The sequence below is a fragment of the Vicia villosa genome, linkage group LG6 (genome assembly GCF_029867415.1).
Source record: "Vicia villosa cultivar HV-30 ecotype Madison, WI linkage group LG6, Vvil1.0, whole genome shotgun sequence".
Lineage (NCBI taxonomy): Eukaryota > Viridiplantae > Streptophyta > Magnoliopsida > Fabales > Fabaceae > Vicia > Vicia villosa.
Genome location: NC_081185.1, coordinates 132,038,599 through 132,110,687, shown reverse-complemented (window position 1 = coordinate 132,110,687; position 72,089 = coordinate 132,038,599). Strand labels below are relative to the sequence as shown.

At 33.8% G+C, this 72,089-nt stretch overlaps 5 protein-coding genes across 5 annotated transcripts; 2 read left to right on the top strand and 3 right to left on the bottom strand.

Moving 5' to 3' along the window:
- Nucleotides 1–2,962: 2,962 nt before the first annotated feature.
- LOC131614693 (uncharacterized) lies at nt 2,963–4,294 on the bottom strand. The gene is made up of 2 exons (XM_058886253.1): nt 3,664–4,294; nt 2,963–3,471 (listed from the first exon to the last, which is right to left on the bottom strand). Exons 1-2 carry the CDS (start codon nt 4,292–4,294, stop codon nt 2,963–2,965), a joined length of 1,140 nt encoding a protein of 379 aa, XP_058742236.1.
- Nucleotides 4,295–4,312: 18 nt separating this feature from the next.
- LOC131614691 (uncharacterized) lies at nt 4,313–6,182 on the bottom strand. The gene is made up of 3 exons (XM_058886252.1): nt 5,541–6,182; nt 4,861–5,406; nt 4,313–4,759 (listed from the first exon to the last, which is right to left on the bottom strand). Exons 1-3 carry the CDS (start codon nt 6,180–6,182, stop codon nt 4,313–4,315), a joined length of 1,635 nt encoding a protein of 544 aa, XP_058742235.1.
- Nucleotides 6,183–29,470: 23,288 nt separating this feature from the next.
- Nucleotides 29,471–30,874, bottom strand: LOC131614690 (uncharacterized). The gene has a single exon (XM_058886251.1). It carries the CDS (start codon nt 30,872–30,874, stop codon nt 29,471–29,473), a length of 1,404 nt encoding a protein of 467 aa, XP_058742234.1.
- Nucleotides 30,875–38,832: 7,958 nt separating this feature from the next.
- LOC131614689 (uncharacterized) lies at nt 38,833–42,049 on the top strand. Its single transcript, XM_058886250.1, has 8 exons — nt 38,833–38,960; nt 39,066–39,132; nt 40,779–40,910; nt 41,041–41,308; nt 41,397–41,487; nt 41,571–41,698; nt 41,777–41,867; nt 41,947–42,049. Exons 1-8 carry the CDS (start codon nt 38,833–38,835, stop codon nt 42,047–42,049), a joined length of 1,008 nt encoding a protein of 335 aa, XP_058742233.1.
- Nucleotides 42,050–53,255: 11,206 nt separating this feature from the next.
- On the top strand, nt 53,256–60,008 carry LOC131614688 (uncharacterized). Its single transcript, XM_058886249.1, has 10 exons — nt 53,256–53,455; nt 53,541–53,621; nt 54,192–54,280; nt 54,839–54,911; nt 58,764–58,851; nt 59,000–59,267; nt 59,356–59,446; nt 59,530–59,657; nt 59,736–59,826; nt 59,906–60,008. The coding sequence occupies exons 1-10, from the start codon at nt 53,256–53,258 to the stop codon at nt 60,006–60,008; spliced, it is 1,212 nt and encodes a 403-aa protein (XP_058742232.1).
- The last annotated feature ends 12,081 nt before the right edge of the window (nt 60,009–72,089 follow it).

The following is a 72,089-nucleotide window of genomic DNA, read 5'->3' as shown; positions in this document are numbered from 1 at the left end:
AATCAGGGAAGTCTTTTATTAAAGTTCTTCGAGTATTTATTTAAGGGGGAGATTATTTATCTCAGGGGGAGATTGTTAATCTCAGGGGGAGACATATTCATATGCTTATGCTATAGCTGTGTAATTTGTCTTTTGCCGTCTACTCTTTCTGATCGCAAATTCATATCATTTATATATGTTTTTGTCATCATCAAAAAGGGGGAGATTGTTAGAACAAGATTTGTTCTTATCAATTATCTTAGTTTTGATGATAACAATAATATGAATTTTGCTTAAGATAATATGGTACTCTAATCCAATGCAATTTCCCTTTCAGGAAATATATATAAAGAGTACGCATAATTCAGCGCTCAGAAGATGTGTCTCAAATGGTTCAGCATGCAACATCAGAACATGGTCTGGCAAGACATCAGAAGATGGTCGAAGCAGAATCAGAACATGGGTCTATGGAAGCATCAGAAGAACATGAGATCAGAAGCACTGAAGATCAGAAGATGGTATCACGCTCAGAAGCACTTCAAGGTCAGAAGATCAGAAGATGCTGTGCACCAAGCTGTTTGACTCTGATGATATTCAAACGTCGTATTCACAAACATCAGATCAGAAGGAAGTACACGTGGCAGACTACGCTGACTGACAAAAGGAACGTTAAAGCTACTAAAGGCTACGTCAGTAGACACAGCGTGAACAAGGCTCGAGGTAGTTGACAAAAGCGTATAACATTAAATGCAAAGCTGTACGGAACACGCAAAGCATTAAATGCATTCAACGGTCATCTTCTCAACGCCTATAAATATGAAGTTCTGATGAGAAGCAAGCTAGAACGATTTTCGCACCAATACAATTCAAATTCACTTGCTGAAACTCTGTTCAAATCAAAACTCAGAATCTTCATCTTCATAAAAGCTCACTACATTGCTGTTGTAATATCTTAGTGAGATTAAGCTTAAATTGTAAGAGAAATATCACAGTTGTGATTATCGCTTTTAAGAAGCATTTGTAAACTCTTGAATAGATTACATTGTTGTAAGGAACTAGAGTGATCAGTTGATCAGTATACTCTAGGAAGTCTTAGCAGTTAGCTGAGCAGGAAGTCTTGGCAGTTGGCTGAGCAGGAAGTCTTGGCAGTTGGCTGAGCAGGAAGTCTTGGCAGTTGGCTGAGCAGAAAGTCTTAGGAGTGAACTAAGCCTAGAGTGATCGTGTTGATCAGTAGACTCTAGAAAAGTCTTAGGAGTGAACTAAGCAGTTGTTCCTGGAGTGATCAGGTTGTGATCAGAAGACTCTGGAAGACTTAGTTGCGGCTAAGTGGAAAACCATTGTAATCCGTGCGATTAGTGGATTAAATCCTCAGTTGAGGTAAATCATCTCTGCGGGGGTGGACTGGAGTAGCTTCGTTAACAGCGAACCAGGATAAAAATAATTGTGCATTTTATTTTTATCGCTCAAGATTTTAAGTCACACTTATTCAATCCCCCCCTTTCTAAGTGTTTTTCTATCCTTCACTTTATTTTCGGCGTCCCTTTTGAAAGATGCTTTGGTGGGAAGTATGGGAGGATGGGTGAGAGAGGTTTGTGAATGCGGAGATCTCAGAATTCCATCTCAGAACAACCAAGGATTAGCCGATGAATTGATTACTTTATTTGGTATTTTGAATCTTGTGGCTCCGAGTGTGGAAGGACAAGATAAGGTGGTTTGGAATGATAGTGTGGATCTTTCTTTTACGGTAAAAGGATGCTATGATTTTTCCTCTCTTCCCCTTTAGTTCCTTTTGGTCCGGCTAATACTTTTGATAAGGTGTTTAGTCTTATTTGGAAGATGCATGTTCCCCTCAAAATAAAAGCATTTGGATGGCGGTGCTTCCTTGAGAAGATTCCTATTAAAGATTCGCTTGTTCATCGAGGTATTCTTACTAATTCTAATGATATTTCTTGTGTGTTTTTTTTTGTAGAATAACCCCCGAATCTTTATATCATTTGCTATTTGGTTGTTATGTCGCTACTTTAGTATGGAAGAAAGTGGCCGGTTGGATTTAGTTTGTTGAATATGAAACGGTTGATATTAAGGATAGCTTTTTGTAGTAGAGTCGTTTTTGTAAACACAAGAGGGTTAGAAATGGAAAAGAAGGTTGTGTTTGGTTAGCAACAATATGGTGTTTATGGACCACTAGGAATGAGATTGTTTTTAGAGAGAAAGTATGGAGCGTTTTGGATGTTGTTTGGAACATCAAAGCTATATTATGGAGGTAGTCTTTTATCGGGAATGTTACACATGCCAATTGTAATTTTTATGAGTTTTGTAAAAACCCTTTGTTTTATATCTCTTAAGTTTCATTCGGTGTGTAATTTTTCCTTTTCCGAATTGTTTCCTCGGATCTTTTGTAACCGGGTTCGAGAACTTTTGTTCTCTTTTAACGAAGCTTGCTTTAAAAAAAGAAGGTGTTATTGTAAGATTTTTAATATGTTATAATATATATGAATGTTATGTTTTGAATCATCAATCATAAGATAGATAAAATATAGGGATGCATTTTGAAATTTTAAAGTATTAAATAGTTTGATATTGAATTATATTAAACTTTTTTTTAAAGGCAATTGAAATTAAGAAATCGCACTAGGGGTGCAACCTTTACACCAAATTACAAATTATGGAAACAATCCATCGGTAACTTGTACCACTCATAAAAACTAGAAAAAGAAATAGATCCTCTTGTTCTAGCTAACCAACTCCAAGAAAAGAACATTACATTGTAAACCACCAACTCAAAACTAAACAAAGCTTGCTCAAAGATCATAGAGTTTCGCATAAGCCATAAGCTCCAAATTAAAGATATCCAAATGAATTGAATCTTCAATCTTTCCTTGACTTTCTTCACCTTCTCTTGAACCGCTTGAAAGACTTTGAATTCTTCCAACGAAAACTGAGTTTTGTCTCCAATCCAAGAGTAAACCCACTCCCACACTTTCTAAGATACTTGGAACTCGAAAAAAAGATGCATTAAAGACTCCAAATGATCACCACAAAACACACAGCTCAAACTATTAATATTATCAATTCCTCTAGCAATGAGGGGATCAATAGTAGGAAGCCTAGAAACAAAAAACCTCCAAGCAAATATAGCGATCCTAGACGGAAGATCCAAACACCATAAAGATTTCAAGTTACTAACAGTAAGGGGCTGCCAAGCACAAGACTTAGCTCGAGAACTCCAAGCAGAAACACTTGCCACCGAAAAAATCCCGTTAGTATTCAGGTTCCAACCGAACCGGTCCTCATCTCCACCCCACTGATGAACCGAATCCAGTAGCTCCACACAATTATGCCACTGAGTCGCCAAGCCTGGGCAGGACATGACCTCAGTCACGGTTTCGGCACTGCCCAAGAAGACAGTCGGCTGCCAGCAAGCTCCAAGAACAGTCCTGGAGAAAGCGCTAGAAACATAACAAAATTTATTAATAGAAACTACATACAGGCCTGGGAAAGAAAACCGAAGCGGTTTATCACCACACCAATGACTACTCCAAAACAATATATTGGAACCATTGTTGAAGAAGCATCTAGTATTACTCTTGAAACCTTCAACTCCATCATCCGACTTGACTTCATTAGCAATGACGTCTCTCCATCACAAAGAGTCTTTCGATTTGGCTCCTTCCGCTACTTTACCTTGCACCTTTAATTTCGGCTCTACATATCTTTCTTTAATAAACCTACTCCATATGGCTTTGTCCTCCGTAAGAATTCTCCATTTCCATTTTAGAAGAAGCGCCTTATTTATTTCTCCAACATCCCTTATTCCCAAACCACCCTTGTCTTTACTTTTACAAACCGTCTCCCAATCGACCCAATGAATACACTTCTTTTTCTTGCAACCTCCCCAAAGGAAGTTACTAGTTATACCTCTAATCTCTTTAATAACCTTCCTCGGCGCTTTATAGAAAGAAAACATAAACGACGGAATGGCGTTAAGAGCCGCATTGATGAGCGTCACCCTTCCTCCAATGGATATAGATTTCCCCTTCCACGTCGAAAGCCTATTCTTAATATTTTGAATAGGTTTCAACCAAGCTTTCCTTCTTCTATGATTACCCCCCACCATAACACCAAGAAAGGTAAAGGGAACCTCACCTCTTTTACAACCAAGAAAATATGTTGCCGAGTTCAAGAACCATTCTCCCACTTTAACACCATAGACGTTGCTTTTCGTAAAATTGATTCTCAAACCCGACACCAATTCAAACCCTCTCAAGACCACTTTCAAGCTCCATAGATTGTCGGTAGTCGGCTCTCCAAGCATAATTGTATCGTCCGCAAATTATAATATGTCCACCACCCCTCCTTCTCCATACTTGATAGGTTTAAAATCCCCTAACTCCACCGATTTCCTTACTAGAGCGGTAAGGCCTTCCATAACAAGCACAAAAAGAAACGGAGATAAAGGGTCCCCTTGCCTTAGACCCTTATGAACCTCAAAATCTTTCGTGGGGCTCCCATTCACAAGGATCGACATAAAGCTCTTGAACACACTTTCATCCATCCACCTAAGCCATTTGTCCCCAAAGCCCATTTCCTTTAACACGAATCTAACATAATCCCAAGAAACGGAATCGTACGCCTTTTCGAAATCAACCTTAAGAAGGAAACAACTTTTCTTGAATCTCTTAGACCACTCTAGAATTTCATTCACCAACACCACTCCATCCATCATATTCCTTCCCGGAACAAAGGCGGATTGATTAGAGGACACTAGCTTACCTATCACCTTCACAAGACCATAAAGCCATAAAGCCTTCACACCTTCTACGTGTAACTGTCCGGACCCGGACTTCTACTACCTTCACAAGACCATAAAGCCTCCCTCACTTCTTCTTCCTCAAAAGGACCTTCCAACAACTCCCTATCCTCTCTCGACAACTTTACGAAGCCAAGGTCCAACGGAACCGGCCTACTACCCTCCTCCTCCTCAAAGAACCCCTTGAAGTGGTTAAAGACAAAATCTTTAACCTCTTCCACCTCTTCTACTATTCCACTCCTCGAATTGAGAGAACACAAAGCACTCCGACCTTTCCTACTCCGTAAAGAATTATGGAAAAATCGAGAATTGCAATCTCCCTCCTTAAGCCAAGTTTGTCTAGACTTTAACCGAAGAAGTCCTTCTTTTTTTGAAAGACTATCCCAAAATATTTCCACCTCTTTAGCTCTTTTTTTAACAATCTCCTCCGTAACATTACCTGCACAAACAACAAACTCGTTATCTAAAAAATGAATCTCCTTACACGCCTCATTGATTTTTAAATCTAGCCACCCGTACACCGTTTTGTTCCACCAAGAAAGCCTAACTTTAAGCGCTTTCAACTTCTCCGCCAAACAAAAATCTCCTCTACCTTTCACTTTGATCAAAGACCACTCCTTCTCCACAAAATTATAAAAATCTTTATGTTTTAGCCAATTATTGTTGAATTTAAACGGTTTTGGTCCCCAATTTTTCCTATTATCTTTAATCCAAATAGGAGCATGATCAGACAAGTCACGACCCCTATCACCTGAGCACCCACCTTCCAATCCTCCATGAGACTTTCGGATAGCAAGAATCTATCTATTCTACTCATAGCTTTACCATTACTATTCTGCCAAGAAAACTTACCCCCCACTACCGGCGGATCCACCAAGTCCAAGTCCTCCAGAAAACTCTTAAAGCTATTGATATCGATGCTATTTCTATTGGATAATCCTCTCCTTTCTTCAACATGAGAAATTGAGTTGAAGTCTCCTCCCACACACCAATTGCTCTCAGGGCAATTCTTCTTAATGTCTAACAAATGACTCCAAGACCTTCTCCTAGCAGATAACTCGCACGGGGCGTAGCCATTAATAAAGAAAGTCCTTTTGCCTTTCAAGGAAACACACAAACCTAAGAACCCGAGACCCCTGAAGCTGAACAAAGGAATGAAAAGATCCTTTTTCCAAAGAATCAAGATCCCTCCCGAAGCTCCCACCGCGTCTGACGACGACCATTCAACAAGGTCACTACCCCGCAACTCCTTCACCACTCCTATCTCCAATTCCCTCAACTTAGATTCCTGAATAAAACACACATCAACATCTTCTTGCTGAATCAAATGACCGATACTCTTTCTCTTTAACCTACTGCCACCACCTTTAATATTGTAAGAGACAATAATCATTTCAACCCGTTTCCTGCCACCTTTAGAACCATTTTGCCTTTAACTTTCTTCTTTTCCAACTCATCCAACGTAACAATTGGATCACACTCCCTCCCAATAACAGAGATACCCAAATTATTAACAGACCTCCATAGTCCCTCTACAGAGATACCCAATTCACTCTTCAAGAATCTAAAGTTACAATTCCTTATATCTGAATTGGCTAAAGAATCACAGGACATCTGAATTCCACCAGACAGAAAATTTCTTTTAGAGAACAAAGAATTAGCACCTGAATCTAACCCCGGAGGATCATGAAAGAGGCACGACCTATCTCCCACCGGGACCACGAAATCCTCCACCTTTTCTCCAAGCTGCATTACCTCCCTCATCCTTCTCCTCACCGTCTTTGAGTTTTTCAACTTGCTACAATGTTCGTCAAATGAGATAGCTTTGCAAGAGATATCACCATCGATACCAGCCTTAGGTTCGCTCACCCTGGGGATAATAACAGGATGCACTGAATTATTATTATCTGCCACAGGCCCAACAACCACTCCAGGCCCTACTTCTACGCCAGACCCACTTTCAAAAAACTCATTCTTATTAATTTTCTCTTTATTGAAAGAAGAATTAATAATTAAGCCCCCTGGACCCTTCCTATTTGCCACGTCATCAGAACTGTTTTGACTTAGAATAGGTTCAAAAGGCCTGACCCCTATACAAGGAGAATTAGCGGAAATACTATCTGAACAATAGGTTCAAAAGGCCTGACCCCTATATTAAACTTGGTTAGTGGGTTAGCTTTACAAGATAAGATATATAAGTAATTAAGTTTAAGCTTGATATTGAATTACCTTTTAGTTGTGTTCTCATTTTAGTAATTAAGTATAAGTTCCATTATAATAGTTAAGTATAATATTTTTGTTTGATTGAGTACAGTTTGTGCTCCTATTAATATATATTTACATAATTGCTTATTAAATTTTTTTTATTATAATAATTAAGCTTGTTTAAATGAGAAAAATTCTCTCAATTATATATATATATATATATATATATATATATATATATATATATATATATATATATATATATATATATATATATATATATATATATATATATATATATATATATATATATATATATATATATATATATGAATTTACTTTTAGTTGTGTTATCATTTTAGTAATTAAGTATAAATTCCATTATAATGATTAAGTATAAGTCGGTTTAAAAGAGAAAGTTTCTCTTAGTTTTTAGAATTTTAGTTGAGTTTATTTAAATCAATGCTTGATTTTTGAAAATTATGATATCATAAAAAATTGATTTTTACCATCAATAGCCTAATAAATTTCGGTAATTGAAGTTTTGAACATCCTAATTTAGCTAGAGATTTACTATGATATTGTTGTGGCGATATTATTGCTGTATAGTTGGAAAAAAATAAACTCATGACCCATATTTTGCTACAGTTTTGTTTTGGTTTAGCTTGAAATTTTTAATTATTAGTTTGAGATAATTAGCCACTCAATCCATGCTACGGCATATATACGGCATATATAGTAGTTAATCTATATCTAAACTCCAAGTAACTTTGTTTGTTACAAATTAGCTCCAAATTAGCTATAGTTTATGTCATAGCTAATCACATATTTTCTTGTAAATTTATCAGTGGTAACATTAACAAGGCCATCCTTAAAAACAATAGTCACACACTTTCTGACTTCGAAGTTTATTATTGATTAAGGAAAGGAAACTCAATGTATCTGACTTGAGTGAAGCAAAAGTTTAAGGGAAATAAAAAAGGAACTTATCCTCCAAATACATTGTGGAGCACTCTAACTTGATTACAAGTAATTATCTATTTAGACAATAAACAATATATGCTAGACTTATAACCACTTTCAAAGCAAGAAAGATATAGCCTGAAATGTTCTACCTAGAAACATATAGCCTGAAATGTTCTATCTTGAATCTAAAATGTGTAGAATGATGAAATCTATGTGTGAAAAAATTTGAGATATAGCTACATAATAAAAAGGTCAATTAATTTGAGATATGCATGTTCACACTGCCTTTTATATATTACATATATCATAATGAAAATCTTTTACATATAAGAAAATTAATATAATTCAAGTTAGAGGAAAGAAAAACATCAAAAGACAACCACAACATTAAATAGAAACAAATTTAAAAACAAAAAACACCTAATATTCAAGAATCAAAACATCAACGACATCCATAACAACTAGCAATCGACAACCCTAACGAAATGAGTTTTCTCTTTTATGTCACTAAAAAAATGAGTTGGAGAATGATGGCCTTGGTGAAAGCATTGACACAACAACGTCACCATTCACTTTATCACAAGACATTGTTTGCAGTTTTCAACTACACGCTTCACTCCCTTTTTCGTGACATATTCACAACACATCAATAGTAGTTTCAAAAGCCCACAACAACTCTTTGAGATCTCATAGAGTGTTTTATCATCAACACTTGTACAGGATAAGTCCAACACCTCTAGTTGGTGAACTACAAAGTTCAATTTTAGTCCTCTCGCTTTACAAAAGATCAACTTCAAATGTCTAAGCTTACAACAACTATTTAAAACTTGACAATTACCTTTTTCAGATAGGCTATGGCAAAAACTCAAATCCAGATGCAGCAAATTTGGGAATGAAGTAAACAATAGGATGGTCTCGTCATTTATAAATGAAGACTGAGACAAATACATAAATTTTAATAGGGTTGACATCAAAGTCTTTCAAAATATCATAATTTTCTACACTCTTGCTCTCAATATATATATTTTCCATTGAGGATTCATCAATATATATGCTTTCCATTGTGATCTCACCAAGTGAATGGCAATTTTTAATGAGGGCGAACAAAGCTGATCCTGTGAGCTTGGAACATTTACTAAGGTTTATAGAAACTAAATCTGGTAAAAACAATTGGAAGACATTGTTGGTGATTTTAGTATCATCAATGTATTTTGGTAGTAATGTGATTTACTGTAGGCCGATGCAATTATGCGTTAAGCTTGAAACGAGTTAGGGGTAGTGCGGAGTGCACGCTCGTAGAGCCAAATGTGTAATTGAATACGAATAATAGAAACGGGGTTCCAAGGGGCGGAGCCCCTGGCGGGGTGCGGGGCAGCGCCCTGCCGGGGTCCAAGGGACATGACAATTCGTTTGAATAGTTGCACCCGTTTCCAACAGACATAACTGTTTTTCCGAAGAGGTGTGTCTGTTCGTTTCTATTACTGGTTTCCTATATAAGGAGTCTTTTGGTCTCGATTTGAAAAACGAAATTACATACTTCCTCTCTAACAGACATGCTGATTATTTAGAAAATCAACACCTTGAAGACCCAAATATCTTATCCCGCGACACTTAGATAATAAATCATAAATTTCATGGAAAATATAACCGGTGCAATTTTCAAGAACAAAATTCTTTAAAGGAAGACCTTGTCTTGCAATAGAGTAAAGCAAATCATTAAAGATTTGCGAACATCAAAACTTAAGAGAATTCAAACACTTCAACTCAGTAAGGAATCAATGTAATGAGAAGTTACATACTTTGCATCATTTAACAAAAACATGGAAATAGATAAAGATTTCAATGATGATCTGTCACGGAGAGCCAAGACAAGGGCTGCATCGAGATAATGGGAGGCGAACCATAGGTCAAGGAAATTAAGGTTGGAGAAGCTACGGAAGAAACGGGGGAGATAAAAAAGTTGTGGATAATATATTTTGAGAGAAAATATGAGACGGTTGGTAAGGGCGAGGAAGTGTTTTGAGACGAGAGATAGAGATCTGATACGGGCCCATTGGAACAAGGCCCAATACAAGAAGTGGAGCCCAATGAGAATGAGGAGACTAAGAGGGAAGAGCCAATTAAAGGAAAACGTGTCACTAAGCCACCGCATTGGATGAAAGATTTCGTGAGCTACTGACAGCATCAACAAAATCTATTTTCTGTTAGAATAATGCTTTGTTATTTCCACTCCGTATTTTCCGCAAGTTGTTATGTCATCCTTACCTTATATACTTGTAATTTGGCCCTTTGAAGAGGCATGCTGATAGTAAAGAAAATTCCTTTTCTCCTTCCTAATCACTCTTCTCTTAATTTCTTTTGGAGTTTACACTCACTCGAAGAGTGCCTTCCCTATATTCATAAAATCTCTACTGTGTAGGTTGTATCATTGGTGCTTTCATCATGAACACTAATGACATCATGAACGCCCTTCAATCCAAATTGGAAGCTCAAGCTTCTGAATTTCGCGCGCTGGTGAAATCTTCGTTAGAATCCCATGCTGAATCCATCCACAATACGTTACACGAGCATCTTCTCGCCGTTGATTCCAAGGTTGCGAACGCGCGCATGAGTGGTTCTGGGTCACAATCTAGCTTCTCCAATTCAGCATCTCGTTCGATGAAGTTGAACGTTCCCAGATTCGACGGATCCAACCCCCAGGAATGGGTATTTCAAATTGAAGCGTTCTTTAACTTTCATGAGACACCGACCGATACCCGCCTTCAGATTGTCTCCTTCCACCTTGACGGTCGCGCCGCCGCCTGGTTTCAGTATGCCTCGCGTAATTCGCTGTTGAGATCGTGGACAGAATTCTTGGACGCCGTTCGTCAGCGCTTTGGTCCTACCACTTACGAGGACATTGAAGGAGATCTCTCCAAGTTATCGCAAACTGGCTACGTCGCCGAGTTCCAATCACAGTTCGAAGACCTAATGAACAAGGTCACAGGTATTTCAGAACCATTGCTCATTAGTTTTTTCATCACTGGCCTTAAGAAGCATTTGCGTAGAGAACTGCAATTCCACCGTCCCCCTACGTTAATGGAAGCATTTGCCATGGCTCGGGCTTATGAGGCCCGTTCGGAGGATAATACAACCTACTTTAAAAATTGGACCCGTAACTCTAACCCATCTGCAAACACTAGCCCAAACACTCAACCTTCACCAACTATACACACTAGTCCAGCCCAAATACTAAACCACCCTTCCAAACCCAATACCCTACCTCCATTATTACCTAATCCTCCGAACACCACCCCTATTCGGCAGTTACCTCCGGCTGAACTTCGAGATGGCCGTGCTAAGGGTTTGTGTTTCAAATGTGATGAAAAGTGGAGTTCCACACATCGTTGTAAAGGCAAGGTCCTGTTGTTACTGGGTGAGGACGATGAATCTATTCCTAAAATAGATGAAGAGTTACTTGTCGATGATGTCTCGGGTGATATTTCCAGCTTACACGCCTTGGCTAGTCAGCTCCAGGGTCGTTCCTTACGGATTGCCGGCTTATATGAACATCATTCGTTTTCTATTCTCATTGATAGTGGCAGTACTCACAACTTTATCAAGCATACTCTTGTGGAACGTTTAGGCCTTCCAATCTCTCCTTGTCCACGTTTTAGGGTGGCTACGGGGTGTGGATCCTTCCTGGTTTGTCAGTTTTGTTGCAAGGCTGCCCCGCTTCAGCTGCAGGGCCTCACTTTTCCGGTTGACCTGTTTGTCTTACCCATTGAAGGCCCGGATGTAGTACTTGGGTTTCCTTGGCTTCAACTATTGGGCAAGGTTGTTCATGATTACTCTGAATTAAATATGGAATTTGTGTGGGAAGGACAATCAGTTACCATCCGCGGTGATCCATCCCTGGATCCTCAATCTGTATCTCTCCATCAGCTTCAAGCATTGGTTCATAGTGATGTCGTGGCGAGCTTATTTACTATTTCAGCCACTATCACAGAGTCTCTGCCTTCTAGTGACCCTGCATTTCCATCAGACCTACCTTCCTCAGTCTTGGATATTTTGCAGCGATTCCATCAGGTGTTTACAGCTCCGACCGGCCTTCCACCTCATCGATCTGTTGACCATCGTATTCATTTGGTTGAAGGTACCAAACCCGTCAATGTTAGACCGTATCGTTATCCTCAGTTTCAGAAATCAGAAATGGAAAAATTGATAAGAGAAATGCTGGAACAGGGCATTATTATACCGAGTCATAGTCCTTTTTCTTCCCCGGTGTTGTTGGTCCGGAAGAAAGATGGATCGTGGCGCTTTTGCGTAGATTATCGGGCCCTAAATGCTGCCACCGTCAAGGATAAATTTCCGATACCTACCATCGACGAGTTACTTGATGAGTTAGGTGGAGCTTCCGTGTTTACCAAGTTGGACCTACGAGCAGGGTACCACCAGATCCGTGTCCACTCTCGTGACACTTATAAGACGGCGTTCCGAACCCATGACGGTCATTTTGAGTTTTTGGTGATGCCATTCGGACTCACGAATGCCCCTTCCACATTCCAAGCAACCATGAACCAGTTGTTTTCTCAGTTTTTAAGGCGCTTTGTGATCGGTTTTTTTGACGACATATTGATCTATAGCTCGTCTCTGGAAGACCATTTGGTACACTTGGAAATGGTGCTACAATGTTTACTCTCAAACGCTTTTTATGTTAAACTTTCTAAGTGTTTGTTTTGTCAACAATCCATTGAATATCTTGGCCATATTGTGTCAGCCCGTGGTGTTCATGCTGACCCGAGCAAACTTGATGCTATGATGAAATGGCCACCACCAACTACTTTGAAACAACTTCGCGGCTTCCTTGGTCTGACGGGATACTATCGGCGCTTCATTGCACATTATGCCAGCATTGCTGCTCCGTTAACAGATCTATTACGATTGGATTCTTTCACTTGGTCTGAGGCAGCTTCGGCGGCCTTTCTCACCCTCAAAGATGCCATGATGGCTGCCCCGGTCTTGCGTCTGCCTGATTTTACTCAAGAATTCATCATTGAAACAGATGCGTCCAAATTTGGCATTGGTGCGGTGTTGATGCAGGAAGGTCATCCCATTGCTTTTTTTAGCAAGAAATTGGGTCCAAAAATGCAGGCAGCCTCTGTGTATATCAAGGAATTGCATGCCATCACAGAGGCAGTGCTTAAATGGCGCCAATATCTACTTGGCCATTTCTTTGTTATTCGCACGGATCACAAGAGTATTAAAGAACTGTTGCAGCAAGTGATTCAGACACCGGACCAACAAGTGTATGTGAGGAAGTTATTGGGTTTCCAATTTCGTATTGAATACAAATCTGGCGTCTCAAATAGAGTGGCGGATGCATTGTCGCGAGTACCGGCAGAATGGCCTTGTGTTGATTCTGCTACAGCATCTACTTTTATGGCCTTAGTTTTAACTCCAACTTTCGGCATCATACAACAACTCCAACAGGAAAACACTTCTGATCCTTTCCTTTTAGAGTTTCATTCACGTGCAACTAAGGGCACCTTGGAGCCCCCTTTTGCTATTTTACAGGGGCTGGTAACTCATAAAGGGCGGTATGTGCTCAGTCCTACCTCTTCTCTCTGCAATACAGTGGTTAGTGAGTGCCACGATACTCCTAGTGGGGGTCATGCTGGGGTGAAACGCACCCTTGCTCGGGTGGCTGCCAGTTTCTTTTGGCCTCGCATGCGCCAAACGGTTACTTCATTTGTGGCTGATTACTATGTCAACAAATCAAGTATTCTACACAAGTGCCCGCAGGTTTATTACAACCGTTACCAATTCCGGAGGTAGTCTGGGAGGACATTACGATGGATTTCATCACCGGCTTGCCACCATCTCATGGGTATACGGTTATCATGGTGATAGTGGATCGCCTTTCAAAATCTGCTCATTTTGCAGCTTTGCCCACTAGTTTCACTGCCTCTAAGGTTGCAGACTTGTTTATCTCTACGGTGGTTCGTCATCATGGGTTTCCTCGATCCATTGTGTCTGACCGTTATCCTATTTTTATTAGCACTTTTTGGCGGAAGTTATTTGAGTTGAGTGGTACCAAATTGGCTATGAGCAGTGCATACCATCCTCAAACAGATGGCCAGTCTGAGGTGGTTAACCGGGGCTTGGAACAATACCTACGAGCTTTCACGCAGCACAAACCAGCATTGTGGGTTACTTATCTTCCATGGGCTGAGTTTCATTACAACACCAGTTTCCATAGTAGCCTTAAAATGTCACCATTTCAGGCGCTTTATGGTCGTAGGCCTCCTTCTATTCCTAGTTATACTCGGGGTTCTACTACTATTCAGGCCTTAGATGATGCTCTCCTCACACGTGACGAACTGTTGCGCACCTTGAAAGATAATTTGCTGGCAGCTCAGCACCGTATGACTCAAAAGGCGAACTGTCACCGGCGTGATTTACAATTTGACATAGGGGATTTGGTTCTAGTTCGCCTGCGGCCTTATCGTCAGATCTCTGTTCGCCAGCATCGCCATCATAAGCTGACCAAACGTTATTATGGCCCTTATCCAGTTCTTGAACGTATTGGTTCTGTGGCATACAAGTTACAACTTCCCGCGGAGAGTCGAATTCACCCTGTCTTCCACGTGTCAGCACTCAAACCATTCAGAGGTGCTGTTGTACCTGCTGCGAGCGACTTACCACTTGAAAGTTTCGAAAACCAGCCTGTTGACGTTCCGGAACATGTCCTTGCTAGGCGCACCACGTTGGTGCATGGACAGCCCCAACCACAAGTACTAGTGCAGTGGAAGGGATCCCCAATTGAGGAGGCATCTTGGGAGAATTTGACTGAGTTCCAAATCTGTTTTCCGGATTTCCACCTTGAGGACAAGGTGAATTTCGAAGAAGAGGGGGATGATACGGGCCCATTGGGACAAGGCCCAATACAAGAAGTGGAGCCCAATGAGAATGAGGAGACTAAGAGGGAAGAGCCAATTAAAGGAAAACGTGTCACTAAGCCACCGCATTGGATGAAAGATTTCGTGAGCTACTGACAGCATCAACAAAATCTATTTTCTGTTAGAATAATGCTTTGTTATTTCCACTCCGTATTTTCCGCAAGTTGTTATGTCATCCTTACCTTATATACTTGTAATTTGGCCCTTTGAAGAGGCATGCTGATAGTAAAGAAAATTCCTTTTCTCCTTCCTAATCACTCTTCTCTTAATTTCTTTTGGAGTTTACACTCACTCGAAGAGTGCCTTTTGATATCTAAAAAAATAACAATGAGTAAATAAATTTATTGATATCTAACAAAAATAACAGATATAAAAATAACAAAACAAACATTTTATAACAAATAATAATAATTAAATAGAGATTCAGTACTATCTATAAAAAAATTAACAACATAATAATTAAATAAATTCAATACTTTATATAAAAAATAACACGAAATATAAGCTAAATTAACCTACTTTACTAAAATAGAAAATTCAACATTTTTAACTAATAAAAATTAAAGAAATTATTGTTTTCTAATAAAAACCTAACTAATAGCTAGTCAAAATTCACACACACGCATATATATATATATATATATATATATATATATATATATATATATATATATATATATATATATATATATATATATATTAAATAACAAATAAAAAAAGACTAATTAAAATTAAAAAATTGTAATTAGGTTATCTTATCTTATTAATTAAAGTTGGTAACTATCTTCACAATTTTGAAGCCAAAATTAAGGTTATTTTTGTAATTTTCTATTTTTTCTATTTATTTATTATTATTTATTCAATTATATTCGACTAGCACTTTTAATTAATCTTATTAATTAAAGTTGGTAACTATCTTCACAATTTTGGAGCCAAAATTAAGGTTATTTTTGTAATTTTTTATTTTTTCTATTTATTTATTATTATTTATTCAATTATATTCCACTAACACTTTTAATTAATTACAAATCTTATTAATTAAACTTGTTAAGTCTCTTCACAATTTTAGAGCCAAAATTAAAGTTATCTTTGTAATTTTCTATTTTTCTATTTTTCTATTTATTTATTATTATTTATTCAATTATATTCCACTAACACTTTTAATTAATTACAAATAAATAAAACTCACACTTATAAAATAAAAAGTTGATAGAAAATAACTTCTCAAATTAAATTTCATTTAACATAAGAAAATAAGCTCACGTTTTGTAAAATAGAATATCCTTAATTTTGTATAAAAATAATCAATATATATTTATATTAGAGGTACACCCGTGCGATGCACGGTTATGTTTTACTTAAATATTAATGATAATTATCATTATATAAAAATATTAATATGAATCTTCTAACATATATCTATTGATATTATGTTTGTGATGCTTCAATTTATGCACCTAAAAAAGAAAATATAACTAGGAGAATTAAAAATGAACAATAAACTTAGGAAGAAAGAAAAACACCATATATTTGAAGAGATAGATATTTATTCTAATAGTTGATTACTTACCATTCGTCATCTTCCACTTTCCAATTTCTAAACACCATATATTTGATTAATTATGGAATTCGTCAGGTATACAAAGAGGATTAAATAGTAATAAGAAAAAGAAAACTACTTGAGATGAAAATATGACAATAGAATGTGGCTTTATGATTTTTGAAAATGAAACTGTTTTCTTATTTGATATCTAATAAAACGTAGGTTTGGAATTGAGAAGTAGTTTTTAAAATTACACAAAACGTGGGTTTGGAATAGAAAATAAGCGGTTTTCAAAATTACGAGGATGTCTTTTTTAAGATTTGCTTAAATTAATTTAATGATACTAATAATTTGTATATTGTACCGACGGTTTTCAATTAGCTAAAGAATAGGAAAAAAAACTGATTTGTGGTTATATTATTTTGAATATGATTTAGAATTATTATCTATAATAAAAAGTATAGAAAAAAGAATGTGATTTGTGATTTTTTTATTTTAAAGAGCTTATAGGTTGTGCACTGTCACTGTAAAATATTTTATACGGTCTATGCATCATAACCATTAAAAAGAAATACTTTATATGTAATTTAAAAAAAGGGTTAAATACTATTCACCCCCTGCCAAAGTAGCGACGAGATTCGGTTTTCCCCCTTATTAAAAAAAAATTTAGCCTTCGCCCCTTAAAAACATATCCTGGAAACAGAGTCTTGTTTTCTAAGGGGCGAAGGCTCAGTGTATTTCCATTAAATCTTATTTTAAATATGATTTGGAATTATTATTTATAATAAAAATATTACTTTAAAATAAAGTTGTTATTAAAATTATTTTAAAGTTTTAATTATTCTTTAATTAACATTTTTTTTAAATTATTATAATTTAGTATAATTGGTGAAAATTTTGGCCGAAAAATATATGTAATTTGTGGATGTAGATATAATTGTTAAATTATATAAGTAAAACTTACAGTTTAGTGGGCTTATAGGAAGTTTTAAATCTATTTAGAATTATTTTAATCTTAATTTTAATTAAGATTTATTTAGTTAATTAGAAATGTGTTTAGTGGAGATTAAAAGAGATTTTAATGTAATTAACTAAGAGTTTAATGGTTATGCACCGACAGTGTAAACAAGTTTTACACTGTCATCCAATTAGAATATAACGTTCTGTCATGTCATATAAGTTTTTTTTAATTTTCAGTCTGACTTGTCCTAATTCATGGTCGTCATTGACTGACAGTGTAAATTATTTTACACTATCAGTGTATATCCCTTTTTCCATTAACTAATTGAGAACGAGTTGGAGTTTTTTTAAATATTTTATTTAATAAAGAAAGAATTATAAAGTGATTATGAAAGTGTGTAGTTATTTTTTATTTAATATGATAAGGAGAAGTTGTAAAATTATGTTAAAGGAAATATGTGTGGGATTTGTTTTTAAAACCTGAGGTGGGAGAAGGTTTTATTTTTTAATAAGTGAGTGATTATTAAAGTTTTAATTATTAAAATAAATAAGTGGGTGATTATTTTAAAGTTAAATCACTTCTTCCTAACACCCCATTTAAATATTTAGTCATTATATTTTAAATAAATTGTGGTAAGGATAAGGACACTAGTGCAAGGGTAGACTCTGAACTAAATGGGTTAACTAATTATTGAAGTAGAATTAGAATAATAAAATAATAGTAATGTGATACTAATAATAGATGATATGAGTTATTATTATTAATATTATTATTTGTAATTATAATTATTAGTATTTTTGGGATAAATAATTAATAATTAAAATAAAATAAGAAATTAGGAATAAGTGGAGAAAGGAGAAAAATTAGAAATCATTCTGCGTAAAAAAAAAGAAGAAAGAGGAGAGTTAGGGCAAGAAAGTGAGAAGAGACTACTTTCACCATTGTCAAAGGAATTAAAGTTTGGAATTAAGGTACGGGAGAAGAATGAGTTCTTTTAATAGTGATTGAACATGAGAGGGTAGTGAGAGTTTCTTCCCCTCTTAGCATTTTTAGTAATATGCTTGAATTCTGAAATTGTGTGTATGTTTGTGTGATCATTGGATGAATTTCATTGTTGTGTTATGTGCGTATGATGAATTATGGTTGAATTGCAATTTCATGGTGTTCCTCTTACTGTGTTGAAATTGATGTTGTGTATGTGCAAAGAATGATGAATTTGATGTATGAATGAATATATGATTGTTGTGTGTTGATAGGGAAACATACCCGTAGTCAAATTCGTGTTTTAATCTGGTAAAATTGGGATTTTGGGACGTGTCGGGACTGATTTCGTATTTGAAAAATATGCAAAAAAGTGCCTCTAGTACAGTGGTAACCGGTAACTAGTTTTGAGAAAAGTACCTCTGGTACAATGGTAACCGGTTACCAGTTTTGAGGTAACCGGTTACTTCATTGAAAAATAACGTTATTGGGCTTCTAGGAGGCATGTAACCGGTTACCTGATTTGAGGTAACCGGTTACCAGTATAAGAATTTGCGTAGGTTGGCTACTGGAATGTGTAGTAACCGGTTACCAGTTTTGAGGTAATTGGTTATCACTGAGTAGGACCAAATATTTTTAAACTTCAAAAATTTGTAACTTGAGTTATGTATGCCCGAACGACGCGCCGTGCGAACCGTTGGAAGGATGATTTAACATAATTTCAACTAAAAATATTTTTGTCAGAATTCTAATGCTTCGACACATTTGTAGGTGTTACCACAATTGTGAACTACAAAGAGGATGTGAATTGAGTATGAAATTGACTCGTACAAACGTGTGATGAACTTGTGATATTTAATTGATGACTCTGCAATTTTTTGTGGTGAATTTTGATACCTCAAATTGTATAATATTCTTGTGTGTTGAAGTAATTTGGAGAGAGAAGTATAATGAATAATGAGGATCGTGGTATGCACAATGTTATTATGCTTTTGTTTGTGGTGTATCATGCATTCATATCATTACATAGAGATGAGCCTAGGTGGGAACTCATAATGGGTTCCTAGTCAGGTTTAGACTCTCGGGATAGAGTCCTGTGTTCGGGGGAAAGCTTAAGACTTATCCAGATTCTGACGGGAATCAGGTTCATATATTTGAACATTATTGTTTTTGTTGGTACCACATGCATAATGTCATGATGGGTCGATCACTTTGCATACATAATTAAAACGTGGATTGTACATAGTGAATGTGCGGGATGTTGTTATGTGAATTAACCTTGCATGTGATTGTTGTGTTGTTTTTTGTGAGTACTACTCCTTAGCATGTGATATTCACCAATAATCATTTTAATGAAATTCTCACCCCTTTTCTTTTGTTGTGTCTATGCTTCTTCGGAAGTACAGATAATTCAGGTACTTAAGTAAGCATGGAGCTTGTGTTGCTCGGTTAAATTTTTGTAGTCGCTCTGATACGTAACACGGGGAACATGAAATTATTTTACTTGCGTTGTTTTATTTGTTTCATTGTTAGGTATATTATTTTTGGATTACGTTAAACCATGAGTTGGTGGATTTTATTTTTGTTTAGGCATTGGAGCCATTGAAATGATTTAATTTTGAACTTTCACTATTTGATTAAATTGATGAGCAATAAAAGATGAAGCGATTTGATACTTCATGATGTTTTATGGGATGTGACACTCCTACTTGTGTGAACTATGATTTATTTCCTGAAAAATTATTTTGTTATTTATAATTAATAAATGGGGAAAGTAGGGTGTTACAGAACTAGTCACCAAAATCCTAAACTATACTAGTTATCTCTTTAGAGAAGAAGAACCTAAAAGATATGACAACATGTTATAAGTAAGATGGGATATGCTACCTGTGAAGAAGAATTTTTCCTACACCAACCAAGAAGAGCATGAGAACAAAGAAACACTCCTCCATCAAACTCCCTCAATGAAATACGTGATGAGCAAAACAAGATGAATGCAAAAATCAACATGCTCATTGAGAAAACGACAAGAAATAATTTCATTTCACTTGTGGCTTTTAGCGAAGATGATGATGTCGAAATGAATTAAGTGTTTCTTAGATGTCTTCAATTTTGTTATGCATTTTCCTTCTTGTACTCTTAAATTAAGCAAATTTCCTTCTATACTTTTTAATTACCTAAATAATATGAGTATTTGCTTTTGTGTTCTCTAATTGTCTAAATTTCACATGTTTGCATATTTACTTTTTGCAAATGCATCTTTATTCTCCTTTTTTATTTTGACAAAGGATGGCGTCGTGGATCCGTTTTGCTTCTAAAAAAAATCTTCTTGTTCCTTTTGATCTTTCAACCTGCAAAACAAAAAGAAATTGTTATCCGAAAAAATTATGTGATTTGGGGTGTTTGATTGTAATTTTTTAGAGTGACGAAATGTTATTCGTAACGGCCAGAAACGATGGTGAAGGGTGTTTGTTTGTGAATAAGGATTGAAAAATGGTTAGTGACAGAGAATAAGGGTTAATTCTTTGTCCCTTGTGAATGTGGAAGTGAGACCTATTTATAATAATGAATGGGGTTAGAAGAAAAATAATTATAGTAAAACTATGGACCAAATCAAAGCCCAAAAATCAATTTGTTTTAATTCTAATAAAAAAAATTAAATCAAACTAATTTAATAAGATTGACATGTTTCCTAATTTTAAAAAGTGCTAAAAATATGACAAATAAGATTAAAAATTTCCTTTTTTGGATTTTTTTTGAATATTTTATGATTTTTGGTGTTTTTTTTTTTGACTAAAAATGCATAAAAAGTGAAAATTGATCATTTTAAAAAATGTCTATTTAATTAATACGAAAATTAAAGTTAAAATGATAAAAAAATAATTATTTTGTTATTTTTAAATATAAATAAAAATTAAATTAAAATATAGTTAGAAACAAAGTAATAAGAAAAAAATGTTAGAAGTAGGATTCGAGCCCAGGACCTCTCGCTCTTGTACCTTTTGTACTCAAATCCTTACCAACTGGGCTATGTCAATTATTTGAAATAAAAAGACATTTGCAAATATGTGAGGGCAAATTTTGGGGTACAACATTTACTATTTGGAAGAGAAGACTCAAATTATTATATCCCAAAGTCTTGTATTATTTGGTTGGACGTCAACAACAATTTCTTTGTATAAGGGGGTTCACGTATCTTTCCTACTGTACATATTTGGAAGGGTTTGGGGCGGTCACGGAAGTCGGCACTTGAAGGAGGAAGTAGGCACAAGATAAAGATTGGGATTAAATCTTAAGAAGCCTAGTGGATCCCTAACTCGACTGGGACGCACAACCCGAATTGAATCTTCAACTCGACAAGGACTCAAAACTCGGAATGGATATCCAACTCGGTTAGGGTCCTTAGTTCGGCCAAGATGAATTCTGCAGGTCGACAAACATTCTCACAAGTAGGTACGCAACCGTTTCACTCTAGTCGTCCATAAACGACACCTACACAGTTTAAGATCAAGCACCATAATTCTTCTCCGTATCGACCAAAGATGAATGGCGCAGTGGAAGCCGCCAACAAGAACATTAAGAAGATTATACAAAAGATGACGGTGACATACAAAGACTGGCACGAGATGTTACCATTTGCTCTTCATGGCTATCGTACTTCTTTACGCACATCAACAGGGGCAACCCCTTTCTCTCTAGTTTATGATATGGAGGCAGTCTTACCGGTGGAAGTTCAGATTCCTTCTTTAAGGATCATAAAAGATGAAGAGTTGGATGAAAACAGATGGATTCAGACTTAACTTGACCAGATAAACTTGATTGATGAAAAGAGGCTTGCGGATGTTTGTCTTAAACAGATATATCAGAAGCGTATGATCGAAGCATTCAACAAGAAAGTCAAGCACCAAGTGTACCAAGATGGGATTTGGTAGTGAAGCATATTATCCTTCCGCATACGATGGAACATTTGTAATCAAGAAAATATTCTTCGGAGGAGCCATGATACTCACCACCATGGATGGTGAATGTAACACGGTGGGAGAACTGACATTTGTTTTATTATTTTGCTAAACATGTTTCGGTTAGCAAAAGTCGCCACCGACTTTTATTTTATCCAATTAGGAAAGGCAAAAAGAACAGGAAAGACCTTTTTAAAGATTTTGAGTTCGGGGGATAGGTTATAGAGAGGGAAGGTATTAAGACCCTTTGTATCCATGGACTCTTAATTGATTAGCTCACTTGTTTATTTGAAATTTTTGAAAGTGTAGTTTGTGTTTAGAAAAACAGTGTATAAAAGAGTTTAACTTTGTAATGATCCTTGTATGGATGTATACAAAGTGTTATCTTGAAATACGTTTAAAAAAACGAGGTGTGAAAAGCATTTAAAAGTTTGATTTATTGTGAGTAAGCAATCAGGAGTTACCTATCCACACCATTAGTTAGTGGGAAGTCCTTTCATTGGATGTAAAGCGACATTGAAGGGTCATCAGATGGTCATTGAAGGCAACAAGTAAGGATACCTTAGCAATCTGAAGGGACCATTATCATTTTATTGTAGGCACCTCGAGGGACAAGATCATTTTATCGTAGGCAACTCGAAAGGACTATGATCTTTATATCGAAGGAACTATGATGATTTATTCGTAGGCAACATTTGCTAAAGGTATTCTCACATTCGAGGGACTTGACTATTTTAATCGAAAGGCAACAAGAGAGGGTACCTTAAAGGTAAGTATGTGAGAAGTGTGTTGTATTCAGATATTTAATCTTGAAATTAGCGAGATAACGTTTAGTTACTTTATCTGGCCATACACACCCTAATTAACATACATCTAAGCTCTTATTAAAAAAACATACATCTAAGTAGTTAAGTGGTGTAGAAAGTAAAAGCAGAAATTAAAATCCTAAGTTATTACAAGGCTTTGGGATGGGGGGTTACATATCCAAAAAAACAGGGATGCAGAAAAGTAAAGGTGCGGAAAGTAGAACCTACGCTATTACAAAAATATCCTTGCAACCTATATATCGATTTCTAATATTAAAAATAAAATAAGGTATAAACAAAAAGAAAAAAAACTATTTAATGAATGAAATAGTATTCTAAATTCTAATATTAGAAAAAGCATTTTTTTTTTTGTATTTTAGTGGTTGATTTTAATTAAGACAAGCAAATTCTAAATCAATTACTAGTTAATTTAAATCAAAAGAAAAATAAAATCTTTTTGTGTTTAAATTTAATTAAACATTTTTTTTAAAACCTCATTCTAATAATATTGTTTAATTAGTGAATTAATGGAAAGGGGAAGAAAAAGTATGGAAAATCTGGCAAAAAGAGTGTTGAACCATGGGGATTGATCCTAGGTCCCATTGGTAAAGGCCCTTCAAGTTTTACCATTCCTGCTGCAGTGATTAGTCATTAATGAGATCCAAAAAAACAAAGAAATATAGAAAACATGTAACAGTGGTCAATGCAGTCAAACGGGTCCCACGATGGTCTGACCAGCGAATCAGAGAAGTCCAACGCGCCACATCAGCTTCATCTATTCCTCTTACTTTCCTTTTTCTAATTCTAAGCAGGTAACAATGCAATGTGACAAAATCGCAACTAAAGATTCCTATTCCCTAATCAATTACTCCTTCCGTCTCATAATTAGTGTCGCATTTGCACTTTTTCTGTGTATCTTTAGAATATCAATGCAACATTTATTAATTTTTTCTACTACTATACCCCTATATATTAACTTTCACGTTTTCCAACTACTCCACTACCTATAATAAATAAGGGTACTTTAGTAAATGGTATTAAATTTATCATTAAAATCAACACATCTAATCATTTTCTTAAGAACCGTGAAAAGTTCAAATGGGACACTTATTATAAGACGGAGGGAGTATCATCTAAGTGTTCGCAATTAAACAGATTGTATAATCAAAGAAAATTTGAGGGATAACTCTGCATGACCTATTTCTATAAGCCTTTCTATTTTCATAACCTCTTCTACGATCTACCCACTTAAACACAACTTTATGTAATAAAATTCTCAACTAGTAATAAATTCTTCAAAAAGAAAATGGATTCCCTGCATTCACACAATCAACACTTTGCGGAACTATTGCATCCAGACTGCATAATTCACCAAATATGCAAACATTGATTATAAAATCCAAAATAATGACTGTTTGATCATGATCCAACACTCATCAATGTGATGATCGGGTGAAGTCAAGGTATCTTGACTAACTAGATCCTTTATAAACACCTTCGGCATATTTAGCAAGCTGGTAACAACTCGATTATTCACAGAAGAATCAACAACTATTTTCACAGGAATATCAATCAAATTATTCATATACCAAACATGAATTCAATTCAGCCTTTCAACCTAACGCAACAACACGAAAACAACATGGTAACAATTTCCGTCTTATATCATCAAAGCTATCCGTACCTCCTCTCGATTCAAATATAGTCAAAGATACAACTTATCTTTGGAAGGTAAAAGCGCCGCCTAAAGCTTTATTCCTTGGATGGAGGATAATTCATAACAGATTAGCAACCAAAGACAATTTAATTAGGAGGAGCATTTTGTTGGACGGTAACGATTCAGTATGTGTTTTTTGTTCTACGGAGTCAGAAAGTCTTTCTAATTTGTTAGGGGGCTGCTTAGTAGTGGAGGTTATATGGAGGAAGGTTTTTGATTGGATAGGTCCAGTTGACGGTTTATCTTTGGAGGAGTTCGAAGGGTTCCTTTTCACTTTTGAGAAGGTGAAGATTTTAGACAAGAGGTCTTTAGTAGCGGTTATATGGCTAGCAACGGTTTGGAGCATATGGAATAGGCGTAACGGAATCATTTTCAAGAACGAATCGTTTAGCTTTACCGAATGTATGTCGGAGGTAGTTTTTATGTCTTGGAAATGGCTTTATTCTAGATATAAGTTAGCGGCCAATTGTAACTTTCACGTGTGGAATATTCTACCGCTTAGTTATTTTGACTAGTGCGTTGTAGAAGTTTTCCGGTTTGTATTCGGTTGGAGTATCCCTTATACTCCGGTTTTATATCAATTGCCTATTTAAAAATAATATCATCAATCAAATTCACAAAATCTATAAAAATAACAACAATTCCCTTAAACAATAAACCCTAACAACTACAGTTCAACGAATATCACCACTTGCAAGTTGGTAACAGTACGACCCATTCAATAATATGAAAAATATTGAGAGGATAGTGCTGAAGCAGTAAAGCGGCAAGCAACAAAAATTTTGGAAGTATTTATTCGGGAATTTATCGTCTCCACAGGGACTAGTGCATTGAACTGCCGTTCAACAGTTTCCATAGTTATGAGTTTGGATTTGAATGAATTTAAAATTGAAAACGGAAAAGTAAATATTAACACAAAATAATTCATTCTTCATAAAGAAAGGACTTATCAAGCATTGTATATAATCTACTTCTCACAAACTTAAACTTATCGACCAGTTACACTCAGCCTATAATACTCGTTAGTATCACCCGACATCACTCACACCCTAAGACATTTCTAATTCAAAGTATAGAGGACTACTATATCATTTCGGCGACGATATCTCAACCACCTCAACAACACAGCAAACATCCATGTTAATTGTATCGACGATCTCTCAACCAATACAACCAACACGAAAGCATTAAGCTTCGACACCCATAAAGATTGTTAGCTCTAAATCTATCTCTAAAATCCATAAACTAACAAATAATCATCCTAGATAAGGATTCAAGAAGTCTATCTCTACAACAACCCAAATCCTTACAAAAGAGCAAAAATCTAAGACAATCACCAATAAAGATTTGTAAAGAAGATTTTATGGGCGACAAATATACATGAGTTCAGAGTATATATATATATATATATATATATATATATATATATATATATATATATATATATATATATATATATATATATATATATATATATATATATATATATATATATATATATATATATATATATATGAGGAGGGATATTCTTACTCCAGGAGTAAGTTTAAAACACTTACTCCAAATCTTAACCATTGATTTTCATTAATCTAATGGTTTTAATTGATCATTGAATCTAATTATTTTTGGAAATTTTTATAATCAATTAAAGCCGTTAGATTATTGAAAATCAATGGTTAAGATTTGGAGTAAGTGTTTTAAACTTACTCCTGGAGTAAGAATATCCCTCCTATATATATATATATATATATATATATATATATATATATATATATATATATATATATATATATATATATATATATATATATATATATATATATATATATATATATATATATATATATATATAACCCAACAAAGTAGAAATACATAGAGAGAAAAGAGATAAACTAAACTTCTCCCGGTTTGTCGGCGCCGATTGAAGAGAAATCCACCCCTAATGTTGTTATTACTCCTTTATTGATCCAAAATTGCATCCTTGAAGCTTTATTACTCAATGTCTGATACATGCTCAAATACCTACAAAATAAATGATAAACCATTTTTCAATACATAAATGAATTATAAACTCGATTAAACACAAAGTATACGTATTTATGTAATATACATTAAAACTCGTCTAAATTGAGAAAAAAAAGAAGATAAGTGCCACCAAACTATACACAAAAATAACTATAATTTGGCAATTATCAGATAAAATTACATAACAAGAAAAATATTGAGAGGATAGCATTACATAACATGAAAAATGAAGATGAAGCTAGTATAACATGAAAAATGAAGATGAAGCAAATTGAATGATTAACCGTATATGATTTTGTTACCTTCAATTTTGATTTTGAGTTCCTTCTCTTCGATTCTGAGCCTTTGATTGTGAGATCAAGCTTAGATTATTCACCAATTCTAGGTTTGCCAATTTAAAATCTTCACTAATTTGGGGGTTTAGGGTTCTTCACCAATTTCCAGTTGTTCTTCAAAGTTTCCACAATTGAGAAGCTATTTGGGGGTTGTGTTTGAAGTTATTAGAAGTTAAAATTTTGAAACTAAAGTTTTAACGGTTTGGTTCGGAATTAGTTTAATTGCTTATAAGTTCGGTTCACTAACCATTAATAATAGTTCAGTTAATTTAACTCTAGTTCGGTTCGGATACGTTTTTAGTCCCTATAAATATGCGACCCTACAATTTTGGCCCCTCTAAAATTTTTCTTTGAATAATGGTCCTCACAAACTTTTCCATCCGCAATTTTGGTCCCTGCGGTCAAGTTTCATTGAAAGAAGCTGACGTGACACAAATTGCGGGGATTTTAACCCTCCTCTAAACTAACCCAGAAAAAAACAAAAAAATTGATCTGCACCTCCAGTTCTGTTCGAGAAACGATATCTTCACACAATTAAATTCACATGAATATATGGGAATGAACAATTTATGACCATGGAAACCTAAATTGGAAATGAAGAAGCATCTCGTGGATCTTTAAATTTCGCAACCTAGAAGCAGGATAGGAAATCAAGAAACAAAACATTTAACTTAGTTGAATGATAAACCAAACCTAGGTTGACAGATGCTTTTAAACAAATTCACAAAATTAGTTCTACGAAGGAGAAATTTTACAAGATAAATATATCCTTATTCAGCACTAAATTACAAAGAGCATCACACAATTTAATAATGTGGATCTCAGCACTGAGTTTTTAACCTTTTTTGTTACACTTCTCAATTATTAATCACACTAAATTTCTTTCTCCACACCTTCTATGAGACAAACTTGCCAAAAATTCGAATAATGCATATGTGCTTCTTCTAACGGTAAGAGAAAATTCCTCATTCCCAATTCCAAATAGGAGAGGCACAGTACCTAACTAATATCAATAATGCTAGATTCCTATTACTACCAAAATAAGATAATTTCATGAGTGTTATCAATCCTCATAAAATAACAATTTGTTCAAATTTCTCTATGCGACAGTGTTATAATGTGTGTGCCAGTGCCGCTATAGTTGTTATTTGACAACATTTAGTGCTAAATAGCGCATCACAGAACAATGTTATAGTAACAACAACAACAAGTGCATGACTCATTGACATCTTGTTTAAAGGTAGTAACTGAAGATAGCAAAATGAATTAATAAACATTAATTTAGGCACAAGATATGTAAAAATTAAATCATAAAAGTTACAATGTTTGTACAATGATAAAAAATTTAGCTTCATGAAAATGATAACACTAAAACTAGAGCATTGGATAATCTACATGATATAAAATTAAACGATAAAAGCAATACATGTTAGGTCATACACAAGCATTCTGTTAAGGAATCCAAAAAAAATGTAGCAGCCAAATTCCAAATCAATTACTAGCAGTACCTTATGAATTCATCAGCCCCAATCTAAACTGTTAACACAAGTTCCATACATGCATGTATTTTGAGTCATAATTCCAATACTCCTCTCAACCTCATTCTTGTTCAAATTACTGAATACTTGTAGCACCATCAAATGTAAAAGTGGAATTCTAATAGGTAAAAGTGAAACAATATATGCTAGACAATAAACAATATATGCTAGACTTATAACCACTTTCAAAGCAAGAAAGATATAGCCTGAAATGTTCTACCTAGAAACATATAGATTAGATTGTATCACTATGTCAGGTTCTCTTTTTCTTTTGAAGAGAATACTAATAATTATCTTGAATCTAAAATGTGTAGAATGATGAAATCTATGTTGTGAAAAAATTTGAGATATAGCTACAGAATTCAAAGGTCAATTAATCACTTCAGTTCAGCAAATGATGCTTGGGATGCATGTTCACACTGCCTTTTATATCTTACATATATCATAATGAAAATCTTTTGCATATTAGAAAATTAATATAATTTAAGTTAGAGGAAAGAAAAACATCAAAAGACAACCCAAACATTAAATAGAGACAAATTTAAAAACAAAAAACATCTAATATTCAAGAATCAGAACTTCAACGGCATCCATAACTAGCAAAAGACATTCCTAACGAAATGAGTTTTCTTTTTTATTTCACTAAAATAATGAGTTGGAGAATGATGGCCTTGATAAAAGCATTGAGACAACAACGTCAACATTCACTTTATCACAAGACATTGTTTGCAGTTTTCAACCACACGCTTCACTCCCTTTTTCGTGACATATTCACAACATATCAATAGTAGTTTCAAAAGCCCACAACAACTCTTTGAGATCTCATAGAGTGTTTTATCATCAACACCTGTATAGGATAAGTCCAACACCTCTAACTGGTGAACTACAAAGTTCAATTTTAGTCCTCTCACTTTACAGTAAATCAACTTCAGATGTCTAAGCTTACAACAACTATTTAAAACTTGACAAATACCTTTTTCAGATAGGCTATGGCAAAAACTCAAATCCAGATGCTGCAAATTTGGGAATGAAGCTAACAATATGATGGTCCCGTCATTTATAAATGAAGACTGAAACAAATATAGAAATTTTAATTGAGGGTTGACATCAAAATTTTTCAAAATATCATAATTTTCTACACTCTTGCTCTCAATATATATGTTTTTCATGGGGGATTCATCCATATAAATGCTTTCCATTGTGATCTCACCAAGTGAATGGCAATTCTTAATGAGGGCGAACAAAGCTGATTCTGTGAGCTTGGAACATTTACTAAGGTTTATAGATACTAAATCTGGAACAAGCAAAAACAATTGGAAGACATGATGATTATTTAGAAAATGAACACCTTGAAGACCCAAATATCTTATCCCGCGACACTTAGATAATAAATCATAAATTCCATGGAAACTATAGCCGGTGCAATTTTCAAGAACAAAAGTCTTTAAAGGAAGGCCTTGTCTTGCAATAGAGTAAAGCAAATCATCCGAGATTTGTGAACAGCAAAACTTAAGAGAATTCAAACACTTCAAACTCAGTAAGGAATCAATGTAATGAGAAGTTACATACTTTGCATCATTTAACTCAAACATGGAAATAGATAAAGATCTCAATGATGATCTGTCACGGAGAGCCAAGGCAAGGCCTGCATCGAGATAATGGGAGGCGAACCAGAGGTTAAGGGAATTAAGGTTGGAGAATCTATGGAAGAAACGGGGGAGATAAAAAAGTTGTGGATAATATATTTTGAGAGAAAATATGAGACGGTTGGTGAGGGCGAGGAAGTGTTTTGAGACGAGAGATAGAGATTCAAAATTGCGTTTGTATTTGTCTTTGATTGTGCCATAGACGGGGTCAGTGGGGAATGGGAAGACATGAAACGGGTTAGCCGGCTTGATGTTAGCCAACGGCTTGACCGGCTTGACCGGGTTGATGAGGAATGTGAAGACATGCTCCCAGCACTCATCGGGTAAGTAAAACTCAAAGTCAGGTTCTGCAATTATAATTGAATTTGTAGAAGAAAACGATTCTTGTTGTTGTTGATGTTGAAGAGATTTGACACAAGTTCTCTTCTTCTTTCTTATAGAAAGTCGTTTCGTCTTCGTCATAGTGAGGAGGAAGAGTGATTTGTGAGATATCATCTTCTTTCTTTTCATGTTGATTTTCATACTCACCATCTCACGTTGATGGAATATGGATTCCGTCTCTATTTAAACAGGAAAGTTAGGTTTAATGTGAAACAAATTAAACTAGATTAAAAAAAATATACATTTTAAACCATTAAAAAGCACCGCCATTCTTTTTTATAACCAACAACCTATTTTTTTAAATAATCCTTCAACTCTACTTAATAATAAATAAAACCAACTCTCCACTTTTTCAATGTCAAAAAAATATATTTATTGATATCTAAAAAAATAACAATGAGTAAATAAATTTATTGATATCTAAAAAAATAACGATATAAAAATAACAAAACAAACATTTCTAACAAATTTGGAGGTGGTCCTTTATTGGAAAAATTAATCGAACCAATTATAACTTTTAAGAGTTTAGCAAATTTCCTTTGTTATACCTTTCCTAGGTTGTATTTGGTAATTAATTTTCTTTTGTTTCGAGCTTTGCCTCGCATTTTTGTAATCGGTTGTTAGAACTTTTGGTTCTTTTTATATAATATCTTGATTAAAAAAAAGGAGAGATTCAGTACTTTCTATAAAAAAAATTAACAACATAAAATTAAATAAATTCAATACTTTATATAAAAAATAACACGAAAAATAAGCCAAATTAACCTACTTTCCTAAAAATAGAAAATTTAACATTTTTTATTAATATTAATTAAAGAAAGTATTGTTTCCTAATAAAAACCTAACTACAGGCTAAATAATAGCTAGTCAAAATTCTCACAACACACAACACACACGTGTGTGTATATATATATATATATATATATATATATATATATATATATATATATATATATATATATATATATATATATATATACTCACACACAATCAATTAAATTACAAATAAAAAAAAGACTAATTAAAATTTTTAAAAAATTATAGTTAGGTTATCTTATTTTTTTTAACAGGCAATGGTACTGAATTAGAGCAAAAGGGTTGCTCCTCCCAAATACAAGGCTAAAAGAAAACCGTTAATCAAAACAACTAAGCGGAAGAACATGCCAAATATGAAAATTACAATTTGATCCAAGCTTAATACTCGATTGTAACCACGTCCACAAGCGGAACACAATCGCCGACATACACTTAAGGAAACTAAAACTCCCTCTTTTGAAAATGATGTTGTTGCGGCTCATCCAAATACTCCAACACGTCGCAAGCCAAATAACACCCACTATCCTCCTTTTGGCTAAGGTCTTCAATCTTTCAAAGAAGAAAGGAAAGAGCATGAAGTCCTCCATAGTGAAGTCAGGAATGGGTCCTATCCACGCATGCACCTTCGTCCAAACATCTAACACCACTCGACAACCACCTAACAGATGAAGTAAGGGTTCCTCCACTGTCGAACAGAACACACAGAAGGAATCATTGGCGTCTAAAATACCCCTTTTGAGCAAATTATCTTTGGTGGCAGTCCTGTCATGTATAATTCTTGAACCAAAGAACAAGAAGTTTGAAGGAGCATTAAGATTCCACAAAAAAGATGCAGCTTTTACGACATGTTCATTGAGAGGTGGCCCTGACAGCTTTGCATAGAACTAGGAGAAACAAGTTTTTACCGTAATCACTTCATCCTTGTCAATTCGCCATGTAAAAGAATCCTTAACACCATTCCTTGGGACTACGTGGGAAATAAACTCGAGGAGATCCAGCCACTGCCCTGTTGCACTAATGCTGTTGTCGTCAGCCAGAAGAAGAGCAGCATCCCACTGCCAGCCTGAAACCGTGTGGTTTCCAGCCGCTGCCACCACCATTCCGTCGTCCCTGGCCAACACGAACAGCTCAGGAAAATGCACCATCAAAGGCTGAGTGTCTGCCCAGCATCCGTACCAAAATGGGACATCTTGGTCGTCTCCTATATTGCACAAAACAGCACCTGAGAAATTTTGAAATAGTAGAAAATCAAAATTATCAGAAATAAGAAGGCCGCACAACCAAATTGAGTCCGAATTCTCGATAATGGAAATGTCCCCAATTAACACCTTCCTCCTCACGTTTCCGTATCTAGACTCAAGGATTCCCCGCCAAACCACATTCTCTTCCGTAAGTATCCTCCACTTCCATTTACTTAGAAGCGCTACATTCATCACCTCCACGTTCTTTACCCCTAAGCCACCTTCTTCGATAGACTTGCACACAATCTCCCAACTTTCAAGTGCAGTTTTGAACCGGTGAATTAATCTAACAATTAATAAACAAGAGAAAAAATAACATTAAAAAAAGAGAAAGATGTTCATATATATTTTTATTTTTCTTTTTCCAATCCAGCCTTTAAAAAACAAAAATGAGAACATTTTTTTATTAGAAGAGAGAGGGTCGATGCCCCATGAAAAAATGAACTACATAGGAATTAATTAATTAAGAAGTAAATATTTCCTTGGAGTCATTTTTCAACAAAAATCTAATATGACTTTGCTTATTATTATAAAACATACAATTGAGGCCAAGGTAGTGTTTACTGCTTTTTTTGGTAACCAATCACGAGCTCAGAAAGCAATTGAGATTAACTTGAAAAATCTGTAAAGTAATTTGTGCAAATAATTCATGTAAACTCATGTGTATGTGAATTAAATGCGGTTGTCGTTTGCACGATAACATCGTAGAAATAAAAATAGTGCGCACGGGGGCCTTACAGAAGGAGTCTGGATATTACGAGGGAAACATTTTTTAGAGGGGGCTAAATCGAATCTCGCTTACATTGCAGGGGTGTTGTATATTTAATCCCAAAAAATTTTATTTATGTTCTAAAATACTTTTAAGAGAAACTCATTTAAATTTGAATTGTAATCAAATATTAAACCTTATAAAAAAATTCATTTAAATGTGTATATAAGTATTAGTTCAATTGTGTGGCTTAAATGATCAAATTTGTTAAAGTTTATAATTCCAAATTATGCGATTGAATTTTGATTAAAATGATATTTTTGTGTTCAATGAGACTTATTATGATAAGACATATAAAGATAATCCAAACAGGCATCGTTACTTATATAACCCACTGAATTGTGTGTCTAATATAACTATTAAATATGAAGAAGTAAAATTCAATATCAATAACAAAAATTTTAAGATCCTTATCACGTAGGATAAGGAATTGGAGATTCACACAAATGAAGAACATTGTGAGGAAGTTTATCCACAGATTATTGAAATACATATCAAAAGTTCTTCAAGGATTATGGAAACACAACCTGAACTTAAAATAAGAAAGAGAGTCTGAAAGGCTAAGGATCTAGGATCGAACAAAATTGATTCCATAATTATTTCTTTTATCTAGTAGAAGAAAATAGTGAGAGTTTTGTTCATATGATTCCTATTATTCTTCAAGTGGAAGATGATCATCATAGGATTTATGAGAAAGAAGTGACTTCGGGTTACTTCTATTGGAATAATACTATCCAAGAGAAAATGTATTCAATAATGTCAAACCATCCTAGAAAACTTGTCATTCTACCTAAAGGATGAAATCCTTGGATGCAAGAGAGTGTTTAGAAGGAAGCGTTATAGTGATGATACATTAAGTACCTAGAAAGATAGTTAAGTTGCCAAGAATTTTTGACAAAAGGAATGTATTGATTATTTCAACACATAGGCACCACTCTTAAGGAAAACGGTAATTAAATGTATTTTTTTACATTAGTTTCTTTGATGGCCTTATTGTTCATCATATGGATGTCAAAACGGAATTCCTAAATGGAGATCTCGATGAGGAGATTTACATGGAGAAGCCATAAGGTTTATATGCTTCCTGGTATAGAATAAATTAATAGCGTGCAAGCTTGTAAAATCTTTGTATAGATTAAAATAAGCACCAAAACAATGACATAAAAAAATTGACTTTGTTGTTGCGAGATTCACCAATTAAGGAAAGACACGCAATTTAGAGGGAAACTTTTCAATCATTATCAAAATAAGAATTCAAAGATTTTGTCATCATCGAAATATAGTATATCTTGTTCAATTTTGATTAAGACAAATATTATCAAACAAGAAAAAAATAAAAAATGTCATGCACATGAATGATGAAGTTAATCAAGAAGGCTCAACATAGAAATTCAAGTTAAGATTTGAGAGAATTGAACTTAACTAAGATACTCCTTGCAATATAAGATTCTTATATTTATTATACTCATAAGTCAATGTGGTTAAAATAGAAATGATAATATAAAATAATAGAAAAACAGTAGAGAAACTAATTTATAACAACCATACTAACTAATTCTCAGAAGCGCCCTTAAATTGCATTATATATAATACATAAACCACTTTTCAGATTCATCCATTTCCCTCTTTGAAACTCGCTTTTTGAAACTTTTTCTCTGTTTGACACACACAATGAAGAACAAAAAATGGGCCCTCCCTCTCTCTCACCCAAAGATGAAGATTCAAGATCGGAAATTGAAATGGAAGAAGAATGAAAAGAAAATTGGAAAGCACCACATTTTGCAAGAAATGTTAAAAGCTGATGAAAGAGTCAAAGAATTGACTGTCAGGTGTGAATTGCAGCAACCTTCTGCTTCAAGAAAAATATTTTGGTATGTTTATATATAGTATATTTAGTTATTTCACCATGCTTAGATTTTTTTTCTTCTAATCATTGTCTGTTTTTGTTGAATTTAGTAAAGAACTGAAGAAAAAGGAAAAGAAGAAAAACTCTAAGAACTTGAAAGAGGATGCTGGTGTTATAGAGTGTGTTAATTGGTACGTCAAAATCTATGTTTGTGTTCATATGTGTTTGATTAGATTTTTCTAGGTGTGTAAGTAATCGTGTTTGATTAGATTTTTCTAGGTGTGTAAGTAATCGTGTTTGATTAGATTTTTCTAGATGTGTAAGTAATAATCTCTGTTTGTGTTTGATTAGATTTTTCTAGGTGTTATAAGATTAGAAGAATTGAATATAACCTTACTTGGTAAATAGAGTTGAGGGCTTGGGATATGGTGACCAAGATTTTAAAAAACGGTCGCGGTCGCCGCTATTTCGGTAGGTATAGGTGTCGCGACACTGATTGCAGTGTAAAATAATCACAATTCGTTCTTCAATATAAAAAACGGTTATATCTGTATCGACATTTGCGCAAACGGTTATATCTGTATCGACACTGATTGCATCTATTTTCATACATCAATACTCATTCTAAATGTAGAGGTTCTGCAGAAATCTCTTTTCTGAGATTTTAGAAGTTTTAAGAAATTTTGAAAATGATTTCAAAAATGATCATTTCAAAAGTTGTATTTGTTTGGACGTTAATTTTTATATAATTGGTAATGTAGGGACTTGGAGGAACTAGAAGCTGCAAAAAACAAACTCAAAGAACTCCAAGATGAGTATTATGGAAATGACAATAGTCAAAAGGGAAAAGGTAAAAGTAGCAGCAACTGAAGCTATTCCCTGGATGAGGCATTAATACAATTCAACAATGCCTGTGATGCCGCTTTGTAATATGGATTCTTTGTTTGTTTACGATATATGAAAATTACATTACTATATGATATTGAAGAAGGAAAGAAAACCTGCTCAGTTAGCATAGTTTCCTTTGGTTGATGATGAACTGTTATCAGTGGTAACATTTACAAGGCCATCCTTAAGAACAATAGTCACACACTTTCTGATTTCGGAGTTTATTATTGATTAAGTAATGGAAACTCAATGTATGTGACTTGAGTGAAGCAAAAGTTTAAGGGAAATAAAAAAGGAACTTGTCCTCCAAATACATTTTTCAGCACTCTAACATTACAAGTAATTGTCTATTTAGACAATAAACAATATATGCTAGACTTATAACCACTTTCAAACCAAGAAAGATATAGCCTGAAAAGTTCTACCTAGAAACATATAGATATGATATAAATAAAAGGAATATGTATCTGTTTAAGCCATCTTTCTGTCTGCCTTAAAGTATGCATCTTATTCCTTCTAGCTACTAATGAAAATCTTACACAAGTTTGTATCATTAAGACCAAATGGGAAACAGAAGCCAAAATCAGTTAAAAGGTTTCCGGGACTTGAATTTCCAAATGCGCACAAAGCATGTAGAAAAATGTTGTCTCTTTAACACTGATTATTGTAGCCTTCTTCATTGTTTTCGACTCTGATGGAGGATGTGTTTTTCTTGTATAGTTTGTTTCATAATGTAATATAACTCTTAAATTTTAGATTGAGTTTTAAGGAGTGGGTGATGAGTGTCGATCTTTATAAATAAAAAATTGAACATTACCCAACTTGACCAAGCTTCGAAACTAGACTGCGGCAGAAACCCAAGACTAAACAGCATGGTGCCTCACAAAGCTAGTGCCATTCATTCAACATACCTGCTATCAAGCTAGCTAGTGCCCCATGTAAGGTGCAACACCACCAAAATTGATTATTATCACAAACTTCCACAACAAAGAAACTTCAAATACTCCCTGCTCATCTCAATTGCTCCAAAGAATGTTAGTACTTGATCTTGACTTTTCAGTCCTTACAAATTGTGTAACATATCATGACAGATATTACACTATGTTGGATTGTATCACTATGTCAGGTTCTCTTTTTCTTTTGAAGAGAATACTAATAATTATCTAGAATCTAAAATGTGTAGAATAATGAAATCTATGTGGTGAAAAAATTTGATGCTTGGGATGCATGTCCACACTACCTTTTATATCTTACATATATACCATAATGAAAATCTTTTGCATATTAGAAAATTAATATAATTCAAGTTAGAGGAAAGAAAAATATCAAAAGACAACCCTAACATTAAATAGAAACAAATTTAAAAACAAAAAACACCTAATATTCAAGAATCAAAACTTCAACGACATCCATAAGAACTAGCAAAAGACAACCCTAATGAAATGAGTTTTCTCTTTTATGTCACTAAAAAATGAGTTGGAGAATGATGGCCTTGATGAAAGCATTGACACAACAACATCACCATTCACTTTATCAAAAGACATTGTTTGCAGTTTTCAACCACACGCTTCACTCCTTTTATCGTGACATATTCACAACACATCAATAGTAGTTTCAAAAGCCCACAACAACTCTTTGAGATCTCATAGAGTGTTTTATCATCAACACTTGTACAGGATAAGTCCAACACCTCTAATTGGTGAGCTATAAAGTTCAATTTTAGTCCTCTCACTTTACAGTAAATCAACTTCAGATGTCTAAGCTTACAACAACTATTTAAAACTTGACAAATACCTTTTTCAGATAGGCTATGGCAAAAACTCAAATCCAGATGCTGCAAATTTGAGAATGAAGCAAACAATATGATGGTCCCGTCATTTATAAATGAAGACTGAAACAAATATAGAAATTTTAATTGAGGGTTGACATCAAAATTTTTCAAAATATCATAATTTTCTACACTCTTGCTCTCAATATATATGTTTTCCATGGGGGATTCATCCATATATATGCTTTCCATTGTGATCTCACCAAGTGAATGGCAATTCTTAATGAGGGCGAACAAAGCTGATTCTGTGAGCTTGGAACATTTACTAAGGTTTATAGATACTAAATCTGGAACAAGCAAAAACAATTGGAAGACATGATGATTATTTAGAAAATCAACACCTTGAAGACCCAAATATCTTATCCCGCGACACTTAGATAATAAATCATAAATTCCATGGAAACTATAGCCGGTGCAATTTTCAAGAACAAAAGTCTTTAAAGGAAGACCTTGTCTTGCAATAGAGTAAAGCAAATCATCAGAGATTTGTGAACAGCAAAACTTAAGAGAATTCAAACACTTCAAACTCAGTAAGGAATCAATGTAATGAGAAGTTACATACTTTGCATCATTTAACTCAAACATGGAAATAGATAAAGATCTCAATGATGATCTGTCACAGAGAGCCAAGGCAAGGCCTGCATCGAGATAATGGGAGGCGAACCAGAGGTCAAGGGAATTAAGGTTGGAGAATCTATGGAAGAAACGGGGGAGATAAAAAAGTTGTGGATAATATATTTGGAGAGAAAATATGAGACGGTTGGTGAGGGCGAGGAAGTGTAGGTCTCATTTGGGGATGGCTTGGAATTCGGCCGCTGCGGATCAACGCTAGCACAAACTGTAGGTCTCATTTTCTCTCTACTTTCCATGCTTTAAACAACAAGGTGTGCAAGGGTAGGGAAGTTTCGGTTTGGCTGGCTACGTGTTGGTGCTTATGGAATGCTAGAAACGGTATTATCTTCAACAATAAAATTCTGGACATCGATGAAATATTGTTCAAAATTAAGATGCTAACTTGGTGGTGGTTGCAAATAGGCCCGAATAGCTTAAATTGCAATTTTTACGAATAGTTTAAAAACCCTTTGGATTTCTTGTAAAGTTGGTTGTGTTTTGCCTTTCGTAGGTTCTTGGCTAATGCCTTTTCTCTTGTATTTGGGCTTGAGTTTCCCTTGAACTCTATTTGAATACAATTGTTGCTTATAAAAAAAAAAAAAAAAACAGGAAAGTTAGGTTTAATGTGAAACAAATTAAACTAGATTAAAAAAATATATATTTTAAACCATTAAAAAGCACCGCCATTCCTTTTTATAATCAACAACCTATTTTTTTAAATAATCCTTCAACTCTACTTAATAAATAAATAAAAAAACTCTCCACTTTTTCAATGACAAAAAAATATATTTACTGATATCTAATAAAATAACAATGAGTAAATAAATTTATTGATATCTAACAAAAATAACAGATATAAAAATAACAAAACAAACATTTTATAACAAATAATAATAATTAAATAGAGATTCAGTACTTTCTATAAAAAATAACAACATAATAATTAAATAAATCCAATACTTTATATAAAAAATAACACGAAAAATAAGCCAAATTAACCTACTTTACTAAAATAGAAAATTCAACATTTTTAACTAATAAAAGTTAAAGAAATTATTGTTTTTTAATAAAAACCTAACCTATAACTAGTCAAAATTCACACACAATCAATTAAATAACAAATAAAAAAAGACTAATTAAAATTAAAAAATTGTAGTTAGGTTATCTTATCTTATTATCTTATTAATTAAAGTTGGTAACTATCTTTACAATTTTGGAGTCAAAATTAAGGTTATTTTTGTAATTTTTTATTTTTTCTATTTATTTATTATTATTTATTCAATTATATTCCACTAGCACTTTTAATTAATCTTATTAATTAAAGTTGGTAACTATCTTCACAATTTTAGAGCCAAAATTAAGGTTATTTTTGTAATTTTCTATTTTTTTATATTTATTTATTATTATTTATTCAATTATATTCCACTAACACTATTAATTAATTACAAATCTTATTAATTAAAGTTGTTAAGTCTCTTCACAATTTTAGAGCCAAAATTAAAGTTATCTTTGTAATTTTCTATTTTTCTATTTATTTATTATTATTTATTCAATTATATTCCACTAACACTTTTAATTAATTACAAATAAATAAAACTCACACTTATAAAATAAAAAGTTGATAGAAATTAACTTCTCAAATTAAATCTATAATATAAGAAAGTTCTATCTTTTTGAACTTTCAATGTGGTGCTGCCAAGTGGCTTAGTCTTAGAGCAGAATTTGTTTCTTCTTGATGCGCCATGTGTCTCATTTGATGATTAATGAAGGTATGTTGTTTCATATTCCACCATTGATGTCTCACATAATTTGCATTAAGTTCGGTTTGTCCATGCATCTTCTATGCTCCAATATTATGTGTTACAAGCAGAACTTAATGTGGACTTTATATGCTTCTTTCCATTCAGCTTCACCATCGGTTATGGTTATGTAATGAAGAGTGGAATGAATAGTTTGTAACTCCTGCATGGTTTTGTTATTTATAGTATTGGTTGGCTACACTTTTCTGCAGTATCATACCAGTGTTCAATATGGCAAGACCATTAGCAAAAATATGTGACATCAATGACAGCAAAGAACTTAGGAAAGTTGTTGTTCGTGTGCACCACAAATGGACAGTTGTTTCGAACAAGAGGAGCATTTTGAGATGATTTTTGTTGATGTATCGGTAATGAATTGAATTGTTTGGTTGTTTTTTCATATATTGTTTTTGGTTTGTTGTGTGTTTGATTTTAATGTTTTTTCCAGGGTGGTGACATACATGTTGTTGTTCCTGCACCGCATGTATCTCTTTTTTCTGAAAAGATGGTCTTGGATCATAGTTACACTGTTTCCAATTTTAAGGTTCAGGCTAATGTTGCGGCTTTCAGACCTTCGTCTCATAAGTTTATGTTGAAGTTTACTGCTGGCACTACGGTTACGGATGATAACAACGCTGAAATACCTCCAAAGCCGTTGGTGTTTACTAAATTTACTTATATAATAAACGGCAACTTTAACAAGGATGTGCTAATAGGTAGAATATTTTATCTCTATTCTGTTTTACTGGAATTGTTTTTTATGTGTTGTTTCATTTTAAGGTTTTTTGGCTGTATGTGTTTTAGATGTCATTGGTATGGTGGAAAGTATTGGGTATTCACAGACCACAACAGGTGTCCGGAAGCAGCTGATTAACATGATGCTGCGTGACGGGGGGTTTGTATTCATATTTATTGTGTAATTTGTCGAACATATCTTATGTGACTATGTAGATGACATGGTTTGTATTATTTCTTCAGTGAGAATACTATTAATTGCACGCTTTGGGAATCCTATGCTGAACAATTCATGAAGTTCAAGCAGGAGCGCGGAGATGATTCGGGTCCTATATTTGTCATGATTCAATATGCTAAAGTCAAGGAACAGGGTTAGTAATTGATCAAGTGTGGTGTTAGATATCCTTGTATTTTGATACAAATGGTTATGTAACATTCTATTTGAATAGGTAAGTTTCCACTGTCCGTGACAAACACGTTTAATGTTACCGTCCTTGGTCTGAATAGTGATTTGCTGCCGATGAAAGAGTTTATAGAAAGGTATGCTCCCTGGATTTGCTCTTGTGTGGTTTTAATTTTTATGCAAAGTGATTGTTACATTATTGTCTTCCTTTGACAGTTTTCCGAAGGATTCCATGATTACGTTGTCTGGCCAGGAGGGTTCCAATTCACAGCTTTCAGCACAGAACTCTGAAAATCAACAGATGACTCCCGTACAGTAATTGCTTACAAAGGCTGTTGTAATGCCTATTGGGGATATTATTAAACTTAGAACTGTATGTTTGTAAGTTGTTGGCCATTTATTCTTATTTAGTATATATTTCCATTTTTACGTTGCATTTGACTATGTATTGTATTATCTTTTGGTTCCATAATTGCAGATTACATTTTGTGCAACTGTTGGAGAAACTAAAATGCTGGTTGCCTCTTCGTATGGCTGGTATTATCGTGGTTGTCATGCTTGCTCATGTATTGCGCGTGGTGACAGAGCTCCGTTTGAGTGTGAGGCTGGACATTTCACTGAGGCAGAGATTTTTAGGTTAACATCCTTGTCACATGTTTTATGTTATTTCATTTATACGTGTCATTGTCAAGGTACTGAACATGACCTTTTTGAGTGCTCTATGTATACTGCGAATGTAGGTATAAGATTGAGATTGAGGTTACTCATGGCGGGAATAGCTGTAACTTTCTATTTTGGGACCGAGAGTGTGAGTTACTTTTGGGATTGTCTGCTTCTCAGCTGCGTCATACAATGATTAAGGTATTTCTGTTTACTTACCATTGGAAAAACATAGACAATTATGCCAGAGTTAACTGATCTTTGTCTTGCAATCTCCTACAGGCTGGCATTCATGATCCCTTGGAATTCCCACTGGTATTGGATCAGATGTTGGATTGCAAGATGACTTTCAAAGTTAAGTGGCAACCACGTTGGAAGAATGCCTCTGTCGTTATGCTATTGAAGAATGACCCTTTTGTGAAAGAGCTTGCTGATCAGTTTGACACAGATGAAGTATTTGAATTTAATCTTTGCACGTGTAATGCAACATAAAATCATTGTAAACTGACTTTGCGCATATTATGATTTTGTATTATCTTTCGAATGATTTTTAGATGAAACCAGCTGCTGTCGAAGCAATGACCACTGTTAGATCCGAACCTAATTTTGTTGTCGTAAGGACGTTTACTGTACTGAAATATACTCCACTTTTAATGTACTGTTGAATATTAATTTGGTGATGTTTCTTCACTTATGTATCAGGATCTTGATGTGAGTTCAACGCACAGCACAGATCCAGTTACTCCTACTGGAAAAAGACACTTTTCAGGCGTATCAAGCGAGTCAACAACCTCGGATGGCACGTGTGATGGAGAACTTTCATCAAACAAGTTAAAGAAAATTATAAAAATAAAGAAGATAGATTAGTAGTTCCTCCATAATTTTAAGTATGTTTGGGTGTGTTTTTGTTTTATGGTGTGGACATGTTTTATTTCCTTTCCACTTTAATTTTTTTTTTGTTTGTATTGCAGAATAAACAAATCAGACTTGTAAGTCTGTTTCTTTTGGTTTGGTAACAACTATGTAATTTAATTTCTGTTATGTTAATATAAGACTTTTCTGTTTTTCCTTAATCATCTATTCAATTGCTATGATATTCTTTGTTTTTTACTCATCTCCAATATCCAAACTAGCATTACATGCTATTGTAAAAACATATTGTCACAACTAATAACGACCACAATTTGCGATATTGGTTACGACTACACGGGTAAAAGACACATAAACTTTATTCAAGAGTTACTCACGTGAAAATGAACTTGCATTTTTACTGAGAAGTCCACAGAACTAGCATGCACCGACCAAATTCTCCGTTGAATATCATAAACGTATTAAAAAGTTCCTAACATGAAATTGAACTTGCAATTATGCTGAGAAATCAACACAGCTAACCTGCCCCGACAAAATGCTCCGTTGAATGTTTTAAATAATCAAAATTAATATAGCTGCGCATATGACATTGTATGTATTCTCTTCAAATTGTTGACATTTATCTAAGCACCTGTTGCAATTGGATTGAATGGGATCACCTACTGAGTTAAATAAAGGTACACATAAGAGTTAGAAATATGTTAATGTCCATTCATGTTCTCATTAATAAGGACTGTTATAATAGGTAATATAAAGATTGTGCATAACGTTTTGAAATTATAATGACAAGACCTTCCATTTGCATTGTATAAAGTATATAGCAGATAATGCTTCACTTATTGCCTTATCCCAATGAACTTTCCAACATACCCCATTAATATTATGTCTGTTTGTTTCATAACAGTTGTTATCACTTGAGTAATGTGAATCCATACAGTTTTATATTGTAGAATTCATACAGTTTAATATTGTAATTGGAATTGCTCTAATTCGTAGCTAACTTTAGGAAATATGCTAGAAACTAATGAACAAACCAGTCATACTAACTCTTCTATTGCTAGACAAAGTAGAAGACTTAGAATGAAGGAGAAGAGAGATGCCCAATGCACTGAATCAGATCATTCTCGAAATTCGGTAGATAAAACTGATGTAAGTGATGCAAGGAAGAAAAGAAGGCTGATATTGCAAAATAAGAAATCATCATGTGGTCATCCTACCAGTGCCCCATCCTCAAGTACAGTCTCCCCAGTTTCTATTCCAAATGTAGAAGATAGAGCTCATTCAATTGATGCTCGCAAGAAAAGAAGGCTTATATTAGAGAATAGAAAGTTTTCTGTCATACAACCTGAAACACAGTATTCCCAAGTGCCACTGTCTAACTCCGAGGATGAATGCAGCTCATCCAATACTTCTGACTCTGAAGATGATATGGAACAAGCACCGTTAGCAGATTCAAATTTACAAGGTAATATTACAAAGACTAAACATTTCAACGGCATATCAATTTTTTAGATCACAAATGACAATATGATAATTTATAAATCTGCAGAATATTCTGATATAGGGGATCAAATATGGGAATGTACATATTGTCATGCACACATGTGGCTTCAAGAACGTGCCAGTAAAACCAAAAAGGGACATGTTCCCACATTCCATCGCTGTTGTCGCGGTGGTAAAATTGTTGTACCTTTACTTGAAGAGGCACCTCCACTGTTGAGACATCTGCTGTTTAACAAAACATCTACCGAGAGCAAAAATTATCGAAATAATATTCGAACATACAACTCAATGTTTTCGTTTACTTCTCCTGGAATGAAATTTGACACCACATATTCAAAGAAAGGAGGACCACCAACTTTGAGACTGCACGGTCAAACCTGTCATCGAATAGGTTCTCTACTACCAGAAAATGGAGACCGTCCGCAATATACTCAGCTATATATTTATGACACAGATAATGAAGTTACTAATAGAATGAAGTGTTTCAGGTATTTCTAATATTCCACAAATAGTTCAGGTCTTCGTGATCATTACCTATATTTATTTTTAACGTCGCATAAAATGCGCAGAGACAATACTGAAATTGACGAGAACACTGTTCATAATTTGAAGATAATGTTAGATGAGTTCAATATTCATGCAAAAGTCTTTAGAATGGCGAGGGATGTCCTGGAAGATAATGCATTCTTAGACTTAAAACTGAGGGTTATATGTGATAGACCTGAGGATGGACGCGTGTATAACAGACCAACGGTTTCAGAAGTTGCTGCACTAATTGTGGGAGACATTGTCGTGCTCTGCGAAGTAGTAACTAAAACGGTTCCAAAATGACAAACAACCTAGGAACCTTCTATTTCGGAAGTACTTCTAAAGTCTGTAAACAAAAGAGACAAAATGCAGTGTACCACTACTGACTCTTTGTATCCTATTATGTTTCCAAAAAGTTTCTATAACTGTTGGGATTCATTAAATATATCTTTTAACAATTATAACACACGTGATATATTTGTTATGCATGAACCCTTCATCATGTAGTACCTTATGCATTCCATTTTATTAAATAGTATAAATACAACATAGTTACATTTTGGGTACACAAATTAATAATTTACACAATAAATTATTATTAACAGGATTAAATACAATTCAAAAAAATGGAAGCTTAAGAGGTATGCATAATCCAAATATATTCAAATAAATATTTATGAAAACATCAAAAATATTGACAAAAATTTAAGGTAGACAAAGAACTATTAGTTGACCCAAATGACACGGCACCAACACGTACCCGTGCGCATGCACGGGTATCGCACTAGTTTCATTTAACATAAGAAAATAAGCTCATGCTTTGTTAAATATAATATCCTTAATTTCATATAAAAATAATCAATATATATTTATATTAGACGTATACCCGTGCGATGCATGGTTATGTTTTACTTAAATATTAATGATAATTATCATAATATAAAAATATTAATATGAATCTTCTAACATATATCTATTGATAATTATCATAATATAAAAATATTAATATGAATCTTCTAACATATATCTATTGATATTATGATTGTGATGCTTCAATTTATGCATCTAAAAAAGAAAATATAACTAAGAGAATTAGAAATGAACAATAAACTTAGAAAGAAAGAAAAACACCATATATTTGAAGAGATAGATATTTATTCTAATAGTTGATTACTTACCATTCGTCATCTCCCAGTTTCCAATTTCTAAACACCATATATTTGATTAATTATGGAATTCGTCAGGTATACAAAGAGGATTAAATAGTAATAAGAAAAAGAAAACTACTTGAGATGAAAATATGACAATAGAATGTGGCTTTATGATTTTTGAAAGGAAAATGCTAATTGTTAAGAAAATATAAAAACAAGAAAGGTAAGAATAAATCTCAACCATTCATTATCACCACCACCCCATGATTCCTATTAAAAAGGAAATTAAATTAAAAATAAATTAAAAATTTTCCTATAATATAGTGACATGTGTTCATTCTTGCATTTCTTTTCCAAATTCCTTCGTACTAAATAGCATTACTCTTTTTGAAAATGAAACTGTTTTCTTATTTGATATCTAATAAAACGTAGGTTTGGAATTGAGAAGTAGTTTTCAAAATTACACAAAACGTGGGTTTGGAATAGAAAAGAAGTGGTTTTCAACATTACGAAGATGTCTTTTTTAAGATTTGCTTAAATTAATTTAATGATAATAATAATTTTTATATTGTACCGACGGTTTTCAATTAGCTAAAGAATAGGAAAAAAAACTCATTTGTTTAGAATATGATTTAGAATTATTATCTATAATAAAAAATATAGAAAAAAGAATGTGATTTGTGATTTTTTTTTTATTTTAAAGAGCTTATAGGTAGTGCACTGTTAGTGTAAAATATTTTACACGGTCAATGCATCATAACCATTAAAAAGAAATACTTTATATGTAATTTAAAGAAAAAGTCAAAATTTTACAAAAATTAACGGTTATTTTTTTTTTTACAATAAGCAATGGAATTAAAGGAGCAAAAGGGATGCTCTACCCAAGTACAAAAGGATTACAAGGTAAAACACAAGAGAGGTTGGGTATTCCAACCGAAATAATTACATAAAGGCGCCTTCTTATAAAAAGAGCCCAACCAATTCCCCGAAATGATAAGAATCTCCGACATACACTCTAGAAAGCTAAAAGATTCCTCTTTGAAGATGATAGCATTACGCTTGAGCCACAAAGTCCAAATCGTCGCCAACCAAGCCACCGACAAAATAGCCCTCTTAGAAAGACAAGAAATCTTGTCACAATTATAGAGAAAGTCTTGGAATTCCTCTAAAGACAAGAAATCCCCAACTCCAACCGTGTAAAACTACATTACACTGTCAGTGTATTTCCATTAAATCTTATTTTAAATATGATTTGGAATTATAATTTATAATAAAAATATTACTTTAAAATAAAGTTGTTATTAAAATTATTTTAAAGTTTTAATTATTCTTTAATTAACATTTTTTTTAAAAAATATTTTAAAAAATATTATAATTTAGTATAATTGGTGAAAATTTTGGCCGAAAAATATATGTAATTTGTGGATGTAGATATAATTGTTGAATTATATAAGTACAACTTAGAGTTTAGTGGGCTTATAGGAAGTTTTAAATCTAAAAGATGAGAGAGAAACAAGAGAGAGAGAGAGAGAGAGTGCCAAGAGAGACTGACTTTTCTGTATTTTCTTTTTCATCTGAGCAATTATGGAGGGTGGATGGATTCAGGTGAAGGATAGGAACAGGAGGGTAGGAGGAGCCACAAAATGGGACATTCTCAAAAAGGATCATGGCGAGAAGAGGAACCTGCTAACAACAATTTTTATCACAGATTTTGGGGACAAATGGAATGCTAGAGATTTGTTTATGGAGTTCAAGGATCTAGGATTGATAGAGGAGATAATTATACCTCCTAAGAGAGATTGGAGAGGCAACCGATTTGGATTCGTTACATTCATCAACGCTTCTGATGAGAAGAACCTGGAGACAAAGATGGATAATATATGGTTAGAAGGAGTTAAACTAAAAGCTAACATATCAAAGATCAAAAGGAAAGAAGTACATCAGAAACTTAGAAATAATCCAAAGCTGCGTGTTGGTATCGGCATTGGTGGTGGATCCGAACAAATTAAGGAGAGCAAGAAATTTAACACCACAGCTTCTGGGCCATCTCGTTCCTATGCGGAAGCAACCTTAGGAGCTAAACTGAAGGTGTCTGCAGAAACCCAAGAAGCTTGCAAGACTTTCTTCTATTCCTCTTCTGCAGACGAATCCAACAAATTCTGCAAGGCCAAAGTTGGTGTAGTTCGAAGTCCAGGACTCGCTTACGGAGTAGCACAGAGTCTTTTAGAAGAAGGTTTTTTCTCCATTTCTGCTACAGCTTTGGGTCCTAACGTATGCCTGCTGGAGGAGGAAAACGAAGGAGATTTGGAGATTCTATTAGCAGACGAAGAAGAGTGGAAAAACCCGTGGTTCAAAGAAGTTAGAAACTAGAAGAAGACAGATGCGGAGTGCGCGAGAACGGTGTGGATCTCCATCTTTGGTATCCCTTGCTTTGTCAGGAACGAGAGCTTCATCAATCTTCTCCTGGCAGACATTGGGAAAGTTGTAAACCCAGAAACGATTAACACCAAACCAAACAGATTGGATGTTCTTAACATCATGATTTACACAGATTTGGCGGACACAATCAAGCACAGAGTCAAAACTTGTATTGATGGATTATGGTTCAACTTACTGGTTATAGAAGACGTTTCTTACCACAAAGAGGCGAACGATGACTTGTCTTTGTGCGAGCGTACTTCCTCGGACAAAGAAGCATCTGTGTCTTCAACAGATCCATCGGTCAGAGACGACGCGCTGGCCTCTGTCCGTTCGCCACCAGCCTCTTTGAATCACCAGAGTATGGAGCGGCCACCGGGAAACAACTCCGACCAACCTGTCAAATCGCATCGGAAAACGTTTAGTAAGTCTGGAGCTGTTGGTGAGAGAATGTCAGAAACAAAGAAAAGTGAAAGCGACAGATCAAGAAAAGAGAAGGATTTTTGTACAAGCTTTAATGGCTCAGACTTTGTAGCGGACAATCTCAACCCCCTTTTAGGGAAGACTATTTCTTCTGACCCTATTTCTATGAAGAGTGGCAAATTAACTCTATAAAAATTGACCCTATTTCTAATAAGCCAAATTAACCTACTTTCCTAAAAATAGAAAATTAAACATTTTTTATTAATATTAATTAAAGAAAGTATTGTTTCCTAATAAAAACCTAACTACAGGCTAAATAATAGCTAGTCAAAATTCTCACACGTGTGTGTGTATATATATATATATATATATATATATATATATATATATATATATATATATATATATATATATATATATATATATATATGTATGTATATACATATACATACATACTCACACACAATCAATTAAATTACAAATAAAAAAAAGACTAATTAAAATTTTTTAAAAATTATAGTTAGGTTATCTTATTTTTTTTAATAGGCAATGGTATTGAATTAGAGCAAAAGGGTTGCTCCTCCCAAATACAAGGCTAAAAGAAAACCGTTAATCAAAACAACTAAGCGGAAGAACATGCCAAATATGAAAATTACAATTTGATACAAGCTTAATACTCGATTGTAACCACGTCCACGAGCGGAACACAATCGCCGACATACACTTAAGGAAACTAAAACTCCCTCTTTTGAAAATGATGTTGTTGCGGCTCATCCAAATACTCCAACACGTCGCAAGCCAAATAACACCCACTATCCTCCTTTTGGCTAAGGTCTTCAATCTTTCAAAGAAGAAAGGAAAGAGCATGAAGTCCTCCATAGTGAAGTCGGGAATGGGTCCTATCCACGCATGCACCTTCGTCCAAACATCTAACACCACTCGACAACCACCTAACAGATGAAGTAAGGGTTCCTCCACTGTCGAACAGAACACACAGAAGGAATCATTGGCGTCTAAAATACCCCTTTTGAGCAAATTATCTTTGGTGGCAGTCCTGTCATGTATAATTCTTGAGCCAAAGAACAAGAAGTTTGAAGGAGCATTAAGATTCCACTAAAAAGATGCAGCTTTTACGACATGTTCATTGAGAGGTGGCCCTGACAGCTTTGCATAGAACTAGGAGAAACAAGTTTTTATCGTAAACACTTCATCCTTGTCAAGTCGCCATGTGAAAGAATCCTTAACACCATTCCTTGGGACTACGTGGGAAATAAACTCGAGGAGATCCAGCCACTGCCCTGTTGCACTAATGCTGTTGCCGTCAGCCAGAAGAAGAGCAGCATCCCACTGCCAGCCTGAAACCGTGTGGTTTCCAGCCGCTGCCACCACCATTCCGTCGTCCTAGCCAACACGAACAGCTCAGGAAAATGCACCATCAAAGGCAGAGTGTCTGCCCAGCATCCGTACCAAAATGGGACATCTTGGTCGTCTCCTATATTGCACAAAACAGCACCTGAGAAATTTTGAAATAGTAGAAAATCAAAATTATCAGAAATAAGAAGGCCGCGCAACCAAATTGAGTCCGAATTCTCGATAATGGAAATGTCCCCAATTAACACCTTCCTCCTCACGTTTCCGTATCTAGACTCAAGGATTCCCCGCCAAACCACATTCTCTTCCGTAAGTATCCTCCACTTCCATTTACTTAGAAGCGCTACATTCATCACCTCCACGTTCTTTACCCCTAAGCCACCTTCTTCGATAGACTTGCACACAATCTCCCAACTTTCAAGTGCAGTTTTGAACCGGTGGATTAATCTAACAATTAATAAACAAGAGAAAAAATAACATTAAAAAAAGAGAAAGATGTTCATATATATTTTTATTTTTGTTTTTCCAATCCAGCCTTTAAAAAACAAAAATGAGAACATTTTTTTATTAAAAGAGAGAGGGTCGATGCCCCATGAAAAAATGAACTACATAGGAATTAATTAATTAAGAAGTAAATATTTCCTTGGAGTCATTTTTCAACAAAAATCTAATATGACTTTGCTTATTATTATAAAACATACAATTGAGGCCAAGGTAGTGTTTACTGCTCTTTTTGGTAACCAATCACGAGCTCAGAAAGCAATTGAGATTAACTTGAAAAATCTGTAAAGTAATTTGTGCAAATAATTCATGTAAACTCATGTGTATGTGAATTAAATGCGGTTGTCGTTTGCACGATAACATCGTAGAAATAAAAATAGTGCGCACGGGGGCCTTACAGAAGGAGTCTGGATATTACGAGGGAAACATTTTTTAGAGGGGGCTAAATCGAATCTCGCTTACATTGCAGGGGTGTTGTATATTTAATCCCAAAACATTTTATTTATGTTCTAAAATACTTTTAAGAGAAACTCATTTAAATTTGAATTGTAATCAAATATTAAACCTTATAAAAAAATTCATTTAAATGTGTATATAAGTATTAGTTCAATTGTGTGGCTTAAATGATCAAATTTGTTAAAGTTTATAATTCCAAATTATGCGATTGAATTTTGATTAAAATGATATTTTTGTGTTCAATGAGACTTATTATGATAAGACATATAAAGATAATCCAAACAGGCATCGTTACTTATATAACCCACTGAATTGTGTGTCTAATATAACTATTAAATATGAAGAAGTAAAATTCAATATCAATAACAAACATTTTAAGATCCTTATCACGTAGGATAAGGAATTGGAGATTCACACAAATGAAGAACATTGTGAGGAAGTTTATCCACAGATTATTGAAATACATATCAAAAGTTCTTCAAGGATTATGGAAACACAACCTGAACTTAAGATAAGAAAGAGAGTCTGAAAGGCTAAGGATCTAGGATCGAACAAAATTGATTCCATAATTATTTCTTTTATCTAGTAGAAGAAAATAGTGAGAGTTTTGTTCATATGATTCCTATTATTCTTCAAGTGGAAGATGATCATCATAGGATTTATGAGAAAGAAGTGACTTCGGGTTACTTCTATTGGAATAATACTATCCAAGAGAAAATGTATTCAATAATGTCAAACCATCCTAGAAAACTTGTCAATCTACCTAAAGGATGAAATCCTTGGATGCAAGAGAGTGTTTAGAAAGAAGCGTTATAGTGATGATACATTAAGTACCTAGAAAGATAGTTAAGTGGCCAAGAATTTTTGACAAAAGGAATGTATTGATTATTTCAACACATAGGCACCACTCTTAAGGAAAACGGTAATTAAATGTATTTTTTTACATTAGTTTCTTTGATGGCCTTATTGTTCATCAAATGGATGTCAAAACGGAATTCCTAAATGGAGATCTCGATGAGGAGATTTACATGGAGAAGCCATAAGGTTTATATGCTTCCTGGTATAGAATAAATTAATAGCGTGCAAGCTTGTAAAATCTTTGTATAGATTAAAATAAGCACCAAAACAATGACATAAAAAAATTGACTTTGTTGTTGCGAGATTCACCAATTAAGGAAAGACACGCAATTTAGAGGGAAACTTTTCAATCATTATCAAAATAAGAATTCAAAGATTTTGTCATCATCGAAATATAGTATATCTTGTTCAATTTTGATTAAGACAAATATTATCAAACAAGAAAAAAATAAAAAATGTCATGCACATGAATGATGAAGTTAATCAAGAAGGCTCAACATAGAAATTCAAGTTAAGATTTGAGAGAATTGAACTTAACTAAGATACTCCTTGCAATATAAGATTCTTATATTTATTATACTCATAAGTCAATGTGGTTAAAATAGAAATGATAATATAAAATAATAGAAAAACAGTAGAGAAACTAATTTATAACAACCATACTAACTAATTCTCAGAAGCGCCCTTAAATTGCATTATATATAATACATAAACCACTTTTCAGATTCATCCATTTCCCTCTTTGAAACTCGCTTTTTGAAACTTTTTCTCTGTTTGACACACACAATGAAGAACAAAAAATGGGCCCTCCCTCTCTCTCACCCAAAGATGAAGATTCAAGATCGGAAATTGAAATGGAAGAAGAATGAAAAGAAAATTGGAAAGCACCACATTTTGCAAGAAATGTTAAAAGCTGATGAAAGAGTCAAAGAATTGACTGTCAGGTGTGAATTGCAGCAACCTTCTGCTTCAAGAAAAATATTTTGGTATGTTTATATATAGTATATTTAGTTATTTCACCATGCTTAGATTTTTTTTCTTCTAATCATTGTCTGTTTTTGTTGAATTTAGTAAAGAACTGAAGAAAAAGGAAAAGAAGAAAAACTCTAAGAACTTGAAAGAGGATGCTGGTGTTATAGAGTGTGTTAATTGGTACGTCAAAAGCTATGTTTGTGTTCATATGTGTTTGATTAGATTTTTCTAGGTGTGTAAGTAATCGTGTTTGATTAGATTTTTCTAGGTGTGTAAGTAATCGTGTTTGATTAGATTTTTCTAGATGTGTAAGTAATAATCTCTGTTTGTGTTTGATTAGATTTTTCTAGGTGTTATAAGATTAGAAGAATTGAATATAACCTTACTTGGTAAATAGAGTTGAGGGCTTGGGATATGGTGACCAAGATTTTAAAAAACGGTCGCGGTCGCCGCTATTTCGGTAGGTATAGGTGTCGCGACACTGATTGCAGTGTAAAATAATCACAATTCGTTCTTCAATATAAAAAACGGTTATATCTGTATCGACATTTGCGCAAACGGTTATATCTGTATCGACACTGATTGCATCTATTTTCATACATCAATACTCATTCTAAATGTAGAGGTTCTGCAGAAATCTCTTTTCTGAGATTTTAGAAGTTTTAAGAAATTTTGAAAATGATTTCAAAAATGATCATTTCAAAAGTTGTATTTGTTTGGACGTTAATTTTTATATAATTGGTAATGTAGGGACTTGGAGGAACTAGAAGCTGCAAAAAACAAACTCAAAGAACTCCAAGATGAGTATTATGGAAATGACAATAGTCAAAAGGGAAAAGGTAAAAGTAGCAGCAACTGAAGCTATTCCCTGGATGAGGCATTAATACAATTCAACAATGCCTGTGATGCCGCTTTGTAATATGGATTCTTTGTTTGTTTACGATATATGAAAATTACATTACTATATGATATTGAAGAAGGAAAGAAAACCTGCTCAGTTAGCATAGTTTCCTTTGGTTGATGATGAACTGTTATCAGTGGTAACATTTACAAGGCCATCCTTAAGAACAATAGTCACACACTTTCTGATTTCGGAGTTTATTATTGATTAAGTAATGGAAACTCAATGTATGTGACTTGAGTGAAGCAAAAGTTTAAGGGAAATAAAAAAGGAACTTGTCCTCCAAATACATTTTTCAGCACTCTAACATTACAAGTAATTGTATATTTAGACAATAAACAATATATGCTAGACTTATAACCACTTTCAAACCAAGAAAGATATAGCCTGAAAAGTTCTACCTAGAAACATATAGATATGATATAAATAAAAGGAATATGTATCTGTTTAAGCCATCTATCTGTCTGCCTTAAAGTATGCGTCTTATTCCTTCTAGCTACTAATGAAAATCTTACACAAGTTTGTATCATTAGACCAAATGGGAAACAGAAGCCAAAATCAGTTAAAAGGTTTCCGGGACTTGAATTTCCAAATGCGCACAAAGCATGTAGAAAAATGTTGTCTCTTTAACACTGATTATTGTAGCCTTCTTCATTGTTTTCGACTCTGATGGAGGATGTGTTTTTCTTGTATAGTTTGTTTCATAATGTAATATAATTCTTAAATTTTAGATTGAGTTTTAAGGAGTGGGTGATGAGTGTCGATCTTTATAAATAAAAAATTGAACATTACCCAACTTGACCAAGCTTCGAAACTAGACTGCGGCAGAAACCCAAGACTAAACAGCATGGTGCCTCACAAAGCTAGTGCCATTCATTCAACATACCTGCTATCAAGCTAGCTAGTGCCCCATGTAAGGTGCAACACCACCAAAATTGATTATTATCACAAACTTCCACAACAAAGAAACTTCAAATACTCCCTGCTCATCTCAATTGCTCCAAAGAATGTTAGTACTTGATCTTGACTTTTCAGTCCTTACAAATTGTGTAACATATCATGACAGATATTACACTATGTTGGATTGTATCACTATGTCAGGTTCTCTTTTTCTTTTGAAGAGAATACTAATAATTATCTAGAATCTAAAATGTGTAGAATAATGAAATCTATGTGGTGAAAAAATTTGATGCTTGGGATGCATGTCCACACTACCTTTTATATCTTACATATATACCATAATGAAAATCTTTTGCATATTAGAAAATTAATATAATTCAAGTTAGAGGAAAGAAAAATATCAAAAGACAACCCTAACATTAAATAGAAACAAATTTAAAAACAAAAAACACCTAATATTCAAGAATCAAAACTTCAACGACATCCATAACAACTAGCAAAAGACAACCCTAATGAAATGAGTTTTCTCTTTTATGTCACTAAAAAATGAGTTGGAGAATGATGGCCTTGATGAAAGCATTGACACAACAACATCACCATTCACTTTATCAAAAGACATTGTTTGCAGTTTTCAACCACACGCTTCACTCCTTTTATCGTGACATATTCACAACACATCAATAGTAGTTTCAAAAGCCCACAACAACTCTTTGAGATCTCATAGAGTGTTTTATCATCAACACTTGTACAGGATAAGTCCAACACCTCTAATTGGTGAGCTATAAAGTTCAATTTTAGTCCTCTCACTTTACAGTAAATCAACTTCAGATGTCTAAGCTTACAACAACTATTTAAAACTTGACAAATACCTTTTTCAGATAGGCTATGGCAAAAACTCAAATCCAGATGCTGCAAATTTGAGAATGAAGCAAACAATATGATGGTCCCGTCATTTATAAATGAAGACTGAAACAAATATAGAAATTTTAATTGAGGGTTGACATCAAAATTTTTCAAAATATCATAATTTTCTACACTCTTGCTCTCAATATATATGTTTTCCATGGGGGATTCATCCATATATATGCTTTCCATTGTGATCTCACCAAGTGAATGGCAATTCTTAATGAGGGCGAACAAAGCTGATTCTGTGAGCTTGGAACATTTACTAAGGTTTATAGATACTAAATCTGGAACAAGCAAAAACAATTGGAAGACATGATGATTATTTAGAAAATCAACACCTTGAAGACCCAAATATCTTATCCCGCGACACTTAGATAATAAATCATAAATTCCATGGAAACTATAGCCGGTGCAATTTTCAAGAACAAAAGTCTTTAAAGGAAGACCTTGTCTTGCAATAGAGTAAAGCAAATCATCAGAGATTTGTGAACAGCAAAACTTAAGAGAATTCAAACACTTCAAACTCAGTAAGGAATCAATGTAATGAGAAGTTACATACTTTGCATCATTTAACTCAAACATGGAAATAGATAAAGATCTCAATGATGATCTGTCACAGAGAGCCAAGGCAAGGCCTGCATCGAGATAATGGGAGGCGAACCAGAGGTCAAGGGAATTAAGGTTGGAGAATCTATGGAAGAAACGGGGGAGATAAAAAAGTTGTGGATAATATATTTTGAGAGAAAATATGAGACGGTTGGTGAGGGCGAGGAAGTGTAGGTCTCATTTGGGGATGGCTTGGAATTCGGCCGCTGCGGATCAACGCTAGCACAAACTGTAGGTCTCATTTTCTCTCTACTTTCCATGCTTTAAACAACAAGGTTGGCAAGGGTAGGGAAGTTTCGGTTTGGCTGGCTACGTGTTGGTGCTTATGGAATGCTAGAAACGGTATTATCTTCAACAATAAAATTCTGGACATCGATGAAATATTGTTCAAAATTAAGATGCTAACTTGGTGGTGGTTGCAAATAGGCCCGAATAGCTTAAATTGCAATTTTTACGAATAGTTTAAAAACCCTTTGGATTTCTTGTAAAGTTGGTTGTGTTTTGCCTTTCGTAGGTTCTTGGCTAATGCCTTTTCTCTTGTATTTGGGCTTGAGTTTCCCTTGAACTCTATTTGAATACAATTGTTGCTTATAAAAAAAAAAAACAGAAAAGTTAGGTTTAATGTGAAACAAATTAAACTAGATTAAAAAAATATATATTTTAAACCATTAAAAAGCACCGCCATTCCTTTTTATAATCAACAACCTATTTTTTTAAATAATCCTTCAACTCTACTTAATAAATAAATAAAAAAACTCTCCACTTTTTCAATGACAAAAAAATATATTTACTGATATCTAATAAAATAACAATGAGTAAATAAATTTATTGATATCTAACAAAAATAACAGATATAAAAATAACAAAACAAACATTTTATAACAAATAATAATAATTAAATAGAGATTCAGTACTTTCTATAAAAAATAACAACATAATAATTAAATAAATCCAATACTTTATATAAAAAATAACACGAAAAATAAGCCAAATTAACCTACTTTACTAAAATAGAAAATTCAACATTTTTAACTAATAAAAGTTAAAGAAATTATTGTTTTTTAATAAAAACCTAACCTATAACTAGTCAAAATTCACACACAATCAATTAAATAACAAATAAAAAAAGACTAATTAAAATTAAAAAATTGTAGTTAGGTTATCTTATCTTATTATCTTATTAATTAAAGTTGGTAACTATCTTTACAATTTTGGAGTCAAAATTAAGGTTATTTTTGTAATTTTTTATTTTTTCTATTTATTTATTATTATTTATTCAATTATATTCCACTAGCACTTTTAATTAATCTTATTAATTAAAGTTGGTAACTATCTTCACAATTTTAGAGCCAAAATTAAGGTTATTTTTGTAATTTTCTATTTTTTTATATTTATTTATTATTATTTATTCAATTATATTCCACTAACACTATTAATTAATTACAAATCTTATTAATTAAAGTTGTTAAGTCTCTTCACAATTTTAGAGCCAAAATTAAAGTTATCTTTGTAATTTTCTATTTTTCTATTTATTTATTATTATTTATTCAATTATATTCCACTAACACTTTTAATTAATTACAAATAAATAAAACTCACACTTATAAAATAAAAAGTTGATAGAAATTAACTTCTCAAATTAAATCTATAATATAAGAAAGTTCTATCTTTTTGAACTTTCAATGTGGTGCTGCCAAGTGGCTTAGTCTTAGAGCAGAATTTGTTTCTTCTTGATGCGCCATGTGTCTCATTTGATGATTAATGAAGGTATGTTGTTTCATATTCCACCATTGATGTCTCACATAATTTGCATTAAGTTCGGTTTGTCCATGCATCTTCTATGCTCCAATATTATGTGTTACAAGCAGAACTTAATGTGGACTTTATATGCTTCTTTCCATTCAGCTTCACCATCGGTTATGGTTATGTAATGAAGAGTGGAATGAATAGTTTGTAACTCCTGCATGGTTTTGTTATTTATAGTATTGGTTGGCTACACTTTTCTGCAGTATCATACCAGTGTTCAATATGGCAAGACCATTAGCAAAAATATGTGACATCAATGACAGCAAAGAACTTAGGAAAGTTGTTGTTCGTGTGCACCACAAATGGACAGTTGTTTCGAACAAGAGGAGCATTTTGAGATGATTTTTGTTGATGTATCGGTAATGAATTGAATTGTTTGGTTGTTTTTTCATATATTGTTTTTGGTTTGTTGTGTGTTTGATTTTAATGTTTTTTCCAGGGTGGTGACATACATGTTGTTGTTCCTGCACCGCATGTATCTCTTTTTTCTGAAAAGATGGTCTTGGATCATAGTTACACTGTTTCCAATTTTAAGGTTCAGGCTAATGTTGCGGCTTTCAGACCTTCGTCTCATAAGTTTATGTTGAAGTTTACTGCTGGCACTACGGTTACGGATGATAACAACGCTGAAATACCTCCAAAGCCGTTGGTGTTTACTAAATTTACTTATATAATAAACGGCAACTTTAACAAGGATGTGCTAATAGGTAGAATATTTTATCTCTATTCTGTTTTACTGGATTTGTTTTTTATGTGTTGTTTCATTTTAAGGTTTTTTGGCTGTATGTGTTTTAGATGTCATTGGTATGGTGGAAAGTATTGGGTATTCACAGACCACAACAGGTGTCCGGAAGCAGCTGATTAACATGATGTTGCGTGACGGGGGGTTTGTATTCATATTTATTGTGTAATTTGTCGAACATATCTTATGTGACTATGTAGATGACATGGTTTGTATTATTTCTTCAGTGAGAATACTATTAATTGCACGCTTTGGGAATCCTATGCTGAACAATTCATGAAGTTCAAGCAGGAGCGCGGAGATGATTCGGGTCCTATATTTGTCATGATTCAATATGCTAAAGTCAAGGAACAGGGTTAGTAATTGATCAAGTGTGGTGTTAGATATCCTTGTATTTTGATACAAATGGTTATGTAACATTCTATTTGAATAGGTAAGTTTCCACTGTCCGTGACAAACACGTTTAATGTTACCGTCCTTGGTCTGAATAGTGATTTGCTGCCGATGAAAGAGTTTATAGAAAGGTATGCTCCCTGGATTTGCTCTTGTGTGGTTTTAATTTTTATGCAAAGTGATTGTTACATTATTGTCTTCCTTTGACAGTTTTCCGAAGGATTCCATGATTACGTTGTCTGGCCAGGAGGGTTCCAATTCACAGCTTTCAGCACAGAACACTGAAAATCAACAGATGACTCCCGTACAGTAATTGCTTACAAAGGCTGTTGTAATGCCTATTGGGGATATTATTAAACTTAGAACTGTATGTTTGTAAGTTGTTGGCCATTTATTCTTATTTAGTATATATTTCCATTTTTACGTTGCATTTGACTATGTATTGTATTATCTTTTGGTTCCATAATTGCAGATTACATTTTGTGCAACTGTTGGAGAAACTAAAATGCTGGTTGCCTCTTCGTATGGCTGGTATTATCGTGGTTGTCATGCTTGCTCATGTATTGCGCGTGGTGACAGAGCTCCGTTTGAGTGTGAGGCTGGACATTTCACTGAGGCAGAGATTTTTAGGTTAACATCCTTGTCACATGTTTTATGTTATTTCATTTATACGTGTCATTGTCAAGGTACTGAACATGACCTTTTTGAGTGCTCTATGTATACTGCGAATGTAGGTATAAGATTGAGATTGAGGTTACTCATGGCGGGAATAGCTGTAACTTTCTATTTTGGGACCGAGAGTGTGAGTTACTTTTGGGATTGTCTTCTTCTCAGCTGCGTCATACAATGATTAAGGTATTTCTGTTTACTTACCATTGGAAAAACATAGACAATTATGCCAGAGTTAACTGATCTTTGTCTTGCAATCTCCTACAGGCTGGCATTCATGATCCCTTGGAATTCCCACTGGTATTGGATCAGATGTTGGATTGCAAGATGACTTTCAAAGTTAAGTGGCAACCACGTTGGAAGAATGCCTCTGTCGTTATGCTATTGAAGAATGACCCTTTTGTGAAAGAGCTTGCTGATCAGTTTGACACAGATGAAGTATTTGAATTTAATCTTTGCACGTGTAATGCAACATAAAATCATTGTAAACTGACTTTGCGCATATTATGATTTTGTATTATCTTTCGAATGATTTTTAGATGAAACCAGCTGCTGTCGAAGCAATGACCACTGTTAGATCCGAACCTAATTTTGTTGTCGTAAGGACGTTTACTGTACTGAAATATACTCCACTTTTAATGTACTGTTGAATATTAATTTGGTGATGTTTCTTCACTTATGTATCAGGATCTTGATGTGAGTTCAACGCACAGCACAGATCCAGTTACTCCTACTGGAAAAAGACACTTTTCAGGCGTATCAAGCGAGTCAACAACCTCGGATGGCACGTGTGATGGAGAACTTTCATCAAACAAGTTAAAGAAAATTATAAAAATAGAGAAGATAGATTAGTAGTTCCTCCATAATTTTAAGTATGTTTGGGTGTGTTTTTGTTTTATGGTGTGGACATGTTTTATTTCCTTTCCACTTTAATTTTTTTTTTGTTTGTATTGCAGAATAAACAAATCAGACTTGTAAGTCTGTTTCTTTTGGTTTGGTAACAACTATGTAATTTAATTTCTGTTATGTTAATATAAGACTTTTCTGTTTTTCCTTAATCATCTATTCAATTGCTATGATATTCTTTGTTTTTTACTCATCTCCAATATCCAAACTAGCATTACATGCTATTGTAAAAACATATTGTCACAACTAATAACGACCACAATTTGCGATATTGGTTACGACTACACGGGTAAAAGACACATAAACTTTATTCAAGAGTTACTCACGTGAAAATGAACTTGCATTTTTACTGAGAAGTCCACAGAACTAGCATGCACCGACCAAATTCTCCGTTGAATATCATAAACGTATTAAAAAGTTCCTAACATGAAATTGAACTTGCAATTATGCTGAGAAATCAACACAGCTAACCTGCCCCGACAAAATGCTCCGTTGAATGTTTTAAATAATCAAAATTAATATAGCTGCGCATATGACATTGTATGTATTCTCTTCAAATTGTTGACATTTATCTAAGCACCTGTTGCAATTGGATTGAATGGGATCACCTACTGAGTTAAATAAAGGTACACATAAGAGTTAGAAATATGTTAATGTCCATTCATGTTCTCATTAATAAGGACTGTTATAATAGGTAATATAAAGATTGTGCATAACGTTTTGAAATTATAATGACAAGACCTTCCATTTGCATTGTATAAAGTATATAGCAGATAATGCTTCACTTATTGCCTTATCCCAATGAACTTTCCAACATACCCCATTAATATTATGTCTGTTTGTTTCATAACAGTTGTTATCACTTGAGTAATGTGAATCCATACAGTTTTATATTGTAGAATTCATACAGTTTAATATTGTAATTGGAATTGCTCTAATTCGTAGCTAACTTTAGGAAATATGCTAGAAACTAATGAACAAACCAGTCATACTAACTCTTCTATTGCTAGACAAAGTAGAAGACTTAGAATGAAGGAGAAGAGAGATGCCCAATGCACTGAATCAGATCATTCTCGAAATTCGGTAGATAAAACTGATGTAAGTGATGCAAGGAAGAAAAGAAGGCTGATATTGCAAAATAAGAAATCATCATGTGGTCATCCTACCAGTGCCCCATCCTCAAGTACAGTCTCCCCAGTTTCTATTCCAAATGTAGAAGATAGAGCTCATTCAATTGATGCTCGCAAGAAAAGAAGGCTTATATTAGAGAATAGAAAGTTTTCTGTCATACAACCTGAAACACAGTATTCCCAAGTGCCACTGTCTAACTCCGAGGATGAATGCAGCTCATCCAATACTTCTGACTCTGAAGATGATATGGAACAAGCACCGTTAGCAGATTCAAATTTACAAGGTAATATTACAAAGACTAAACATTTCAACGGCATATCAATTTTTTAGATCACAAATGACAATATGATAATTTATAAATCTGCAGAATATTCTGATATAGGGGATCAAATATGGGAATGTACATATTGTCATGCACACATGTGGCTTCAAGAACGTGCCAGTAAAACCAAAAAGGGACATGTTCCCACATTCCATCGCTGTTGTCGCGGTGGTAAAATTGTTGTACCTTTACTTGAAGAGGCACCTCCACTGTTGAGACATCTGCTGTTTAACAAAACATCTACCGAGAGCAAAAATTATCGAAATAATATTCGAACATACAACTCAATGTTTTCGTTTACTTCTCCTGGAATGAAATTTGACACCACATATTCAAAGAAAGGAGGACCACCAACTTTGAGACTGCACGGTCAAACCTGTCATCGAATAGGTTCTCTACTACCAGAAAATGGAGACCGTCCGCAATATACTCAGCTATATATTTATGACACAGATAATGAAGTTACTAATAGAATGAAGTGTTTCAGGTATTTCTAATATTCCACAAATAGTTCAGGTCTTCGTGATCATTACCTATATTTATTTTTAACGTCGCATAAAATGCGCAGAGACAATACTGAAATTGACGAGAACACTGTTCATAATTTGAAGATAATGTTAGATGAGTTCAATATTCATGCAAAAGTCTTTAGAATGGCGAGGGATGTCCTGGAAGATAATGCATTCTTAGACTTAAAACTGAGGGTTATATGTGATAGACCTGAGGATGGACGCGTGTATAACAGACCAACGGTTTCAGAAGTTGCTGCACTAATTGTGGGAGACATTGTCGTGCTCTGCGAAGTAGTAACTAAAACGGTTCCAAAATGACAAACAACCTAGGAACCTTCTATTTCGGAAGTACTTCTAAAGTCTGTAAACAAAAGAGACAAAATGCAGTGTACCACTACTGACTCTTTGTATCCTATTATGTTTCCAAAAAGTTTCTATAACTGTTGGGATTCATTAAATATATCTTTTAACAATTATAACACACGTGATATATTTGTTATGCATGAACCCTTCATCATGTAGTACCTTATGCATTCCATTTTATTAAATAGTATAAATACAACATAGTTACATTTTGGGTACACAAATTAATAATTTACACAATAAATTATTATTAACAGGATTAAATACAATTCAAAAAAATGGAAGCTTAAGAGGTATGCATAATCCAAATATATTCAAATAAATATTTATGAAAACATCAAAAATATTGACAAAAATTTAAGGTAGACAAAGAACTATTAGTTGACCCAAATGACACGGCACCAACACGTACCCGTGCGCATGCACGGGTATCGCACTAGTTTCATTTAACATAAGAAAATAAGCTCATGCTTTGTTAAATATAATATCCTTAATTTCATATAAAAATAATCAATATATATTTATATTAGACGTATACCCGTGCGATGCATGGTTATGTTTTACTTAAATATTAATGATAATTATCATAATATAAAAATATTAATATGAATCTTCTAACATATATCTATTGATAATTATCATAATATAAAAATATTAATATGAATCTTCTAACATATATCTATTGATATTATGATTGTGATGCTTCAATTTATGCATCTAAAAAAGAAAATATAACTAAGAGAATTAGAAATGAACAATAAACTTAGAAAGAAAGAAAAACACCATATATTTGAAGAGATAGATATTTATTCTAATAGTTGATTACTTACCATTCGTCATCTCCCAGTTTCCAATTTCTAAACACCATATATTTGATTAATTATGGAATTCGTCAGGTATACAAAGAGGATTAAATAGTAATAAGAAAAAGAAAACTACTTGAGATGAAAATATGACAATAGAATGTGGCTTTATGATTTTTGAAAGGAAAATGCTAATTGTTAAGAAAATATAAAAACAAGAAAGGTAAGAATAAATCTCAACCATTCATTATCACCACCACCCCATGATTCCTATTAAAAAGGAAATTAAATTAAAAATAAATTAAAAATTTTCCTATAATATAGTGACATGTGTTCATTCTTGCATTTCTTTTCCAAATTCCTTCGTACTAAATAGCATTACTCTTTTTGAAAATGAAACTGTTTTCTTATTTGATATCTAATAAAACGTAGGTTTGGAATTGAGAAGTAGTTTTCAAAATTACACAAAACGTGGGTTTGGAATAGAAAAGAAGTGGTTTTCAACATTACGAAGATGTCTTTTTTAAGATTTGCTTAAATTAATTTAATGATAATAATAATTTTTATATTGTACCGACGGTTTTCAATTAGCTAAAGAATAGGAAAAAAAACTCATTTGTTTAGAATATGATTTAGAATTATTATCTATAATAAAAAATATAGAAAAAAGAATGTGATTTGTGATTTTTTTTTTATTTTAAAGAGCTTATAGGTAGTGCACTGTTAGTGTAAAATATTTTACACGGTCAATGCATCATAACCATTAAAAAGAAATACTTTATATGTAATTTAAAGAAAAAGTCAAAATTTTACAAAAATTAACGGTTATTTTTTTTTTTACAATAAGCAATGGAATTAAAGGAGCAAAAGGGATGCTCTACCCAAGTACAAAAGGATTACAAGGTAAAACACAAGAGAGGTTGGGTATTCCAACCGAAATAATTACATAAAGGCGCCTTCTTATAAAAAGAGCCCAACCAATTCCCCGAAATGATAAGAATCTCCGACATACACTCTAGAAAGCTAAAAGATTCCTCTTTGAAGATGATAGCATTACGCTTGAGCCACAAAGTCCAAATCGTCGCCAACCAAGCCACCGACAAAATAGCCCTCTTAGAAAGACAAGAAATCTTGTCACAATTATAGAGAAAGTCTTGGAATTCCTCTAAAGACAAGAAATCCCCAACTCCAACCGTGTAAAACTACATTACACTGTCAGTGTATTTCCATTAAATCTTATTTTAAATATGATTTGGAATTATAATTTATAATAAAAATATTACTTTAAAATAAAGTTGTTATTAAAATTATTTTAAAGTTTTAATTATTCTTTAATTAACATTTTTTTTAAAAAATATTTTAAAAAATATTATAATTTAGTATAATTGGTGAAAATTTTGGCCGAAAAATATATGTAATTTGTGGATGTAGATATAATTGTTGAATTATATAAGTACAACTTAGAGTTTAGTGGGCTTATAGGAAGTTTTAAATCTAAAAGATGAGAGAGAAACAAGAGAGAGAGAGAGAGAGAGTGCCAAGAGAGACTGACTTTTCTGTATTTTCTTTTTCATCTGAGCAATTATGGAGGGTGGATGGATTCAGGTGAAGGATAGGAACAGGAGGGTAGGAGGAGCCACAAAATGGGACATTCTCAAAAAGGATCATGGCGAGAAGAGGAACCTGCTAACAACAATTTTTATCACAGATTTTGGGGACAAATGGAATGCTAGAGATTTGTTTATGGAGTTCAAGGATCTAGGATTGATAGAGGAGATAATTATACCTCCTAAGAGAGATTGGAGAGGCAACCGATTTGGATTCGTTACATTCATCAACGCTTCTGATGAGAAGAACCTGGAGACAAAGATGGATAATATATGGTTAGAAGGAGTTAAACTAAAAGCTAACATATCAAAGATCAAAAGGAAAGAAGTACATCAGAAACTTAGAAATAATCCAAAGCTGCGTGTTGGTATCGGCATTGGTGGTGGATCCGAACAAATTAAGGAGAGCAAGAAATTTAACACCACAGCTTCTGGGCCATCTCGTTCCTATGCGGAAGCAACCTTAGGAGCTAAACTGAAGGTGTCTGCAGAAACCCAAGAAGCTTGCAAGACTTTCTTCTATTCCTCTTCTGCAGACGAATCCAACAAATTCTGCAAGGCCAAAGTTGGTGTAGTTCGAAGTCCAGGACTCGCTTACGGAGTAGCACAGAGTCTTTTAGAAGAAGGTTTTTTCTCCATTTCTGCTACAGCTTTGGGTCCTAACGTATGCCTGCTGGAGGAGGAAAACGAAGGAGATTTGGAGATTCTATTAGCAGACGAAGAAGAGTGGAAAAACCCGTGGTTCAAAGAAGTTAGAAACTAGAAGAAGACAGATGCGGAGTGCGCGAGAACGGTGTGGATCTCCATCTTTGGTATCCCTTGCTTTGTCAGGAACGAGAGCTTCATCAATCTTCTCCTGGCAGACATTGGGAAAGTTGTAAACCCAGAAACGATTAACACCAAACCAAACAGATTGGATGTTCTTAACATCATGATTTACACAGATTTGGCGGACACAATCAAGCACAGAGTCAAAACTTGTATTGATGGATTATGGTTCAACTTACTGGTTATAGAAGACGTTTCTTACCACAAAGAGGCGAACGATGACTTGTCTTTGTGCGAGCGTACTTCCTCGGACAAAGAAGCATCTGTGTCTTCAACAGATCCATCGGTCAGAGACGACGCGCTGGCCTCTGTCCGTTCGCCACCAGCCTCTTTGAATCACCAGAGTATGGAGCGGCCACCGGGAAACAACTCCGACCAACCTGTCAAATCGCATCGGAAAACGTTTAGTAAGTCTGGAGCTGTTGGTGAGAGAATGTCAGAAACAAAGAAAAGTGAAAGCGACAGATCAAGAAAGGAGAAGAATTTTTGTACAAGCTTTAATGGCTCAGACTTTGTAGCGGACAATCTCAACCCCCTTTTAGGGAAGACTATTTCTTCTGACCCTATTTCTATGAAGAGTGGCAAATTAACTCTATAAAAATTGACCCTATTTCTAATAAGCCAAATTAACCTACTTTCCTAAAAATAGAAAATTAAACATTTTTTATTAATATTAATTAAAGAAAGTATTGTTTCCTAATAAAAACCTAACTACAGGCTAAATAATAGCTAGTCAAAATTCTCACAACACACAACACACACGTGTGTGTATATATATATATATATATATATATATATATATATATATATATATATATATATATATATATATATATATATATATATATATATATATATATATATATATATATATATATATATATATATATATACTCACACACAATCAATTAAATTACAAATAAAAAAAAGACTAATTAAAATTTTTTAAAAATTATAGTTAGGTTATCTTATTTTTTTTAATAGGCAATGGTATTGAATTAGAGCAAAAGGGTTGCTCCTCCCAAATACAAGGCTAAAAGAAAACCGTTAATCAAAACAACTAAGCGGAAGAACATGCCAAATATGAAAATTACAATTTGATACAAGCTTAATACTCGATTGTAACCACGTCCACGAGCGGAACACAATCGCCGACATACACTTAAGGAAACTAAAACTCCCTCTTTTGAAAATGATGTTGTTGCGGCTCATCCAAATACTCCAACACGTCGCAAGCCAAATAACACCCACTATCCTCCTTTTGGCTAAGGTCTTCAATCTTTCAAAGAAGAAAGGAAAGAGCATGAAGTCCTCCATAGTGAAGTCGGGAATGGGTCCTATCCACGCATGCACCTTCGTCCAAACATCTAACACCACTCGACAACCACCTAACAGATGAAGTAAGGGTTCCTCCACTGTCGAACAGAACACACAGAAGGAATCATTGGCGTCTAAAATACCCCTTTTGAGCAAATTATCTTTGGTGGCAGTCCTCTCATGTATAATTCTTGAACCAAAGAACAAGAAGTTTGAAGGAGCATTAAGATTCCACTAAAAAGATGCAGCTTTTACGACATGTTCATTGTGAGGTGGCCCTGACAGCTTTGCATAGAACTAGGAGAAACAAGTTTTTACCGTAAACACTTCATCCTTGTCAAGTCGCCATGTGAAAGAATCCTTAACACCATTCCTTGGGACTACGTGGGAAATAAACTCGAGGAGATCCAGCCACTGCCCTGTTGCACTAATGTTGTTGTCGTCAGCCAGAAGAAGAGCAGCATCCCACTGCCAGCCTGAAACCGTGTGGTTTCCAGCCGCTGCCACCACCATTCCGTCGTCCTAGCCAACACGAACAGCTCAGGAAAATGCACCATCAAAGGCAGAGTGTCTGCCCAGCATCCGTACCAAAATGGGACATCTTGGTCGTCTCCTATATTGCACAAAACAGCACCTGAGAAATTTTGAAATAGTAGAAAATCAAAATTATCAGAAATAAGAAGGCCGCGCAACCAAATTGAGTCCGAATTCTCGATAATGGAAATGTCCCCAATTAACACCTTCCTCCTCACGTTTCCGTATCTAGACTCAAGGATTCCCCGCCAAACCACATTCTCTTCCGTAAGTATCCTCCACTTCCATTTACTTAGAAGCGCTACATTCATCACCTCCACGTTCTTTACCCCTAAGCCACCTTCTTCGATAGACTTGCACACAATCTCCCAACTTTCAAGTGCAGTTTTGAACCGGTGGATTAATCTAACAATTAATAAACAAGAGAAAAAATAACATTAAAAAAAGAGAAAGATGTTCATATATATTTTTATTTTTGTTTTTCCAATCCAGCCTTTAAAAAACAAAAATGAGAACATTTTTTTATTAAAAGAGAGAGGGTCGATGCCCCATGAAAAAATGAACTACATAGGAATTAATTAATTAAGAAGTAAATATTTCCTTGGAGTCATTTTTCAACAAAAATCTAATATGACTTTGCTTATTATTATAAAACATACAATTGAGGCCAAGGTAGTGTTTACTGCTCTTTTTGGTAACCAATCACGAGCTCAGAAAGCAATTGAGATTAACTTGAAAAATCTGTAAAGTAATTTGTGCAAATAATTCATGTAAACTCATGTGTATGTGAATTAAATGCGGTTGTCGTTTGCACGATAACATCGTAGAAATAAAAATAGTGCGCACGGGGGCCTTACAGAAGGAGTTTGGATATTACGAGGGAAACATTTTTTAGAGGGGGCTAAATCGAATCTCGCTTACATTGCAGGGGTGTTGTATATTTAATCCCAAAACATTTTATTTATGTTCTAAAATATTTTTAAGAGAAACTCATTTAAATTTGAATTGTAATCAAATATTAAACCTTATAAAAAAATTCATTTAAATGTGTATATAAGTATTAGTTCAATTGTGTGGCTTAAATGATCAAATTTGTTAAAGTTTATAATTCCAAATTATGCGATTGAATTTTGATTAAAATGATATTTTTGTGTTCAATGAGACTTATTATGATAAGACATATAAAGATAATCCAAACAGGCATCGTTACTTATATAACCCACTGAATTGTGTGTCTAATATAACTATTAAATATGAAGAAGTAAAATTCAATATCAATAACAAACATTTTAAGATCCTTATCACGTAGGATAAGGAATTGGAGATTCACACAAATGAAGAACATTGTGAGGAAGTTTATCCACAGATTATTGAAATACATATCAAAAGTTCTTCAAGGATTATGGAAACACAACCTGAACTTAAGATAAGAAAGAGAGTCTGAAAGGCTAAGGATCTAGGATCGAACAAAATTGATTCCATAATTATTTCTTTTATCTAGTAGAAGAAAATAGTGAGAGTTTTGTTCATATGATTCCTATTATTCTTCAAGTGGAAGATGATCATCATAGGATTTATGAGAAAGAAGTGACTTCGGGTTACTTCTATTGGAATAATACTATCCAAGAGAAAATGTATTCAATAATGTCAAACCATCCTAGAAAACTTGTCAATCTACCTAAAGGATGAAATCCTTGGATGCAAGAGAGTGTTTAGAAAGAAGCGTTATAGTGATGATACATTAAGTACCTAGAAAGATAGTTAAGTGGCCAAGAATTTTTGACAAAAGGAATGTATTGATTATTTCAACACATAGGCACCACTCTTAAGGAAAACGGTAATTAAATGTATTTTTTTACATTAGTTTCTTTGATGGCCTTATTGTTCATCAAATGGATGTCAAAACGGAATTCCTAAATGGAGATCTCGATGAGGAGATTTACATGGAGAAGCCATAAGGTTTATATGCTTCCTGGTATAGAATAAATTAATAGCGTGCAAGCTTGTAAAATCTTTGTATAGATTAAAATAAGCACCAAAACAATGACATAAAAAAATTGACTTTGTTGTTGCGAGATTCACCAATTAAGGAAAGACACGCAATTTAGAGGGAAACTTTTCAATCATTATCAAAATAAGAATTCAAAGATTTTGTCATCATCGAAATATAGTATATCTTGTTCAATTTTGATTAAGACAAATATTATCAAACAAGAAAAAAATAAAAAATGTCATGCACATGAATGATGAAGTTAATCAAGAAGGCTCAACATAGAAATTCAAGTTAAGATTTGAGAGAATTGAACTTAACTAAGATACTCCTTGCAATATAAGATTCTTATATTTATTATACTCATAAGTCAATGTGGTTAAAATAGAAATGATAATATAAAATAATAGAAAAACAGTAGAGAAACTAATTTATAACAACCATACTAACTAATTCTCAGAAGCGCCCTTAAATTGCATTATATATAATACATAAACCACTTTTCAGATTCATCCATTTCCCTCTTTGAAACTCGCTTTTTGAAACTTTTTCTCTGTTTGACACACACAATGAAGAACAAAAAATGGGCCCTCCCTCTCTCTCACCCAAAGATGAAGATTCAAGATCGGAAATTGAAATGGAAGAAGAATGAAAAGAAAATTGGAAAGCACCACATTTTGCAAGAAATGTTAAAAGCTGATGAAAGAGTCAAAGAATTGACTGTCAGGTGTGAATTGCAGCAACCTTCTGCTTCAAGAAAAATATTTTGGTATGTTTATATATAGTATATTTAGTTATTTCACCATGCTTAGATTTTTTTTCTTCTAATCATTGTCTGTTTTTGTTGAATTTAGTAAAGAACTGAAGAAAAAGGAAAAGAAGAAAAACTCTAAGAACTTGAAAGAGGATGCTGGTGTTATAGAGTGTGTTAATTGGTACGTCAAAATCTATGTTTGTGTTCATATGTGTTTGATTAGATTTTTCTAGGTGTGTAAGTAATCGTGTTTGATTAGATTTTTCTAGGTGTGTAAGTAATCGTGTTTGATTAGATTTTTCTAGATGTGTAAGTAATAATCTCTGTTTGTGTTTGATTAGATTTTTCTAGGTGTTATAAGATTAGAAGAATTGAATATAACCTTACTTGGTAAATAGAGTTGAGGGCTTGGGATATGGTGACCAAGATTTTAAAAAACGGTCGCGGTCGCCGCTATTTCGGTAGGTATAGGTGTCGCGACACTGATTGCAGTGTAAAATAATCACAATTCGTTCTTCAATATAAAAAACGGTTATATCTGTATCGACATTTGCGCAAACGGTTATATCTGTATCGACACTGATTGCATCTATTTTCATACATCAATACTCATTCTAAATGTAGAGGTTCTGCAGAAATCTCTTTTCTGAGATTTTAG

Coding starts and splice junctions, on each gene's coding strand:
- LOC131614693 (XM_058886253.1), bottom strand. CDS start 4,294: ATGCTTGGAGAGCCGACTACCGACAATCTATGGAGCTTGAAAGTGGTC. Junction 3,472..3,663: donor GCCGAAATTAAAGGTGCAAG/GTAAAGTAGCGG, acceptor TTTCTTTCCCAG/GCCTGTATGTAGTTTCTATT.
- LOC131614691 (XM_058886252.1), bottom strand. CDS start 6,182: ATGATTATTGTCTCTTACAATATTAAAGGTGGTGGCAGTAGGTTAAAG. Junction 5,407..5,540: donor ATTGGAAGGTGGGTGCTCAG/GTGATAGGGGTC, acceptor TTTGTGGAGAAG/GAGTGGTCTTTGATCAAAGT. Junction 4,760..4,860: donor GTCCTTTTGAGGAAGAAGAA/GTGAGGGAGGCT, acceptor GGTCTTGTGAAG/GTGATAGGTAAGCTAGTGTC.
- LOC131614690 (XM_058886251.1), bottom strand. CDS start 30,874: ATGACGAAGACGAAACGACTTTCTATAAGAAAGAAGAAGAGAACTTGT.
- LOC131614689 (XM_058886250.1), top strand. CDS start 38,833: ATGGGAGGCGAACCAGAGGTCAAGGGAATTAAGGTTGGAGAATCTATG. Junction 39,133..40,778: donor CTTATGGAATGCTAGAAACG/GTATTATCTTCA, acceptor TGTTATTTATAG/TATTGGTTGGCTACACTTTT. Junction 40,911..41,040: donor GTGTGCACCACAAATGGACA/GTTGTTTCGAAC, acceptor TGTTTTTTCCAG/GGTGGTGACATACATGTTGT.
- LOC131614688 (XM_058886249.1), top strand. CDS start 53,256: ATGAAGAACAAAAAATGGGCCCTCCCTCTCTCTCACCCAAAGATGAAG. Junction 53,456..53,540: donor GCTTCAAGAAAAATATTTTG/GTATGTTTATAT, acceptor TGTTGAATTTAG/TAAAGAACTGAAGAAAAAGG. Junction 59,658..59,735: donor TGCTAAAGTCAAGGAACAGG/GTTAGTAATTGA, acceptor CTATTTGAATAG/GTAAGTTTCCACTGTCCGTG.